Source organism: Calliphora vicina, chromosome 3, assembly GCF_958450345.1.
Source record: "Calliphora vicina chromosome 3, idCalVici1.1, whole genome shotgun sequence".
In the NCBI taxonomy this organism is placed as follows: Eukaryota; Metazoa; Arthropoda; class Insecta; order Diptera; family Calliphoridae; genus Calliphora; species Calliphora vicina.
In genome coordinates, this window is record NC_088782.1 from 76,963,260 (window position 1) to 77,035,348 (window position 72,089).

Sequence of the window (72,089 nt, forward strand, 5' to 3'; positions counted from 1 at the left end):
CAACTTTATAGACTTAAAATCGACTTTAAGGCTTTCGTAGTTAGCCTGTTTGTTTTTTTTATTTCTAAAATTAGAATTTTTCTGCTGAAAATAGATTAAAAGTAAAAACCGAAGAATTATTTTCGGTTTCGGTTTTAGGCCTTGAAAAACCGCGGTTTCGGTTTCTATTAAAACCGAACACAAAACTCTGTATTTTCAATAGAAAATGTTGTGAATAACAGTTCTTTCAATAAAAAATTCAAATAAAAATTCTATGTATAACAATATTTTCTATATAAAATATTGTGCAGAACAGTATTTTTATACCCTTCACCTTCTTAAGAAGGGTATACAGTGGTGGCCACCAATTTAAGACAAATAGTTGAATTTTTTTCATCAACTGAATTTTAAGTGCGATAGAGCCAAAATAAAAGGACCTCTAAGGGTATGAAATTTATTATTAATGTTTCTAGTTTCTGAAAAATGTTTGGAAAAATCGGTAAAACATATATGGACAAATATATGTGGAAATACGCTGTTAATAACATGATATGACCGAAACTAATGGAACTAAAAATACGAAATTTGGTCCGAATATTTTATAATAATAAAATTATAATGATATAAATGTGAGAAAATATGTTTATTTAAAAAAAATTTTTGGTCAAGTTGTAGAAAAATTGTATGTGTTCATGGTGAATATGTATGAATTGACACAGTTGAATAAAACACACTTGTGTGTTAAAACAGTCCTCATGCATACATATTTGTGGAAGTATTTGAAAAAATAATTGACAATTACATGGAATTTTTGTCTTAAATTCCTGGCCACCACTGTATATGTATAAGTTTGTCATTCCGTTTGTAATTTCCACAATATAATTTTCCGACTCTATAAAGTATATATGTATATTCTGGATCCTTATAGATAGCGGAGGCGACTAAGCCATGTCCGTCTGTCTGTTGAAATCAATTTTCTGAAGACCCCAGATATCTCCGGGATCCAAATCTTCAATAATTCTGTCAGTCATGCTTTCGAGAAGTTTCCTATTTAAAATCAGCAAAATCGGTCCACAAATGGCTGAGATATGAGGAAAAAACCAGGACAACCTCGATTTTGACCTATGTCTGGATTAATAAGTCGTTAATATAGACAATATGGAAATCTAAGGATAGATATTTCAAAGACCTTTGCAACGACATATATAAGACCATAATAAGTTGGACCTACAATGGGTCAGAATCGGAAAAAATATTTTTTAACCCGAACTTTGTTTTTTTTTGTTTCACCAAAAAAAAATTTAAAAAACAAAAAATTTTTTTTCAAAAATGAAAAATAAATTTTAAATAACAATTCAAAAAATTTTTTTTTCCAAAAAATTAAAACAGCAACTTTGGGGAAAAAAATAAATTATGTTTACCTAAAAATTTTAAAAAATTGTATTTTGAAGTATAATTTGTTATACACAGATTCGGCACAGTTGAATATAGCCCTCTTACTTCTTTATATTAAATTTTGTGTATAACAAATCTGAGTGTGAAAAAAATACGATTTGAATATTATTTTTATACCGAGCAAAAATGTCTTGATAAATATAGTATTTAAAAATCTGATAATGAAACGTTTTTATCGATAATTTTGTATTGTTACCCTGTGTAATAGATATCATAGAACAAAAGTATTTTTTGGAACACTGATTTTTAGAAACATCTTCTATACGCCGTTATTTGCGTCCATACTTCAATTGATGAATTTGTATTAGCTACATACATTTAAAAGAGTATGTTTAGAAAAAAAAATAACATCAAGGGTCGATACGATTGATATTAATAAGCACACAAAGTTCAAATTTCTCAGAAAAGTGGTTAAAATTACCAAGTTTTTTTATAACTATTGAATATAATTAACTAATATAAACTAGATACATTTGTTTATAAAAATACAGTTTACATTTATCCGATGTTCCAATGTCCATTTAACATACATATATACAGTAATATAAATTGTAAAGTTAAGTTCTTATTAGAAAATTGATAGTCAAGTTTATTTATTCAACTGACCCACAGTGGTTAAGAAACTTTTTATTTTGGAAAAAATTCCGTAGCCCGTGAACGATTGGAGATATCTTAATGTTAGAGCTGAGATGTTTTTTAGTTGATTTGTATTTACATTAATTCTGAGGTCTAGTAAGCGGCCACCATGTGGCTTACCTAGAGACTACAACGTTTTTACCAAAATTTCAGTTCGAATGTCAATGAATTTTACATTTATATAGCACTTATCAAAAAAAAATATCTTTATATATGAGCGTTATCTCTTTTAGTTCAAGAGATATTTATTAATTAAAACACGTTTTTAAAAATGTTCGTCTTTTTTTTGTTTTATTGGTGTGTTGGACCTACCTGGGGTCGGAAATTTTTATTTAAGTATTTGTTGTATTTTTGATAAAATTTAAAATAAAATATTCCCGAGTTTCATTAAATTGTCTGTTGCCTACAAAAAGTTACACGCATCCAAATTCGGAACACCTGGAACATATATTTTTTTTTGTCATTTCCCCAAAAAGGACTTCATATTATTTATCTTATATCTTGTTTATGAAACAATATTTTACGCAAATGCAAGGAAACTAAAAATTGGCTAATTTAAGGGAAAAAGCTCACCTCAGAAGAAGAAAAATTTCAGATTTACCAAAAATTTCTTAAAACGTAAAGCCCAGATTATAATTGAAATATTATTTTGGAAGGCCTTATATATTATTAAAATTCACCAGAAGCCGTAAGTAATGGCAGAGAAAAAACTAAAATTTTACTATATTTAGCCCGTTTTAGGAATTTAAATGTTTAAGTGCAGACAATGCATCAATCCATTAATTAAAATACCGTTTGATCGATATAAGTTCAAAATTTTATTACGATATTTAATCCGTTTCCATTGCCTGCACTTAAGTTCCTAAAAATGTGAAAATATGTTCCAAACATTTAGTTTTTTCATAAAAGAGGATGAATTGCAAAACCATTTATGTTTGGCTTTTTAAAAAAGTTTGTTAGACCTTATTTTATAATGCATGAAATTTTTAAGAAGGAGAAGTAAAGTCTTTCAATATCCTCTTCAGAGAGAAGACTGGGCTGAATGAGTATCGAATATTTTATAATATGTAAATAGGTCTTTTAGAACGCCTACAAAGTGAAGCCCTAGCCATTTTTCCTGCAGGACAACTTTCGAAATAGGTGAAAAATTATGGGATTTTCAAAACTTACGCTGGACAACATAGATATACCGTTATTTCGAAAATGGAGGAGGTTGCACAACATATATTTGTGCTTTTTTAAAAATATTCACCCACGTCAAATTTCATCCCGATAGGACCAGCCGTTTAGAAATTCCAATGTCCCACAGTAATTTTTCAATCTATCATAAATTTGAAACAGCATCTCTATACAATTTATTTAAAAGAATGTTTAAAGAAATAAAAAATACCATTTTCTACCCAATTTTCCTATCTACAATCGATTTCCTGCTCACTTAGAATTAATTTAACTTTCATTTAAGTTGGGATCATCCACAACTTTTATTTTGGAACCACAGTAACCTTCAGTGATTCGAATTAACAAGAGTTCCAATAATATTTGTCAGGATGTGAATTAAGAAAAACATACAGATTGCTAAATCATTAAATAAGACAACGCTTGTACTGTTTAATTTGGAAAATGTTTTATTTTATTTTTTTCATATTTTATGGTTTTATTATTTTTTAATAATGTATATTTTTTATTTATTAATATGTGTTATAAATACTTAAATATTTTGGCAAATACTATTTACAAAACAATATTTATTTTTTAATAATTTAACTTAAAGTTAAATTCATTTATTTCTTTATTTTACAAAATGTATTTTATAGTTTTTTTGTTTTTTAGTTTTGTTATTTATACCATGATACAATAATACACAAGGTAGAATCATTAGGGAGAATTATCAATATTTACCCCTATAACGTCAAACTATGGATTCAACACATCAACTCTTTTAATTTTTTTTAACACGTTTATTTTTAAATACATATGTAAATATAATTTTTCATCTACAATTTTAATATCAAATGTTTCAAAATAATTTTGTTTAACAAAACTAGACATTTCATTTTGAGTTTTTCATATTTTCTTTTGTTTGACGTTACATGAACTGTTGTATAATTGGGAATGTATTTTCTACTGAGTCTACCTTATATTGTTGTGCCATGATTTATACTAAATTTAATAGTTAAATAAAAGAAAATTAAGGAAATAAAATAAAAAAACAAGGAATAAACAATAACAACTTTTATTTTTTTCTTTCTCTTAAAATTATACGGAATTATAGTCTGGTAAATTACATGAATATAAATTGTTTAGCTAAATTAATTTACAATAATATATATGTATGTATATTCATGTCTGTTTGTCAGTCAGTCTGTCGGTTTGTTTGTGTACGTATGTAAATATTTTGTACATAAATAAATACATATGCACAGGGTGGCGCAAAATGAGCTATATGCTTTGAATTCTTTATAACTTTTTTAATTAGTTTTTCTTTGTTTTCTTTAGAGCATTTTGTGAAGAAGACGTGGCAAATTAATAATGAATAACTAGTTTTTATTACACCCGAAATTGCCAAAAGTTATGGAATATATGTTAAAAAGAAGCAGCAAATGGCCATCACTTACAGGATATCATTTTTCAAAGCTAATCGGAAAATATACTGTATTTAAAAAAAAATTTAATAATAATAATCACATAAATAAAAAAGTTGTAAACCATTTTAACCATATGGCTCATTCTGCGCCACCCTGTATATAGTACGGACGTACATCCTGTAGGTTTTGGAATAAAATAAAATACTTACAGTTTGGTACAAAAATGTGGATTTTCGGAGAATGTTTTTGAAAAACAAAACTATATTTAGTGTATATCAAATTTACGAAACTCGTTCCCTTGGATAAAGGGGATATTTAGATATAGTTAAATATTGTTACGAAATTGTACTTGATTACAAATAGTACATATGTATAACGATTTTAACGGATGGTTTAAAGTTGCATAATGTTTAACATATCTATAGGTATTATTAACATTCCTGCGAAACATATAACAAAAGCTTTTTTGTTTAACATTGTTTGTAAGTATGGCAACACTGAATGATTAATGGTTAACATCGTAAGCTCTAGAATTCGAATATTCTAGTTTGAAGATTATTGTAGAAACAGAGCTTTCTAGATGGTAATGCAGGGTATATAAATTGATCGTGATAACACGAAACGAGTGAGTCTAATTTGAAGCATCGTTAAGTAAAGTCATCAACTGCATTACCAGTGTATACATGTACATTATAAAGTGTTTGTATTTCTGCGAATTTATAAACGTGTATGTATAAAAAAACTGAGTGACTATTTAAACTGTTGTTGTATAAATTTAAATAAATAAATAAACAGTTGTTACAAATTTTAAACTACTACACGACTTTTATTTGCAATCAAAAATATCCGGTTTTTAAAAGGTAAAAACGTAACAATATGGTTTTTATTATCTATAGTAACTGTATAGTAACTTTGATATCAAATATCAAAACTGTCGAATGCAGAAATGATCTTCGTGGGTCAGATGTACATCGACATTACTATAAAGATCCAGAATATACATTTATAATTTATAGGGTCGCAAAGGAATATTGAAGAAAAAAGGGCGTAAAAAATTGAGAATTTGGTAAATAAATCAGAAAGGGAATTCTAATGTATAGAACAGAATAGCAAGAACTCCGATTAATGAACCGACAATTGAAAACAATCAAAAAATTTAAAATCCAACATGGATGTACGAGTACATTTACATAAATATTTATGTCCCTCATATGTGTGTGTATTAGTATATATACATTATTAATTAATTAATTTTAATAAAAACTTAACTGAATTTTATATAAAAATAATTTATATAAATAATTTTACTAATTTTGTTTAAATAAATTTCTTATATGCAAATTTCCATTCCATAGAAAAATGTGTGTTTTTCTTTTGCACTTTACTGTATAATTTACATATATCTAATCTTATCAAGACGAAAATAAATATAAATTTTGAGCAAGATGTTGGAGTTGGTTATTTTTGTTTCATTTTTTTTTTTTTTTGTTTAAGATGAGTTAAAGATTTTTGTGCGATAAATTGATTTGTAGTATTCTTATGAATTGGACGATTTTTGCAATTTTGACTAGGTTTAGGACGTTAATTTTTTTTGTTTTCATCTCCTTAAAATATTTTGAATATTTAGTTTTTGCTTTTACAAACTGAAGGAAACAAATAATTGCTCTAATGGGGTTTGAAGGAATCAATAAGTCACACTTCACTTTGCATACAATGCACACTGGAATCCTGGGATAATTCATCCATAGAAGATTCTGCAACAAAAATAGAAAAATAGAAAAAGGAAAAAATTCTATATTATATTAATATCACAAAAACAATTGGGGGATTCAAACGGTCGGCTATTAATATATTATGATAGTTTGAACAAATTGTTGTTGTGCTTCAAACAAAAAAGTCTAATTTTATGACAATGCAATAAACACAAAAAATTTAGAACTTTTTTGTTTGTGGGCACACAACAATTTGTTTAAACGGTTTGAATGCCGATAATATATTCTTTTAATCAATAAATATTTGTAAATCTTATGGCTCACAATATTTGTAATCGGTTGAAACTTAGAAATTGAAAACTTACCATGTGGCGGATATAGTCCCGTTTTATTGCCGTTCATTTGCATGGGATTTTGAGCGTTATTCTGAAATGAATACGTCAGCTGCAGGTTAATATGGCGGGCAAAAGAGTTTCCTTCAGGTTCTCGCACTAAAATCAAAAATATGTTGGAGAAAATATTTCTATAAGTATCACTATTTATTTATTTATTTATTTTTATTTCTAATTCAAATGCACTACATACATATGTATGTATATGTATTTAAATACTGAATTAACACATACAACTAACTAAGTATTTACACAGTAAACATGCAAAAGTGAAATATGTATGGGAAAAGTGTTGAGTGTGATAGAAGATATGGTTACAGGGAAGAATGCACTACATGTCAAAGTTCGTGTCACAGTGAGGCAACTGCAATGACAACTACTCTACATCTACAACTACCACTACCACAACACTACTTACTTTTATTCTTACCAGCATGTATATGTTTTTTCTGACGTGCTCGCGAATTTTGAAACCAGACTTGCGTCACACGTTTACTCAGACCGGTAACGGAGGCAATCCGCTCCAAATCCTGACCGTCCGGATTGCTGTCAATTTGAAAGTTGGCTTGTAACACTTGCAACTGTTCCTCTGTGAATGTGGTACGGACACGTTTCGTCTTGCTCTTGTGATAACCATCACCATCACAGCCATCTATTAATAAACAATACGCAAAAATTTATTTTTTTTAAATCTAATTTTTTTAACAAAAAGAATTGTAATTATTAAATTTTAGTTCAATTAAACAAAAAAATAAGATGTTTTTCATTGACATTGCTATCTCCATCCATTCTATATATTTATTATATGCAGCATACATTGCTAAAGTGAAAATTGTAATCAGTAGGGGCGGATTTATATGAAAATGCATGTTTTTACTCGAAGGTCCAAATTCAAGAATAATTATCATTTTCGGTCCCTGGTTTTAAGTTAACCTGTTTTACTCAACATAGAAGGATCTTTCAGTATATTTATTTATAGATATAGCAGTACATGCTACTTTTTTTATTTCATTACTTTTTTCAATATAATCGATCAATTTAAATTTTCAAATCTTATCAAATATTAATACAATTTTTTTGAAAATGTACTAAATAATTTATTACTTTCTATGAACGCATTCGCCCATATTCTGTTAGGCGTCGTCAACATCGTCGTAAATTTTGAGTCAACATCACTTTAACACAACGTCAATGCTAATTTTGTATTCCCTAACAGTGTTATGACGACGTTGCCTGTTTATCGATACATACAACACACATATCTAATAACTGAGTCAGTCAGCTGATTCATTTTGTTTACTTTTTTTGAGTAAAATTATTTGTGAACAAATAAAAATATTGTTATAAATAATTAAAATAAAATGATTTTCATTCCAATTCGGATTCCAGAGACCAAGAAACTAATAGTGGAAAGAAAATTTATTCCGTTCGATAGGAATTTCACTTTTTTTTTTGTCGTGGACGAACTTTTTTAAGGGGTTTTGAGAATTGGTTTTTGATGGATCTGTTGTTGATAGTGTTGATATTATTATTGTTGTTATAGCAACAGTGTTTGCTGAGTTGAAAGCCCTTGGCCGAGTGAACTCGGTTCATTCCGGTGTGTAGAACCGGCTGTCGTGGTAATATTGATGTTATTATTTTCAGCAATTGGAGCAGATTTGCCACGGCTGTCTCCAAGGGGATCATGTATATTTAGCGCATTCGCAACACTTACCCACTGTTCCTTAAAATTTTTAGGAAAAGTGCCCCTGCGAAATCCTTTGGCCAGCTTTTCAAATTGGTTGGGGTTAAAAATTTTAATTTTGTCCACGTTTAATTAATTTCTTTCCTTTTTTACTTCTACTTTTACTATTTTTTAAAATTTAAAAAAAAAATTCTAAAATTTTTTTTTTACAAAAAATTTAAAAAACAACTTGGAAAAAAAAAGTAAATTTTGTTTACCTAAAAATATTTGAAATTTATATTTTGAATAATTTGATGAAGGGTATATAAGATTCGGCACAGCCGAATATAGCTCTCTTACTTCCTTTTTGTATGTAAAATTGTACTGAATTTATTATACCTGGTTATAATACTACTTGCATTATTATTAGAATCCAGACAAAGTGCTACGATATTTGCAAACACTGAACAATTGTAATGTTTTACTCTTATAAGTACAATGTACTTAGTTCATAATAAGTTTCAAATATAAATACATACATATATACGTATGAATGCACTCGGATGTGTTTAAGTGTCCGGCGAGGTAAAAATGTTGTAAAGAGGCCTATCTAATGGCCTTATTTAGAACATCTTCTATTAAAGGCCTGTAAGGCGACCTGTAGCGCAATGACTCATATAATAGGAACTACATAGGAACTTCTATTAAAAAGCCTTTGAAAATGGACTTTAAAGAATCACCTGTGTAGTTTTATGTATAAAAAACTAATTTATATATTTTTAATTTATTCAATCAATCAACTAGGAACAAATTTGATAATAATAATTGAAATCTATTTATTTATCAACAAAATGTGAGTTAAATATATGATATTTACTGCATACCTTAATGGTGCTTAAGAAGGATGTAGCGGTAATGCACTACACTCTGCTTTGTGTCTGCAAAATTTACTTTTCAATGTATTCTTCTATTGAACTCAAGCCAGATTAAAAAAAACTACTGCAAGCGAAAATTGTATAAAAGACAAAATTTTGTAGAAGATTTTGTGCCTTTTCCTGGTTTTATGTAAGAGAGTAAAATAAATTGTATTATAGAGAGACAACATATAGAAATAATTGTGAAATCCAATCATGTTTGAATTTTAAATAAAGGTTTGACACCCCTTATTTTGCAATTTTGAATTTGTATGAAATTTTTTAGATGGAGAAGCAAAGTCCATCTGGAATGACGTCTGCGGGAAGGCAGAGTGGAATGAATATCGCATCTTTTAGAATGTGTAAATATGTCCTTTAGAAGGCCTTCAAAGTGACGCCCTAGTAGTTTTTCCCACTGGGTAGAGAATTATATTTAGTGTACATTCTAGTCATCTGTACTTAATGTCAAGATATAACAGTCGATAAATATGTCATGGAGTACAAATTGAATATCAAATCAAGACCTAAACAGTCTTATTTATATGCATATTTGGATTTTTTTTACAGTTAAAGGAAAACACTTAAATTTTTTTTTGATTTTTTCATAATTTCTCAGGAAAAAAGTAGCGAATCACTTCCGCAGTAAGAGCAAGTGCATATTTTTCTGTTGATAGGAATTCATTTTTAGCAACTACCAAGCTAACTAACATAGATAGTTTACTATTTGTTCACTTAATTTAATTTTCTCAGTGTACTCGTACTAGTGCTTGTACAACTTGTTCTTTTATCTCATGAATTCATTTGCTATGTAGAATTGTTACACCGACACAATGAGTAAATTTAATATTTTCTGTTCTAGAGTTGTTGCGGTTTACTCGGTTTATATAAGTGAAGCAAGCACGTTTGTTGTCAACTTGTTGGTTAAATGGCTGGCTGGTAGTGACTGACTGACAGGAAAACTTTAGATGGACGGACGGACGGTCGGACGGATGAATGGATGGCAAACTAACTGAATGAGTGACTGACTATGTAGATGGCTGGTTGGTTGGTTGGTTGGTTGAATGGATGGCGTCAACATTTTATTGTTCTTGTCGTTATTATTGCTCTTGTTGTTCTTATTGCTGCTGCTGTTGTTATTTTTTACATTCATTTGACTTTGTTTGGCTTCGCTTTAGTTATGAATGACATGGTTTTTGTCAGATTCCGACATTTATGTATTTGAACGTGGCTAAAATAAGTTAGAATGAAATCTTGGCCAAAATAAGCGCATGTCATTCACACATAATTCGTCATTCGATAAGGTAAGCCTATAGCTACCGTAAGTATTGAATAGGCTAACATTTATATGAGTAGAACGAACAAAATAATATTAACAACAACAGCAGCAGTACCGACTTAAAACCAGAAAACACCAATATAAGGCACCGAGAGGCATATTTTAAACGAAATTTAACTTACCATCACTTGATGTAGTGCCACCTTCTACTGTTTCCAAATAGTGGGCTTTACACAGCACTCGATCTTCCATGAGTGCAAACTGTTCGCCTGTCGATAGTTGTCTGCCACATTGATCGCACGCAAAGCAGGCTAAATGAAACACTAAATCGCGGGCTCGCCGCACCCAATCGGAAGCTGAAATACCACGACAGCATTTTGAACATTTTGCTCCAAAGCTTCTGCAAAACAAGAAATAAATCAAATCGATTATTAATTAAATAAAAAAAGCATATTCTTTAAAATTTTACATTTAAATATATGACCAGTTGCTTAAAGATCTAATTTTAAATGTATGACTTGATTTTATGCAGCCAACGGCACTTGTCAAACACCGGAAGTGTAATTTATCATTTGCTCCTATATATCAGCCAGCTTTTCTTTGTTACTTTATCGGTCTTTCAAGTGTTAAAATACGTGTGACAAATATCAAAGTTTTTCAAATGAGTTGCAGTTTCGAGTGTGTTTGTGTCTGTACTGTTTTAAGAGTTTTAAAACTCTTTAAAGAAAAGTTTATAATTTAAACTTAAAATTCTTAAGTTGAAAAGTAAATATTTTTACAGCATCTCCTCCAAACATTTGCTTGTGTATCTTTGTTATTTTATAATTTATGTTCTTTTCATAAATGTTCAGAATGAACTGAAACTTTATTGCTGTTGTCGAATGTCTGCTGTAAACCTCTCCGTTTGTCTTCATTGGAAACACTACATCGTGTTAATGTTTACCTTTGGTTTTATGTCATTATTGTACACGTATGTATGTACGTACTACTTACGTTCGCCTGTAACGTCCAACGGTGTGATTGTTAGTCGTCTAGTTCTTTGTCTGTTTGTTTGTCCGCTGAATGGTTGATAAAGTAAATACATTGGGGACATGATGCATACATCCGATGTTGACAAGTCATGCCTGGATTCAATTGAAAACAACGAATCAATGAAAAGTCATCTTTTAAGATCAAAACTAAATGACAACTAACAAAAAACAACAAAAGCACCAGCATAGTAATAACTTGCAGTTTAATACCCAACCAGATCAATTTCACTACATTTTCAATAATATTTATTATTATTCTTTATTTCTTGTCATGTCAGGTTGTTTATTTTCAATATTTCTCAAAAGTTTTCTCTTTTTCCCTTGTGTACGAGTTCATAAATGTTGTGTCAATTGAATTGAATTGAGTATTAGATTTTTGTATCGAATGGTTTATGTTTGCTTTACGGATTATAAAACCAAGTGTTTGGAACATAATAAATAAATGTTTTAAATACTTATGTATATAGAGAAAATACATAAATAGAATAAAGTTTATTTTATTTTTATTATAAAATATTGTCGTTACAATTACACACACACAAAACAGAATGGTACGAGGAGCATCCATCCCATTTGTAATTGTAAAAATTTTTCGTTTTTTTCCCAAGTGTGGGAAAATGATTCTACAGACACCTGAATACACATGCTGGTTAATGTTTTGGTGTTGTAGTAACTCAATTACTTTTTATTTATTTTAATTATAAGAAAAAATATTACTAAACTTTGTCTTTTTTTATAGTACCCTTCTACAGTGCGTATCAATTAAATGAGGAATAGACTAATCTCCAGAAGCAGGGCAACTGAGAAACATGCTCCATTCTCTTGATAAATCTGAGGACCAAATAAATGTAACACGTGTGTAATATTTTTGGATTTTTTTTTCAAAGGAATGTATTCTTAGGAAATATAACAATCAAATAGTATTTTAGAGATGCTGGACTGTTGCTAATTGAAAGAATTCTTGGAATGATTGTTTGATTGTAGGAAAGAAATTCCATCGAGTTTTTTATACAGACGTGGTGGGCTGTTACCTTTTGGAAATGTTCTTGTGAAAAGAATGATGATTTTTATTCAGCATATTGAGTTTACAAAGGGTTTTTATTCCGGACAGGTGGTGAATTTAGGAGTGGTTGGGGCAGTGTGTCCTATAGTTTTATTCAATCATAAGTTGGGGGAATCATATTGGAAGATCATAATATAATAATGTGTATGTATTTCAGGCCAATTTATTCTGTAGTTTATAAAAAACAGGAAATAAATTTCTTTAACTTAAATCACATGAATTTATCATAAAAATTAGATTGTATAAACAAAAGACAATTTCGGAGAATAGACGGTATTAAGATAATGAAAGCTGTTTTCTTATTTTCCGCCAATTTTTGAGAAACTGGTAACCCCAATTTTTATAGACAAGGTTCGTTAACATGAAAATAATTAAATTTGAATACACTGAGGTTAAAAAAAGTACCATTTAAACATTATTTTGATACCAAACAAATTTTTAAATTTGCATCCCTCAATAAAATGCTATTATTCGCATTATGTACCACATTTAATCATTTGGTGTCAAGCTATTGTTGCTGTAGAGTTCGTTATAAATATTTTCTGATTTTTACACAAAAGTGCGAAAGTGCATATTTGTAATGTTTTACAAGCAAACAAACAAACGTTTTTTCGAAACATTAGTAACAAAATGACATCCTATTTACAAGTAAACTTTAACTCCCAAAAATTTTAAATTTAAACAATATTTTAAGCAAAATTTCCATACAAAAGTAGTTTAAATTTAAAAATTGCTTATGAATAAGAAGGCCTTAAATATTTAAATATTGCATTTCTAAGAAGTTTTACTTCAGGAAAAGGGATTAGGAATTTGTTGACAGTTTAATTTGGGAAGACATCAAAGGAAATTTAACTACTCACTTGCTGTAATCAGCCTTACAATAAACTTGTCGCTCTCGTATAAAACATGACTGCTGACGATCCAGGGGACACATACACATGCAACACCGAAGACAGTTGGCATGCCACGAACAGCCACCAACCTCTAGATAGAATCTATCTGAGATTGGCTCCCCACACGCTGCGCAGGAACGCAGCTCAGTCTGTAAAGAGAAATAGGTAAACAAAAATTATAAAAAATTTTATAAAAAAAAAAGAATCGAAAAGAAATAAAAAGCTTTGACGATACACTTGCACACACAAACACAAACTAAAAATGTATCTACATACATGAGAGTGTAGTGGCATGAAGATACAAAGGAAATCTACATATGTATTAATTTTTTAACTACATATTTATTATTTGTATCAAATATTTCGTAATTTTTCCTTTTGTCTTAAAGAAACAAACAAAACAAAACTAAAATATTAAAATATTTCTTTTTCTTTTATTCAGCTGTAAATTTTACATAAATTAAGTAAATTTTTGGTTGAAAAATAAAGTTTATCATAAATCACTCTTGAAATATTTTAATTTATCAAAGAAGGCATTTAAATAAAGCGATTTGAATAAAATAGAGTTTTTAATAAATAAATAAATTTTTAAATTCACATTTTACCTCAAAACTATAAATCTCTTTTGTTTTTTATTTTCGAATTGGAAATTTTAGTCGGTCCGGCTTCTGTTTGATATTGGCCAAATTTATTTATTTATTTTTTTTTATTTTTTGATATTTTTTAATTATAATTTTTCAAACTTTATTTTTGTTTTGAAAAGTTATAAAAAAAATATATAAAATTAAATGACAATAGCACAAGATCAAAAGAAGTTTCGAAATATTTGAGAAATGTATTGAAATGCAAAAACCGATTATTGCTCAGAGCTAATGAAATGGATGTAGGAGAAAATTTAAATAAAAGTTTGAGTTTTTTTTATTATTATTTGTTAATTTCAATAGAATATATTCTGAACTATTGCTGTACAATGAAATGGACTAAGTTTGAAATTCAATTTAAGCTTAACTTAATTGGTTTAAATTTACATAATTTATGTGGAATTTCTGTTACAAATTAATGGACAAATTGATTTTTAACTACTTTTTCACGAACTTAGTGAGTATGAGAATTAATTCTGAATACGTTTCAGTTTAAGCAATTTAAGACAACTGAAAAAGTGACAATTTGGAAAATGTCAATGGCAGTCATATTGTTAAAATCTGAACATAATTGTCCATAAAATGTATTAGTTAGTGTTAGATAAGTATATGAACCTATGGACAAAAATTTTACAGAATACCTTAAACTGTTGTTTTGTTAAGCCTAAATTGTGATGTACTACAATATGAATTTTACAAGTAAATTTTTTGATTATAACTAAGATTTATTATTGAGAGCGATATTTTTTAAAAATTTCCCAAAATACATTATTACACAGCCTTTATCAAAAAGCGGGATAGAAATTTATGGCGGCATCAACATTTAATGGCGATAACTTTTTGATTATAAGTAAAAGATATTTATTTTAAGTTTTTAAACAAAAAAATAAATAGGAGTAATTTGGTTACTTTGTGAGGTTAGGTGCATTTTATTTCACAATTCCACAGATCAATATAAAATCACTTAAACATATGAAATTTATTTAAATATTCCTTCTTCAAATTCACTTAATTTAAATAAACAAATTAAAAAATGAATAAATGCACAAATTTCGTTCATGATTCAGAAATATATTTACCAAACGGTACATCCTTAATGTAATCTGTATGATTGTTGTGTGTATGAATGAGGGAATTATAAATTTTAATAATTTTATTTTATTCATGAGTGGGTTTAAATGAATCCCAGGTATTTAGCAACATATTTATGACATTATTATAATTTTGTGTGGTTAATTTGATCATTTTATTTAATCCGATGAGCCATTTTTTATTTGACTTGAAAAAAAAACAACATTCAACCGTAACACTTTATTTATCATATCAAAATGTGCATAAAAAATAATTTGAAATTGTACAGAATTCACTTATAAATTCTCACATAAGGAGTGCTCACTAGACTTGTACTTTATAGTTCACAGTTCAAATATGAACTGGGTAGCTCAACTTCCACTAGGTCGCTCCAAATTCAAAAAGAGCAGAATTTGAAGTGACCTGTGTGAACTACCACTTCCTGCAATTGATGTTTGGCTCGCACTGGTTTAAAAATTTAAAAAAAATTATCTAATTTTACCCGGAAGTGACCTATGTGAACCTCGAAGTGACCTATGTGAACTACCACTTCATGCAATTGATGTTTGGTCTGAGGGATTAATGAAATCATTCGATTTCAAATTTGGAATGTACGCTGTTAATTGGCTCGCACTGGTTTAAACATTTAAAAAAAAATATCTAATTTTACCCCCATCTGCATAAACAGTTTATAAATTTATCAAAGGTTTATAAAACCAATTATGTATAAACTGTTTGTGCATATGTGGTTTAAAATATAAAATATGTAACTCGAATTAAATTTAATAGTTACATTCGTTTATATCAGAAGAATATTTAGTTTATTATTCAGTTAAAAATGTATGTTTATACAAACTTTTCGGTAATTTTAGTGCGTATTTTAGTTTAAAAATTGAGCTAAGTGAGCGAAATGATTTGAACTAGTTCTATTAACTAAAGAAAGCGAAACGTGCAGGTGTTTACGTTTCAGTTTATAACTTTGTTTACACACAAGTGAAATTGGTACCGTTTCATCTTTTACATTTGTTGCTACTGTCAGAAACGTCGTGTTTAATATTGATAAGAAATAAGAAAAGTATTTTGAAAATTTTAAATGAATATTAATGCTGCCCGTTTACGAATATTACTAGACATGATAAAGGATCTAGAAAGCATCTGTAAAAATACTTGGTGGCATTGAAAGTATATTTTAAGATTTGTGATATTTTTTTTTTACAAAAATCCATAGATTTCTTTGATCGTGTAATGCAAATTCCAGAAGTTTTCAAGAGACCTATAGAGAAGATTTGTAGATTTTAAAAGTGGTATTATATTTTTTAATTGCTCCGTCATCCGTCCAACTAAATAGCATTCGGAATTCTAAAAAAAACTTCTGAAAAGCACTTAAGTGTCAGCTCTTATTCCGAAGTAGTTTGGAAAAATTTTTAAAACTTCAATTACAAATTGACTCAAGGTGCAACAAAATCTTTAAAATGAGTAATTCTGATTTTTATTTAAAAAACACTACAAAATTTTAGAGATTTATGAATAATTAACTTGAACATAGCTGTTGTCTCGGTAGGACGATTATGGCGACCTACAATGGGCAAAGAGTGTGGAACGTTGTCTGAACAGAACATCAATTTGTTTCATTTGCAAGTGCTGTTGCACGCTATCCGTCCCATGGACGGAAGCCCCTATTGGAAGACCCTTTATATTTTAAGATAAATATCGAACTGTTATTTTAAAATCAATATTGTCGCAGGACAAATATAATAGAAATTAACAAAATTATAGAAAAAAATGTATGTACATATGTATGTATATCTACATAAGTACATATGTATTTATATAATACAAATATATGTAAATAATTGTTTTTTTTCGGTTTTATTTGTTTTATTTTAATTCTTTACAATATTCTATTGGTTATAAATTAAATACGAATGTGCAACAATGCTGGACGCAATATTTCATTTGGCGGTAAAGATTCTGAATTTAAATATAGAAAAAATCGTCATTCTAATGACCATAATCTATAAACAAATATGTACAATGAATAAATAAATGTAAAAATTAATTTGTTTACACAAATTAGAAACATGTATTTCTCTTCAGTGGGCAATCATATGGGTCTTGCCATTAAATAATAAGAAATTGAAGTTGTATTGGCAACTGTCAAATAATCAACCAATAAAAAATGTGTTTAATAATAAAGTGAAATGTTAAAATTTTAGCACCCATTAGAACTAAAATAAATAGTTTTGTATATTTATCACAAGTTTCGCGTTTTAAATGCTGGTAATGGAGACCTCTATGTAGTTTTACAATTAACTCTGTATAATTTGTTGCATTTAAATTTTATTTAATTAAAATTTAAAATTATTTAGCAATTTTCTATGAATAAAACACAAAAATAGCAACATTTATATCGTTATAAAATCAAGAAATAAAATATGAAGCCTCTAATAGTATATTTTACGCTTCCAGCGTTATAAACTTTGAATTTTTTTACAGATATTTTTAAAATGAATGTAAGATACAAAATTATAGAGTTTGCTGCTATTGGCATTCTCACGGTATTTACGTGAGTGTATAAATAGTAGTTGTCATACCAATATGATGATCATAAAGTTTTATATTTAAAATATCTTTATTATTATTTTTTTTATAAAGATTTGAAATTGTGATAGAGATTTTTTTGTACCTTTTGTAACACTTCATGACAAATCATAAAAAAAAACTTAAACTTTTACAATTCATTTCTCTTGCTACCTCATGTCCCTCAGAAGCATACATATCTATCTATCCATATATATGTAGTATATTTTTGACAGTTGTCGCGTCAATGTTTTTTGTTATTTATTGTTGTTTCTTGTTTTTATGTGAAGATTTTTATTTGTACTACAAGTTGTGGCCCAGTCATTATTGATGGGATCTCTCAATTTGCACAAACAGTCAAAGATTATAAACAAAACACTGCCTCAACTTGTAGTCTTATAAAAATCATCGATCCATCGATCAATTGATCTTGTGTGTAACCAAAGATGACAGTCAGACACCATCCATGAATAATAAAAGATGATGTCGTTTTTTATTTTCTTAATTTTTTATTTTTTTGTTCTTTCACGGTGAATTTGTACATTTTTTAGAACTTTATTTCATTGTCTACCAAAACAGTCTCCGGCGTCCTATACAAATACAGTGGCTTTGAATAAAAATCTATAAAGAAGATAAATACAGTAGCCATAAACAAAAAAACATACAGTCATTGTCGTTTATATGTATGTACAGATTTATAATGTCACAAATTCATGGCTTTAGCTACGAATTGATTTAGTTTTAGGGGCCGTATATGTGGTGTTTACACAAAATTCTTTGTTCTGAATTTTATATTTCTGATACTTAAAATTGAACTTACTTAATAGTGAGGGTGTCAAATATTATTTGGCTTAACAATTCTAGGAAAATTCTGTTAATTGATTCAACATCTTGCAATTATACTGATTCTAAAGTATCTTAGGAATAACATATATGTATGTATCTGTGGGATACCAATGGTATTTTATTGTAGTGTTTTTTGTTTGTTTTTATTTTTTTTAATTGAGACATGTTGTGCCTGTAAATTTATATTTATTGTTCAGAACTTCAATAATATTTATTGTTGCAATAACGTCTATTAAACAAAGAATTCCTAAAACTATTAAATTGTTGCGCAAGGTGCAAAATTGAATTTATGGCCATTGGCAACATGTTTCTACCACTAACACAACATTCATGTATCTTCATTTAATCAAAATAATACAATATAATTTTTACTATTTTTTTTGTTAATTTAAATTTAATACTAAAATGCCATATTGTTTTATAATGAAATTTATTAGACTTGTAAAAATGTACATATTTGAAAAGTTAACACATCTTTTGCAACGACACAAAACTTAGCCCTGAGAATACAATTGAAACCCACTAATATCACTTCAAATGACTTTCTTATAGAACCTAATGATAGAGTACTAAACTCAAGTATCAAGTAAATGATTTAAAAGAATTAAATTTTCATTTTAAATACATATTAGTTTAATAAACAATTGTTTGCTGTAACTACTTTTATATGTATGTAAATAACTCAAATTTAAACTAATAAATGTTCTATTTACTTGGTGACAACTTTAATAAATACTTATCAAAGTGGCAAATACCGTCGGCTTTTAAAATCTAAAATATTTTTACAAATAAAAAAACCAATCAGCATTAAATAAGTGGCAATAACAACTAAATAAACAATTAAAAATAAATAATATTATGCAAATACAGTCGGCAAAAGATTAAAAAGATTTTCAAACAAAACAAAAGGAAGAAATTACCATTTTTTTGTGTTGTTATTTTCAAATTTACAAAAAACAAAATGTGACTTTAAGTGGCAAAAAAATGAAAAATTGCCGACTAATTAAATAGCATTTGTTTGTCTTAAATAAAATACTAAATACAACTTAACTTTAAGAACCTAAACAAAAAAAAATATTTAAAAAAAATAAAACAGCCATTAATACAAATGAAAAACACGAAACAACTGTTTCAATAAGAATGTGATCTCTTATTAAATATGATAAAGGTAAAAAAATAAAATGTGAAAAACAAAAAAATTATTTCAAAATAAAATCCCAACAGAATTGTGAAGCTGACAACAAATTTATTGAAATGAAACTACAATAATATTCATTTAACTATCACTGCAGCCATGATTTAAAATGAAGTTATAAATTACTTTAGTTAAATATTTTGCTAAAAATAAAACCAAATAATATTTGTCAATATGCAAAATATTACTTGCTACTTTAAATACATTTACGATCAAAACTACTCGTGTGTTCATATCTGCGTATAATATGTAAATATTCATAATATTATGTATCTATATATAGATTATGTTAATTAATAAATATATGTAGGTTTAAATTAAACGGCTTGTGAAAGTTAACATTGTTTTTATATACAGAGTTTTTGTGTTTCCTGTGAGAGGATATATGTTGAAAGTTCCAAAGTTTTTAAATCGTTTGTTGTCCAAAAATCCTATATTCACCAAATACTTTAGATTTACCTCTATGTTTCGAAAACAAAACTTTAGAGCGGATAAAGAATTCATGTATATAGAAATCATATGAAAAGTGGACACAATTGCTTACCTCCTGATATATACCTAATTTATTTGTCTACATTTTCTCTTTCCAAACAAAAAGGTCTAAATCGTAGGGTATTAATTCGAGTAATGATCGTTCGATTAATCGAATAATTTCTTACAAAAAATTACCATTTTCGAATAATGAATGATTCGAACAATTTTATGTAGAATAATCGAATAAAAGGAATAAATGTTCATATATATTTAAATTTATTAAATTGCTTAAAATTCTTCATAATTCCAAATTTAAATAAGTAATAATGACTCACAAAAATTGTATTGTTTCTGAAATTCCTCAAATAACAAAAGACAAAGGGACTTTCGATCATTGTAGATGAGTGTTCCGATAGCTCCTTCTATAAATATATTAATATTACTGCAAGAAGTTATTCTTTCTTCTAAAAACAAGACTTTCAAAATGTTTAATTTAGTTAGGACTTCAACAATTGAAAATAAAAACATGATTTTAGAATTGATTTTGAAGCAAAAATATTAGCAGAATCGCAATTAATAATCAAAATATTAACTTAGATTAAAGTGGCGTTGAAAGTGATGGCGAATGTGATTTTGAAACGGTCGTCGAAAGTGATATTGAGGATGACATTTATAATGATTACATTGAAATAGAAGAAGTTCGTGATCTTAAAATATATGTATGTATATAAGTGATATTATTAACCGCGTACGTAAGTGTTGCAAAATATTTAATAAATCTAATGATAAACACAAAATATTGCAAACTTACATTTTGTTGTAAGAAAAACATGGAGTTCGTCTTATATATGATTTTAAACATCGTTGGATACCTTTGTCTAACATGGTAGAGTAACTTCGGGTAATGTGGACTACCGTTTTGTTTTTTCTAAATTTTGGCCACAATATATATGGATATTAAAAGAGTTGTGAAGCAATAAATTAGCTAATGTATTCTCTAATGGTTTTTGCAGTTGAATATTTTTTCCGTTAAAGGATAAAAAATTTATGTGAAAATATTGTAAGGAACCCAAAAATCAGCATTAAAAAAATTGGAGGGTAATATGGACCACTATATGAGGCTAATGTGAACTAGTATTTAATACATAAAATTCATGAACCAGCTAATCATGAATGATTAAAAAATTTAATTTCAATATATTTTTATTAATACAAACTAAAAAGTCGCGTTCGTGGCTTAGATAGATTGCTTACAAAGTACATAGTTATTGTCGGGTAATATGGACCAGTAGTACATAATCAAGTAATTTAAGTGGTCCACATTACACGAACTTGGGTTACAGTGGTAAAAAGTTATTTTTACCTAATAATCTAAATGTGCTTAAATTCTTACCAAATATATGCAAAACTACGTTTCCACTTTAACTATATAAAACAACCAAACATTAAATTCTACCAAGTAACTGTACCAAATTTTGTTTCTTACTTGAGCCGAAAAAAATGTTGAGCTGTCGCATTAATTTCAATACAAGAATAAAAAGTCAACATATCAATAACTCATGAAAGCAAATGTGTAATTGTTGTTTCAAACAAATTGTAAAATGTACGACAAATCAGTTTTATCATACCTTCAATAGTTTCTGAAAAAAGACACTGGTCCACATTAGACGCATAGTCCACAATACCCGAAGTTACTCTAATAAACGTTTTGCGTATTTATAAAAGCGACAATCATGCACAGTCTGACTTCAAATTAGCCACGTTCGGGTTGAGGGTATAAAACAATTTGTTATAAATAATTTAGAAAAAGTGAAAAATTAATTAATTTACTAAAGAATTAGTTAGTCAATTTAAAACCCGAATTAATGAACGAGATAAAAAAGCTCTTAATACGTTTATATTGTACTTGAATTCAATATCATGTCCAACTAGCTCAAATTTTTTAAAGCATAGCTCCAAAACGGAAACTACGGTCTTTGCTAGTCAATTGTTTTGTAGATTGTTTGGGAGGAAATCTGATCAGAATATTTCTGAAGAAAATTTAATGGTGGACTTTGTTATCGAATGTTTTTTAACATTATCAATACTTGAATTGTTAACTTTAACGTTTTTTACTTGTTTAAAAAATATTTAAATTATTCGAATAATTCGATTAATATTAAACATGTGATAGAATTATTCTAACAATATAAAATCTCTTATTCGAATTATTCGTTTTAGTCTATCAAGAGAAATATTAGAATAATTTGAATATCTTAGAAGAAGGTATATACAATCCTAGTATATAGGATTCGGCTAGGATGTGTATTGCACTCTGACTTGCTTCTAATTGATTTTGTCCTAATATTTAGCTATATAATTTATTGTTATAGAATTATTAAAGAGTCGTTTACATGTAAGTAGTAAATAAATTAGCAATAATTAAGCTACAACGTACTTACTATATCAGTTTACTAAGTATGAATAAATAACATACATATGTGTGTAATATATGGACATATTTACATTTACATTACACTATGTCGACTAATATATACATACATACTGTAGCTATGTACTAAATATGTATGTAATACAAATTATTTGTTTGTTATCATGTTGCAAGTATATTTGTTTGTTTGTTTGTGTGATTACGAATAGGAATAACAAACACAAATGCTACAACAACAAATGACTTTTCAATTAGAATTTACACAAATAAGAATGTTTGTATGTTTGTTCGAATGTGAATGCTTCATTTACACATTTTTTTATTGTATCTACCTTTAATTTGTACAAAGAAACAAACTGCATACATACATATGTACTTACAACAACTACAAATACCTAATGTGTATTTATTTCGAACGTTCTATGGGTTCGAGTGCCATATTCTTTTATTCATACGATGATGATCATAAAACATTGAAAATGTTTACGGTGTTATGAACAGCATGTGAAAAATGTCAAAATTATTTATGACATTAAACAAACACACGTACATAAGTTTATATCTATGGATACTTATTTCAACTCGTCCTTGTATATGTATATAATTGTTTTTATATTCCTAGTTTAGTATCTACAAATATGTACCACAAAAACCACTACCAGTGTCACTATCACAAAATTATTAATAAAAATAAAAAAAAATAAAACTGAATACAAAGAAATGAAAAATACCCCTAAATATGCAATTCGTAATACTGGTACATAAATACAAATTATTTGAAATGGGTACCTTTTTTTCTAAAAACCAACATCAACTGCAATGCACACACTCTCCCAGAAACACACACTCACACACACCTCTAGAGAGTACAAATGTAGATACATTTAACTATTCGTACAAGTATGTAACTCCTATTGTAGTCGGTGTAAAATATTTAGCTAAAAGGGGCCATAAAAAGGGAACGTGATATACTACTACAAACATTCATAGATGAACACGACAACTAAAATTATCAGCTACACAACTTACGTATGTATGTACGTATCAGCGATGGCAAACAAAAATTCTAATTATACCAATGCAACTAAAAAACGTAAACTTTTTTTTGCTGTAAATTGTACAAATCAATATATCGATGATAGTTTTTACCAAAATTTTCAGAATAGTGCTTATTTGTTTTTAGAGAACTGCTATAAAGTATATGTATAGACAATAACTGGAAGGAAGTCTCGAGTTGAAAACCTAACTGTCAAGCTGTCGAAAAAAAAACCTAACTCTATGAATATATTTGAGAAACAATCATATAAGTATTATGTTATTTGGTCAATTCACAAAGTCTCATATCATGTCATATTGTCATAATGTCCTAATATTTCACAATGGTTTAAAAATGTTGTTATTGCCTTTCAAGCTAAAAATGTCCTAAAATAATACTAATCTGTATGCAAAGTTTATTGTGTTATCGTAACCAACCAGCAGAGACCTTAATAGTGTAGATGAGGCTATGCACCGCTTTTTTGGATACGCTCTCTTTTAAAAACCACAAAAGATATTATTAAATTGTTTCTTATTTTAAATACTCATATATGAGAAGCCGCAGAACCAAAGGTACCTTTTCGCATTTTTTGACAAATTGTTTTTTTTTGCTATTTTTGGGTTGAAATCTTCTAGAAACAATCAAGTTAGCAATATTCCGATATAAAAGAGGTTTTATATCAAACATATGTTAAATGCATCTATTGATAAGTAAGAAACTTGTTATCATTTCCAGGTTCATGCAATTTTTTAAGGAGGCGAAATAAATAAAACACAATTTCCCAAAAATTTGAAATGAACAAATTGAAATGTTCTGCGGCTCCTCATATCGACGGCGTTTATCCAAAATGGTTTATCTGCAAAAACCCTGATTGTTCAGGAGAAACAAAAAACTGTTTAATTCCCTAACTAGTGAGTATTTAACAAATCGATCTTCTACCTAAAATACAAATTATAAAATAAAACCCGTTATTCGCATTTTTACGGTAGATAAACCATTTTGACTTAGAAAATTTTCGTTTGAAAACAATTTTAAGTTTAAATGCTGTCGTCTTTCACTTTTAAATAATTTTGGGATTAAGTAAAATAGAATAGCACATATTTCTACCATCTTCTTCATTTTTCTTTAAAATCTCTATTTAAATTTAATAAACGCGATAAGATTTTTAGCACAACCGATTTGTATTTAAAATATTCACAAATTAAATTTGAGGACAAAAATGTTGCCATATGTATATATTTACTTACTATAGGCCGACTATGTTAACTTATAATATTTTTGGCTAAAGTAATAAACTCCCATCCCAATTATCGAACTTCCCAATAAACTGTGTTAATATAGAAACATTTTGAAAACATATTTCAAATCAGCGTATTAATATTCATTAGAAAAGTTCAATTGATTTAAAAATAATTACGTTCTAACAATTTTTAATATACGAAATCTCTCAAATACATTGTAGATTAACCATTTTGCCTTCAAAAAAAAGTGTGTATGTAGATAAACCAAACAAAAAATGTGAATAAGTCGCAAAAAAATGAACATTTTGATCAGAAATTCATACCATAGGAATAGTTTGGCATCAAGAACTCATTTTTACAAAATCTGCAGATAAACCATTTTGGATAAACGCGGTCGATATGTAGGCTTGCTTGCCTATATGGTTTTATTAGACTTTTTTTTAATCATTTCTACAGTGACCAAAAACGGCGATGCCTTTATACTTTAATTAATTAAACTAAAAAAAGTAATTCATTTTAATTTCATATAACCACACAAAAATAATATATATTTAAGAGATCAAAAGGAATTTAAATGATTTAATCAAAAAACTTTACGTATTTGCTGATCGGGACGATGAGTTGGTTTCGGCCCTCATAGAACAATACCGGGTGAAACCACCCCACCAGACATTTGCTTAATGAGTCCCAGGAGGAGTTCTGTCCATTAATACATTTCTTTTACACTCCCAGTTAATTTATCAAAACAATGTTTGACCAACACCAACCGATATATTTTTTTAATCAAAAAAATTTAAATTCAAATTTTACCAAAATATTTTCGAGGATTTAGAAAAACACTTAAAATCACGTCCGTCTTTGATTGATCAGTTCAAAATTTGGAATCTGATTTGAAACGTATAATGTTGTCATTGTATTGCCATGTCAGATTTATCCAGTTTAACTATTCAAATAAATCATTTAAATCGGCTATGATATTTTATAGAACTTATCAATTTTTTTACCATTATACTATGTATTTAAGTTTGAATTGTCTAAAATAATGTAGAACTGAAACAACTTTGATCTCCCTGTCACAAATATCCTCGTACATAGTATTTAACAACATATGTACATGATGTCTGACTTTTATAAACACGTAAAAACTGACTGTGGATGTATGGTCAGAATACATCATGTAAATAAACGACTAACGTATGAAGATATGGACAATATGGAAGCCGTCAAAAACTTGATCGCATGTGTGTTTGTTTGTGTGTGTGTATGTCAAATTTGAAAATGCCATACACACATGCATGCACTGTATTTAAGTACATGGAATTGTGGCAAATATTATTCAAACTTTTGTCCGTTAAACAAACAGACATACATACATTCATTCACACACATACATACATATGGGCAATTCCACGAGAATGACAACCACGACTGAAAAAACTAAAATCCTTAAAACTTTTTTTCAAGACGATCTAAATAGGAGAAAACACTAAAATTGTACTATGTGAAGGTATTTAGAGCTTACTACAATATTTAAAGGGCAAAATTAATATTTTAAACTGACTATATTTAAGTTTGAATTTTTTTTTATTTAATTGGTATGTTTTAGACTAAAATTGCGGCGAAAACGCATGTAGTATTTTGCTATTAACAAAAGGCTTATTGAAACCGAATATATGTATATTTTCTATTTATTTTTTTAGTTTTTGTATACATGTATTTAGTACATCTGTTATGTACGGTATGTCACGTACGATATAAATATAAATTTTATTTATTATAAAATCATCCATAGATTGGTTTTATTTAAATATTGACGGATATTTGGTTTAGTTTCAGAAATTAAAAGAAAGCATAACTCCTGTATCTGTTTCGAAAGAACTAATTGAGGAGCCGCAGAGCAAAAGGTACTTTTTCGCATCTTATCAAAGATTGGTTTTTTCGTATTTTTATAATATTTGAGTTGAAATCTTCTAGAAACAATTAAGTCAGCTAAATGTTTTTAATTCTTTTACTAAGTAAATGGGTTCTAAAAAAACTTGGGCTTAACAAAATATAGAACACTAGTATAAAACGAAAAAAAAATTAATTAATTTCAATGTGTAATTTGTTTATATATTAGATCAGGATTAAAAACATTCATTTAAAATATTATCGTTAAAAAAAACTCATAAAAAACATACTTTTTAATTTTGTTTTTAACAAAACGTACTTTTTTTCTTAATTTTTTAAGAAAAGGTTCTTTTTCCGATATTAAAATGGTTTTATATCAAACATCCTTAACATTTAATGTGGTGACTTATGGCAGTTAAATGCATCTATTGATAAGTAAGAAACTTGTTACCATTTCCAGGTTCATGCAGTTTTTTAAGGGGGTGAAATAAATAACACTCATTTTCCCAAAAATTTTAAATGTGCGAAAAAGTACCTTTTGTTCTGCGGCTCCTCAATTATTTTTTTTAAGGTATAGTACCCTCTGAATGGAACATAAAGACCAAATTATTTTTCAGATACTCTTATATTTGAAAAATCTATTCCACTCTATAGGCGTACAAATGTCACGTACGATGACATGGAATTGCCCATATGCATGTGCAACCTCATAGATGTGTGTGTTTGAGTTGTCATTCCGTTGAGTGTCGTTTAGTTGTAAGTTAACCACATTTTTGGTCTAACTAAATGTCTATACGCATTTAGGCTTAGAATACATGAAATTGTTTTTGTAAAAAAAAGACATAATAAAATGTTTAAATTGAATATAACATATTAAATTCATAGAGTCAGCCTTGACACCCTCATTCGTTCAATTTTTTTTTTTTTTTGAATTTTCCAACCTTTTGTTGTTTTTGTTTTCGTTATCCTCCCATTTTGTACTCCATACATAAATGTAAACATACATATATATGTATACATAGTCGTACTCTATATGTGTGTTGGTATTTTTTTTAACGTGTTTGAGTTATAGGAAGGAATTTTATGTACATATTTGACGGTTACGAGATTGCGCGCTGTCACTTTCATTCGAATTTTTCTCCATTTTTTCAATGTCTACGTACATAAATGGTTCTAAATGTTTGTATGCATTGAAAAAAGGGTAATTTTTGTCTGTACGATGGCTTTTACTGTAAGATTTGTAGAGAAAATAAGACCGTTTGTTATATTTCATATATTTGGTGCCTTTAAAAATACGTGACATGTACGTAGTTAGACTTTAAATAGACACAATTTAAATTGTTATTTACTTGTAATCGTAGTCATAAGTGTCACATATTGGTAAAGAAAATCAAGGTTGAACTTTAAACAGTTAAAATTAAAATAGAAAGAGTTGGGTGGTTATCGAAGTAATCTAATGAAGGTAATTACATGCGTTGGACACTTTAAAGAAGAACCTGCAGTATTTTCCAAAACCAATTTTTTAAGCTATTCAATGTGATTTATGTTCCAAATATCGTTTGATAAAGATTTTCATATGTAAATTATGTAACTACAAAAATTATAATCTCCCACCAAAAACTTCCATTACAAAGTAATGTGTTAAAATGTTTATATCATGAATTTTTCATTACACATAGGGAGTTCAATAAAGTCCCAATAATCATTTTTACTGGAATTCAAGTTGAAAGCAAGTGCAACTAAAGCCTAGAATTATAGTCAAGTAATTGAATTACAGTTGTATTACAATTTATTTCAATAGCATTCTCCAGTAAAAAGGAAACATAAATTCAAGCCATATGTTTTTTGTTTAAAAATATTTAATTTTTCAAATATTTTTTAAGTTTAAAACATAATTACTAGGTGGCGGATTTATATGCAAATGCATGTTTTTTCTCGAACGTCCAAATACAATGTTGACTAATAATTATAATTTATCCGAATCACACATTTTGTAGTAAAATGGCATCGATTTGTTAGGGCATATTTTTGCATATTTTGTTATATTTAACTTCAAAATGCATATTTATATGCATATTATCCAAATTTATAATATTTTTTGTCGTCAATGGGAAACATTTTTTGTTGAATGTTTCCCATTAAATGTTATCGACGTTATCATCTTTCAACATATAGAAACTGACATTAAGTCTTCTTCATTTCTCCATCAACAATTGAAAATTATTATTTCAAAACATTTTGCGTCAAAAAAGTTTAGAGTTTTTTATGTATCAAAATTTCATTAAATATATCGAATACATTCATATTTGTTTTCATTTCAATTTCGATTTATAAATGATTTCGTTATCGAAAAATTTTGTAACTTCAGATACACAGTTACCGGTCCTGACAGTCAATTCCCAGCATTTCTAGAAGACTGTCCTGATTTTAGATATCATTTAGGATGACAACTAGTTACATAACAAGCAACATAATTAGAGACAAATGCACTACACAATTAACGTTTAAAGTGACTACACTATAGATTACTTAGATACATTTAAGTTACAATTGTCTTTAAAGTAACCATTTGACTTCTCTATGCATTACAAATAGCAAATGCGTGTCAAATGGAGTCATGGAGCATACATACATTTACTCAGTACTTGCTTATCTGCTGGGTTATTAGGAGACGATTTTAAAAGGCAAGTCGCAAGATAGATGTTCTAAAGATTATGGCTTTAAACAAGTATTCATACCAAGATCTTATAATCAATATATCCATCGTTTTTTTCAGAAGAACAATTATAATTTTAAAACTTTAATTATTTAATTTCTGGTATAATTTAAAAAGTCCTAACAGCTGGGAACACTGTTGTGTATTTTTAGGACATTGCGCAATCCATAATTAATTTATGTTTCTGTTTTTTGTTTGGTTTTCTTTTACCCATAATTTAGGTGCATATTTTCCAATAATAAATGCATGAAAATCCGCCCCCTAATAATTGCATTTGCATTCAAGTCAAAATCCAACAAAACATTCAAGTGCTTGAATTCTTGGGACTTTGTTGCTTACTGGGGTATTACATTGATTTCACTACCCTATGGGGTAGGGAACTAATACAAAACATGGGGGGAATCTGACTTTTTATGTTATGTTATATTTATATATGGTGATAGTCTATGAATGGGTAAATTGATACCTGTTCTGTTTTGGACATTTATCCAACAAGAGAAGTGTTGGAAAGTCCAGGAAAGAGAAGTGATGTGTGCTCTTTTCACATGTAACGTGACTAATGCGTACTACTATATCAGCTAATAATTAAGACATTATTAGACTAGTTCTGAGTAATGCAGACGCTATTTAGCTGTCAGTGAAAGTAAGTTATTCAGTATTTGCAAGTCATTACCAAGTTTTATCTGGAATATTTTAGTTAAACGCATTGCCAAGGTTTAAATAAAGATTTTAGCGCCAAGACTTGATCACAATGAGTGGTGGTTTAATATTTAATATTTCTGGAAATTCCTCAAAGTTTAACGAAAAGTCTTTTATTTCGTTTACACTTGCAAATGATTGTAGTTTCATTTTTATTTTGAGTAGTTTTTTTTGTTGTTTCTATTTTATGTTTTGGTATAAAAATATCTGTCCGCATTCATACCCATAGTAATTTTATTTAATTTTTTTTTTATTTAAATAGTAAATTGTATATTTTATTATGGGTAGTAATTTTTTCACTGTCGTTTATCAGATTCTGTGTGCTTGAGTGTGTGAATGTATCTGATAAATGTGTAAATATTCTTAAAATGTATGTATTTCGTTGGATTTTTGCTGGTTTTGGTTTTTTCGCTCTATAGTTTATTGTTTTTGGTATTAAACAACATAAACAGAAGGTAAGATTGTACATTTTATTGACCACATAAGCCGTTCGTGTTGACAACATTTTATTGTTGTATCTGTAGTTGGGTTGATGATGATGATGATAATATTTTCTTCTCTTACTTATTTGTTGGTGTTTTTATACGAGCGGGATTACAAGTAACATTGAGATGCTGATGGCTAAAAAGTTTATAGCTTTGATTTTTAGAAGTAAAATTTATACATTTTAAAGTTGTTGATAAACAGGGTTTTGTTAAGATTCCTATATTATTATTTTTTTTTCATCGTTTTTGTATAAAATCTTACGTTTTATGACTTTCTTCACTCGGACAAACTAACTGAAATACTCAAACGCGTAAACGATTTGAATTGAAAAGAAACAAAAATTTACATATTTTGGTTGTTGACTTCGGAGGCTACAACATCTGAAATTCACATACATACATATGTATGTATGTCTTTGATGTGATGTGTGTTTTATTTTTTCTTATTTTCTTCTTTACATTTCAGTTAACTGTTGTTCTAAATAATTTCCCACAAAGATTAAAATCGAAAACTACTTAAAATAAGAAAATAAAATTCAACCATTCAAATCATAGATACTGAAACGGGCATCTAGTGTCGTTATGTTGGTGTTTTATTCTAATTTATTTTAGTTTCAAAGGTGCGTTTCAAAAACAAACAAAACAAACTAATGTATGCATAAAACAGGTGGCAACACCTAATTTACAATTTAGAGAAAATGTTACAATATTAAATTTCAAAGTGGCGCATACACTTGAAATCAATCCAAAACAACTTCAGCAGCAACAAAACAAAAGAAACAACACACTGCAGCAGGCAGCAGTCAGCTTTGTTGCATGTGCATACTACTACTACATCTCTATAACTTGAAACGATTTTCATAGTGTCTACTACTAGCTGCCTTAAATATTCATACTTACTACATACATACATTATGTATGTATGTTTGTAGTAGATTTTATATTTATAATAAATTTTTTATTTCTTTCTGATTTATACTTGCAAGATCGTTGATACAGGCGCCCTCAAACCAGTCTTTTCCAACAAAAATTGGAAAAGGAGAAGAAAAAAAAGATTTCAAAAAATAAAAAAAATACACAGTCAATATTTTACTACTGTTTATATTTGGTTTGGCTATGAATTTAATACACATTTGAACTGTTTTTTTTTCTTGTTCTTTTTTTGTTGTTGGTATTTTCGATCGATCGTTTGGATCTTTTAAACGATCTCTGGTTTACCAAACTAGTTTTAATCTTTTGTTTTTGGTCAATATTATAAAATTTATAAATAATCTTAAGTTGACATTAATTTTTCTACAGCAGTTGTGCATTTGAATAACACACAATATTTGCCGCCAATAAAACAACAACAACTACAGCAATATCAGCATCATCAATATCAATATCAACAACAACAACAATAACGACAAATAAACAAAATAGATAGATAGATAGATATAAAAAAATAATACTTAAACTCTCTATATTTTGTTTATGGTTTATTTTAAACAAATAAAATTTTTATTTAAACATTGTATATTTAGTCAACAATTTATGCAAAAATATTGTAGTTTTATTTAACTTTTATATTTTTTATTTATGTATAATAAAATATAAAATATTACAAAAATACAGATGTGTTTTAAATAATAATCGTCCTCATTTAAAATCAGTCCGGTTCAAGTCTGGTCACTTTAATACCTTCAATATGCTGTCGACCCATCTGGTTGAGTTCAAAAGTATTAAACAAATATTTGAACATGATTAAACACTACTAATTTGCTCTCAAACTGTTTTATTCTCTTTTCAAACTTTTACGTTTTCTTGATAAATATAATAAATATTAATATACTACTATGATCTCATGGTGGCCGAAATTCGACCACTTTTAAAACTCTTTTTGCCATTTTTATGGAAAGAATTTTTAAACAATTTTTTATATTGTGCATATCTAGAGAAAGAAACCTTTTAAATCATATATTTTTCATCAATGTTGGTTGACAATAACATACTTAAATTGCACACAAAAAAATATGTGTGGCCTATTTATATATAAGATTTCCAGCATGAACGTTCATGCTAAAAGGCATTACACCAAATTAACAGTGGAATTAGGAGTACAGTAAGTCATTACGTTGATATCACTGAAATAACTAGTTGCAACTCATTGACTGTAAGGACTTACAGACGGCATTATCAGTAATAAAGGACTGTCTGGTTAGCTTCTACGGTACGGAACCAGAACGAATCGGGTTTAACTTTAAGACGACGGAAACTTTGGCAAAAACAGAACTACACAATGCTACAATAAAAAATGCTGGGATTCTAATATAGCAATTCTGTTGTATTGGAGTCCATAAAGTTCGGAAATACTTGCAAATATATTGAATTGACGATATTCTTAAAGTCATATGTATGCTGGTTTGAAATTTATTTCAAATTGTTTCTTTTATTTAAAAGATAAATGTTTATAAAAATCGGTTGAAAATTGGCTGAATTAGGTTTGATTAACTTTTTAAGAAACATTATTTTTTGGGGAGCATGGTTTACAAATCTTTTTCTCTTTCAAACGAAAACTATTTTCAAATGAAAATATTTATGATGTTTTAAAGTTGTAACTTTAAGAATACCGTTATTTCTCTAAAACAAAGTGATCGAGCAAAACTAAAAATGTTTCCGTACTCTATGGACTCCAACAAAACATAATTGTTACATTAGAAGCCCTGCATATTTTTCATTCACATTTGTATCTCACTGTTATTCGTATGTGTAATGTATCAATAAACTGTTATACATATATCAGCTTATAAAATATACATTATTAGACAACTGCTGAGTAATGCCGACGGTCATTGAAATGTATGTTAATCAGTAATTGGAAATGTAGTTTTAGTTATACGTACACAGAGAAAACAGAATCGTGATAGCAACCGAATTTGTTGCCAATCGAATCATTCCGTTGCACACATAGAATTTTTCGGTTTTATCAACAGAAAGTCGGTTGATAAAGAAGAATTTCGGTTGAAGCAACCACATTTTTGTTACCCTTTCCAAAATTTTGCAACCACAAGTATAAAATTCGGTCACTAAGGTAGAATCATTCGAGTAGGTAATTAAAATAGGGAGTGGTCGTATAAGACTAGTTTATAACCCATAGGTAATTTTCGGGTTAACATACCATTTTGAACCGATTGCTCTTCTCTTAATTAAGATTAGTCTTAACCTTTATTATCCATAAATAAATCAGTGTTAAAGAAAAACTTTTTTGGCAAAAATTGGAATATCACTTGATTACACGTAATTAAATATACATTTGTGTTTAATGACAAGTGTTTTGCGGGAATTTCTTCATAATTATTCTTCTAAAAGTTACAATTTTCTGATTCGTTTTGATAGACAAATTTGTTGCTAATTGAATCATTCTATTATACCATAGATTTTTCCGGTTCTAGCAACAGCTAATCAGTTGGTTTATACTTATTAAAACTACGCCTGTGGCAATACCGATAAAATGCCACTATTAAATTAGAAACCCTTATAAAGGCTGGACCTACATTGTACAACCAAATATAGTTATTTTATACTTCTTTTAAAACCTTGGTACAATTATAAGTGAATTTATTCGAAAAATTTGTCTGGTTTTTGGTTTAATTTAGTGTTAAAAAACTCCCGGGAATTCTCGGCAATGAAATGATTTTTTAATTTTCTCCCGGGAAAGAAAAAAGTCCGGGAAATTAGGAACCCTACATTAAACGAATAAGAAAAACATAAGAACTCTGAAAGTTTTTTGTTTTTGGTCCTTCTGGTTTTTAATTCACAAGAAGATTAGCATTATCCTTATTGGGCATCTGAATAACTTGAAATAATGGTTAATTGTCTTAAAACGATACTCAAATAATACAAAATAAAATGGAATAGATCATAAAATAGAGTTTAATTACAAAATATCGCTTTCATATTTTAAACTCAAATAAAACATTTAATGATTTAATAGTTATAAAATGTTTTAAAGCTGATTTTACGAGCAAGTCTTTTTAAAATTATCCACTGTGCACTAGTCGGGGATACATAACAATATTGCATTAATAACACAAAATGCATCAAGACTTTTTCTATTCACTCTTGTCAATAACACTATGCAACAAATGGAGACTTTTGGAAAAACACAAGATCATGACAGTATAGGTTCGACTCTACTACCAAAGGGTAGTACAACCCTATACTCAGTTTGCCCATTTTGGTGACCGATTTTTTTTTATGGGCCCCCAAAGTTTCTGAAAATCAGTGGGGCCTCTAAAAAAGGTGTCATCAGGTTTTGGTTAACAGCTAATTCAGACTTTGTGCTACGGCTTAACTTTATATGGCAATAATATAGCTAAGAGTCCGCCAAATAAATTTTGTTAAAATTTGTTTCCAAAAAATAGCTTTTTCGTGCACTTTTGTTGAAAAAATATAGGAAGAAAATTTTTTTTTTTTACTTTTTTTAGAATAACTTCCAGGGACTCCTAATTTTTCAATAACAATATCTCGCAAAGTTGTAGCTACGGTAAATTTGAATAACTCTTGTGAACATATCAATGCATTCTGAATGTGTCTAGTCACTCTACATAGCACATAAAGATCACTTTGTACCTTAACAATTTTCGTTTTTCCTATTTTTTGACGCTAAAACAAAGATTTTTTTGTAAAAATAGTATTATCAAGTCCACACTTCTATGTTGTGCTGTATTATTTACTTGGCTGAGGTGTTCGGAATGGGGATCAGTGGGTGGACCTTCAATGTCACACATTTATAAAAAAATTACCAAAAAGTCATTTATGATCCGAATGAGCTGCAATTTCAAATATAGATAGACCTTGAGAAGGTCTACAAAAAATATGATTTTATCTGTAGTTATCTCTTTTAGTTCAAGAGATATTTGGGTTTAATATTTTTTTAAATTTTGCCCGATCTTTTTTTCGTATTTTAAATTTGATGGGCCTACGAAAGGTCGAAATTTGTTTTTTTATATATGACGTATATTTGCGATAAAATTCTAAAGAAAATAAAACAAATCTGATAACAATTATTTCGTCCCTATAAAAAGTTACACGCATCCAAAGTTGAAGCATCTTTTTATATATTTCAACTTTGTATGCGTGTGTTTTTTAAGTTTTTTCCCAAAAAAGTCCCCATATTTTTTCTTTTATAAAAAACTAATTTTCTTCGGGACTATATAAATTTTTTTATGATCTGGAAAGAGAACTTAATGCAAAAACATATAAGGTAAAATTTGACTAACTTAAGCGGACATTGTACCCCCCAGCCCTATCCAAACTTGGGCAATTTTGAAAAAAAAAATTAGGTTTGAGTAAAAAATTCTAAAAACGCAAAACACCGACCCTCAAAAGCTCATCACATTTGTATAGCCCCATATGTTGTTTATATACATACAGAACGTTTTTACTATCATGCTGTAAATAACGTCAAAGTGGGCTATTTTCTAAAAAAAACTTCGTTTTTGGAACAAATTTTCGCCGTTTCAGGAATTTCGGTGTTTAAAAACAAAGAATGGCAACATTAGTGATGCCATTGACTTACGAATATTTAGGTCTATATTACTTCCAAATTTTATTGTGATGTCTGTAACTGTTCAAATTTTACATTAATTCAAAGTTTTTATTTTTCTTGATGGAAAATCACCATTTTAAAATATTATTAGTTTTTAAGGTAAATGACGTCACAAAATTATTCATTTCACTAAAATGTCAATCTTTAAGTCATAAGGTTTCCACCGATATCAAAAACTTATATAAAAAGCTTATATTTACACTTCAGAAGTTCCACAAACCTTGCCCACTTTCAAAAATTTTAAAGTTTTTTCATATCTTGCATCAAGCCGGTCTTGCATGATCAAGATTGGATAAAGTTATGCGCCCGGATCATACCGATAATGATTTGCCCATTCTTCGTTATTCCAGCACAATAGAGAAGTATACACTCGAACATACATTTTTAACAAAAAATTATTGTTTTAGAGTCAAAAATTAGTAAAAAACTACAAATTTTAAGCTACAAAGTGATTTTTGACAGCTATTTAGAATACCTAGGTATGTTCGGATTGCATTGATATGTTCACGAGAGTTATTCAAATTTACCGTAGCTACAACTTTGCGGGATATTGTTATTGAAAAATTAGGAGTCCCTGGAAGTTATTCTAAAAAAAGTAAAAAAAAAAAATTTTCTTCCTATATTTTTTCAACAAAAGTGCACGAAAAAGCTATTTTTTGGAAACAAATTTTAACAAAATTTATTTGGCGGACTCTTAGCTATATTATTGCCATATAAAGTTAAGCCGTAGCACAAAGTCTGAATTAGCTGTTAACCAAAACCTGATGACACCTTTTTTAGAGGCCCCACTGATTTTCAGAAACTTTGGGGGCCCATAAAAAAAAATCGGTCACCAAAATGGGCAAACTGAGTATAGGGTTTTACTACCCTTTGGTAGTAGAGTCGAATCTATACTGTCATGATCGTGTGTTTTTTTCACTGTTGCACTGTGTAATTTATGACTGGCAATAAAGTTTGATACAAAATCACTGTTTTGTTTGTGTCTTTTGAATTTGGTTTTTATCACATCAAAATAATAATTATTTTAAATTAAATACTTAAACTAAAAAACGAATATTTCATATTTCATTTCAAAGTAATTTGTTGGGTCTTTGATTTCTTTTGTTTCATATGAATTTCAAGACATTTTTTCTACTCCTCAACAATAAAATTTTGTGTCATCGTGCTCGTTTGTTATTTATTTTCATGTTTATCTATTGAAATCTGTTCTTTTATTATTATTGTCATTTATTTATTTATTTTTTTTATTTAATCGGTTAATAAATCATTATGAAATTTATGTATGTAAAATATTTGACTCTTTGTCGTTTTACCGAAACTGTTTGGTTTTATTGAATTTTTTTATTAGAATTATTGGGAGGTTTTTTTTACTGCGGTCTTAGCCGTGTTGTTATTTTGGCTATTGTTGTTGTTATACCAAGACAATATTTTGAGTGCCGTTTGTTAAATAACTCCAGTCTGTCGGTAGTTAATTGTATGTCACTTTTATTTTATGATTACATTACCCGTGAACGAATGGTGTTCTTGAAGTTTTTGACTAAGTTTATAACAAATCGAATGCAGTTTATATTGGGATATTGTTTTTAATTTATGTAAATGTATGTATGCGAAAGCATATTCTCTTCGGTATATGTCGAATAATGGGTTCTCCTAGGAAATGGGTTTCTTCTAGAGGTGCGTCATATATCAGCTTCTCTTCGTAAAGATTCCCTGCATAACGTTCATCGCCCGCCGCATGGAGTTTTTCTTCTAGGAATATATTTTACATAATTTACTTTTTCAGAAAAAACTCCTTGCTCCCAACCAAATGCCTGTAAGTTCGACATGCTCATAAAATAAAACATTTGCTCCCGACCATTGGTCGTCTATTTAGCGAAGATCATTATTTTGCGATATCGCTGTACGGAATTACGACTGGTGATAAATCCCGTGACGAGCCGAATCCAACTATATAGAAAATATTTACAAAAGGAAGCCAATATTCGACACAGACAGCTTTCAAGTAATGCAGACCGTATGCAGTAGTCATTAAAAATTATATGTTATTCAGCCATTGCAAGTCATAACGAGTATTGGTTCGGGTACTTTCCTAAGATATGAAAATGTCATACAGTTTCTTTCGAGCAGTTAATTCAGGTATGATAGATAACATTATATAAATGTCTACAAATATTGGTAGCTTACTACTAACATTGAAAAAGTTAATTAAAATTGATAAAAGAAAATTTTATTCTCCACATTGATGTGATGTTAAATGTCAAATGCCACTGGTCTCTAAGATTGTGTCAAATCCATGCGTTCGTATACCTCAATTTATCGTTATTGGCAATCTGACATTTATTAACGGACAGGGCATGTATTTCTTTATATAAAGCACTTGTAGAAAACCATCAAATGATGTGCACAGATCGCAGACTCATCTCAAGTTTGAGTATGTATTCCAAAAGGATGAATACATGCAAAGATCACATTTCAGCATGCAACATTAACAACAATAATCGACTCACAAACTGTGTGAGTGACAGAAACACAGTCAAATGGGCAGATGGACGAATGGACACTCAACGCTCAACATCGTATGACTGTGCCGGAGTTGGTGTGGTGTGTTGCTGTCAGGACGAACAGCAATCGTTACAAAACTGTCAAACACGATAAATTCATATATAAAGTGTAAAATATTTTTATGATTTCTGGGAAGTTTTTGTGTATTTGTTTTAATATCCTTTTCCTAATACATATTGCGACAAAAACCAAAAGCTGCACTACAATTTTTATGTGTTGCTGTGATGTTGCTACGAGTACGTCGACTATTTTATTTATTTTATTCACAATCATAATATTTGCATTTGTATTTTTGCATTTCCATGTTATTTGTGCAAAAGTTTTCTCGTAAAATAAAACTCATTGTTGGTGTTGTTGTTTTTATTCCATGATAATGATGTTCTTATTAATATTTTTCTCTGCCATGGATGTTTTTTTATTTGGCTGCCTGAGACTTTGTCAGTCAGAGTCATACAGTTGGTTAATTCTGCTCTTAGCCAGCCATTCATGGAGTTTAAGTTTTGTGTGCATTTCACTGCAGTTAAATACCTCATACACACACACATACAAACATTCACACAGAACGCAGTTAACCACAACTTTAAAAATTAATATTGCAAATAAATTTTGTGAAAACATGTTGCATGAATTGACATTAAGTGTTAATGAAGTTTTTTTTTTATAAATTTTTCCTTAACATTTCGTTTACATCAAGTTTCTTATTCTTCGACTCTTTTGCGCTCCCCTCCCCATATCCCTCTTCCAGCCGTTTTAGTTTAACTGCGTTAATAGGGCTCTGAATGCTGTTCTTGCCTGTTTTTTTTTTAATATTTTTTTATTTTTATTAAACAATATACATATTTATGTAGTTTTGTATTTTTGTTTACATACAACTACAATAACTTGGTTGGTTGGATGGCTGATTGTACAGTGAAATTCAGGCAAAATTAACAATGTTGTTTGCAACAACAGAATATCGGTTGATAGAAATAACTTGAGCAATAGAATTTAAAACTAATTCAAAAAGTCCAAAACAACAATTAGTAACTGTTGTAAAAAGGAACCTGATGAAAAATGTCTGTCGTCCTGGGTCGTTCTAACCTTGTTTGACTGTCTATTTATTAATGCATATATGTGTGCTTATTTTTTTGATTATATTTTAGATAAAAATCATTTTGTAAATAATAAATTCAAAACTTGTTAAATTTAACATTTATATATTGCATGCCAGTACATAGTTATTTACACACATAGATACTCGTATATACCCTGCAGTTAGAGATGCCAAACGAGGAATCCCGTTAGGACCTAAATCCCGTTAGGACCTATAGTTTTCCCAAGAAACCATAGGTCTAAAATCAAATCCTTGCGCATTTCGACTTTTATCCCATAAAAAAACTATTAAAAAATATATATAAATATATAAAAATATATGTTTGGCCAAAATGTAAAATTTTGACCTCCTCTAACTCAGAGAGTTCTGGACCGATCATGTCCAGATCTTGTTGTTGTGTCTGAATTACTATCCAATAGGTCTAACCTTGGTGTAAATTTCATCCCGATCGGAAGACATCGATTTTAAAAGTTGGTTCACTTGAAGTGAAATCCCCCATATATATACTGAAATATCATTGGATAAAAGTCGAAATGTGCAAGATAGGATTTCATTTTAGACATGGTTTCTTGAGGAATCTTTCTTAGAATTTTCCGTAGATTGCGTTTCTGCTATACGATTTTTTTACTTTTTTATCGTCCATACAATCCCGAAATCCCCCGGGTCGGGATTTCGGGATTCTTTACCAAATCTCGAACCCCGGGATTTTTAAAAATCAGTCCCGATTAGCATCTCTACCTGCAGTTCATTGAACAAGTCTGCTTAATAATAAGGGCGAACAGAAAGATCAGTTGCATTAGAAATGTTTGTTAGAAAAAGAAAACTGTGATCGATCTTTCAAATTATTTATTATTATATATTTAATAGTGTAGTTATTATCACTTAATTTCTGTTGACTGAGATAATAATTTTGCACGGTTTCATACCACAGCATAACACGAAATAATTGTAAACGTTTCTAGGCAAACAGTGATCAATAGTGCTCTCACTTGATCAACACTTTTTGTATGAAATCAACTAACAACATCAATATCAATATAACTACTGTAAAAATTGCAACGTATTTCGATTACACTTTCATCTCGAAAAGCACATTTGAGACAATTTTTGTGATAATGTAGTGACTACCTTTATATTTACATATTAACAAAAAAATATTATTTTGAGTTAATGCTAAAGTTGAAATAGAAATGCATCGTATATTTTCATAAAAAATGTATTAATGTGATTTGAGCCTTTATTAATATTAAAAATAATCAAATTGTTTTATTTAAATAAATAAAATTTGTTTTACTTTATGACTTTAATTCGAAATGTGACTATTTTTATAATGAAATTGTTCACATTTTTTCAGAAAAATGATATTAACTCAATAATTGCAAACATTTAAAAGAAAAACAATGTAAATATATTTTTAAATCGAATTTGCTTACTATGATGTATTCGGATATTCGAAAATTCACATAAAATGTAACCACAAACAGTTTTTGTCGTCTGCTGAAAATTTAAAAAAATTGAGTTAACACCCACTTGTTGATCAAGTGCGATATGTATTTTCTTATTCTAAGTGACACAACTCAAAATTTTAATTTTTCAGAAATCGAAAATAAATATATACCAATTGAAACATAATGAAAGACATCTTTTTAGCCACAGTTAACAACAGCAGAATACACTGATATCTTTTGTATAGATAAAGAAGTGTATTCTGCATAGTTTAAGCCAATGATGTTCATTTCATTGTGCTTTCGCGCTGAGTAACAACACACCAGTGTTGCCACCAAGGAATTTATAAACTACACTTGGTCGGCTCCTAAATTACACATCTACAGAAAAATTACACATGTATTTTTTTATTTTTATTTAAACATAAAAAACAATAAAAAATAAAATAAATTATACATTTCTATATGAGTGTTTAGATAAATAATTCATATTTATAAACAAAAACAAATAAATAAAAATAGTAAACATAAATTCATGTAATTTAAACTATAAATTTGAGATCAAAATTTCCATTTTTTTTTGCACATTTCCTGACTAGGTTCATAGTTTTCATTACCATTTCTCCGAATTCCTTCATTTGTAAAAAAAATTGATGCTAAAGTTTCAGAAGACATCTTATTTCTCAAATCTGTTTTGCAATTTTTTAAATTACTGAATATCCTTTCGGCAGAAGCATTTGAGAATGGTAAAATTAAAATAAAATTAATGACTTTTTGTAAATTCGGAAACAAACTATCTCCCAAGGAATTTTTTAATTTAAAAACTTTAAGCCAGTACGCTTCTGGTTCTAAACTTCCATTAAGTTCAAATTTGACGATGTCTAATAGAGCATTCTGTCGCCACTCATTGTCGAGTTGTTGCAAATCTATATCGAATAACGGAAATCTTTTTGTAAATAGGGTTAGCGATTTTGGTTCAAAATTTTGAGCATTTTTGGGATTTACAATATCTACAATAGAGTAAATTGGATCACTAAAGTCAAATCTTGACTTTATTTGATGAATTGCCTCTATGTAAAACTCCCTACAATTTTGAAGAATTATTGTTTTTTCTGAAGCAGAAATTTGAGATAATGATTCATATGCAGCAACTCCAATATAAATATCATTTAAACTTGAAAATAGGTTTTCATCTGATTCATTGATTTGCCATATACATTTTGACTTCAAAACGTCCATCTTTATATAATTTGAATAATATGTTTGCAATATATTTATAACTTCGTTCTTCATTTTGTATAAAATTGGTTTTTCTGATTGAAAAAGGACATTAAATGAAACTAAAATACCTAAAGCATATGACAAAAATTCAAAATAAATTTTAGTTTTTGGGTCGTCTAATGAATGAAGCATAGTTTCGGTTACTTTTGATGGATCTTCAAAAACTTCGAGTCTTAAGAAACTTCTTAAAGGCTCAAACTGTTCCAAAACTCGTTTAACACAACAATGTATTGAAAGCCACCTGGTAATTGCAGGTGATAATATTTTATGTACTCCAGTTTGGAAGTACTCTTGAAACTCTTCTAGTTTTTTTTGCCGAATATAACTTCTATTAAAATATGAACCCAAGTTGCGCAGCAAATCTTCCAAATATGTTGGTAGTTTTAGGCAGGCCTTCGAAGCTACTAAGTGGATTAAATGGCAAGAGCATTTTATTACTGCTATATCCGGCTTCTCATTTTTTAAAAATTTGGCCACAGAATTGTACTGACCAAACATAACATTGGGTGTATCGGAAGCAAATCCTACTAAATTTTGAAATGGAATACCTTTTTCAGTTATTGTACTCTTTAGAAGATTAAAAATATCTTTTGCGGTGGAGGATTCACATTCCTTAAAATCAAAAAAGGAATATTGAATACTGGATGTATCATCATTATAAAAAATTACAGTAAAGGCAATTTGTTTTGTTGTGCTTATATCAGTTGTTTCATCTATTATAATTGAAAAAACTTTATTTTTTAATTTCGTATACAGCTCTTGAGAAAAATCCGGGCCTAAAACATTTTTCATTAAGGCCGTTGCTTTTGTTCTATGGAGGCTAACTTGTTTTAATATATCGGAGTCTTGAAAAGATGATTTTAGTATTGGAACAAGGTCATCTACCAACCTAAATGCCAAATTGTTTGTGGCTAATAAGCCAACTATTTTTAATTCTGCTCTTTTAACGGCTTCTTTGTTTGAATTTGAGCTATTTAAAGCAATGGTAATATTTGGAGTTGATTTAATGGCACATTAATCTTTTGTTACACAGCTTACAAAATGCTGCGTCATTTTCACCATCTTTTATCCTTACCAGCCAGCCTTTAAATTCGGTTTTATGTAGCCAATCAGATTGAAATCTAAAGCTATTTCTTCCCGTCATTCCTAAAATAAATTATTATTTAATTTGATATAAAAAACACCATAATTTTTACATACTTCAAACAAGAAATCATTAGAAATCAGTTTGAGCAAAAATTTTTATATACAGGCTAAATTTTGCGACGCAATGTGCTTTACTATTTTCTACAAATTGTTTGTAGATCACATTTTTTGTTGATAAACAAGCACCGACTTCTTATTCTAACAAGTGCGCAAAATATTGCACATGTTAGAAAAGGACTGATATAAATATGTATGCCCTTTTGGTATAAGTGCTGTAAAGTGAAAATAAATTACCTGCATATGCGTGTATCGTTTTTTTATATAAATAATCACAAATTTATTATTCTAACAAGTGTGCAAAATATTGTATATGTAAGAAAAGGTCAGATATGTGTGTACACACTTTTCGTGTAAGTGTTGTAAAGTGAAAAAAATTACAAACAAAACCAGTGTTTAAAAGGAAATATTTAAGTCTCCAAAAATAAGTTGCAATGAAATTACACATAAATTACACATGAAACTAATTACACATGAGCTACACATGCAAACAAAAATTACACACAATATGTGTAATTACACATGAAGTGGCAACACTGCAACACACATATTCTTATTCTCTTTAAAAGAGCGTAACAAATGTCTCATTTTTCCAGAAATTCATTAAGCATTGTTGTTGGTTGGTTTTTGGACGAAGCAAAGCAAACACACGCGTTTCAATTACAATTGAACACAAAACAACAAAGTCAGAAATAAATAAAAAATTTTAGAGAATTTCGGCCGTATAATGTGTATTCTTTTATTTCCTTAAAATTTAAATTACATTCATTTAATAAATCGGTTATATCTGACAAAAATTCTAAATTTAAACATTCTTTATTTTGTTCTTATTTTAAGTGTTTGACATTATGTTTGCTGGGTAGCTCTCTCACCAATACATCTTCATTTTTATTTTTGAACATCACTGGTTTAAGCGTAAAATTCATTTTTCGGGTTTATATAACCCGACAAATTAATTTTGAGTTGTGTCTCTTTTGAACTGGGTGTGCCATGTAACATTTACATTACGTAGAGAATCATGCCCGCCTATTCATATAAACAACCAAGCGATAATTCAACAATCGTAAGTTAAATACCTCGGTATACATCTCGATCGTCGCCTTACATGCAAAAGTCATATAGATGCAAAGTTGACTCAAATTAAATTGAAATTAATTCAAATTAATTGGCTCATTGCCAGAAACTCTACGCTTAGTTTAGATTGTGAGCTTCATCTATTTCATAACTTGATCATAAATCCGATATGGTGTTGTGGCATGCAGCTATGGGGCACGTTCTCAGCTTCAAATTTAGAAAAAAATCCATATACGCGAAAACAAGTTTTTAAGAATGATCACAGTTGCTCCCTGGTATATCAAAAACGTGAATATCACGAAAAATGTAGAAAATTAATTTAAAAAAAAACTTGAAAATCACCCTAACCCAATGGCCAGCAAAATATTGGATAGCAGTGGCCACACTCGATTAAGAAGGAGGGAGACATAAGACCTAATACAAAGACTAGAAGGAAGACTGTCAATTTAATCAAAGCAACAATGGATAAAACATTTTTTTTCGTTCGGCACTGGTCGTGCAAGTCCGCAAGTCTACACCGAGTATATGATTATAAACAGTTTTCTTTTGATATGAAACTTATTTGTATTGAATCTTATTTGAATACCAATATTTTTGTGGGCCTTATATGGGAGCTATGACTGAATATTTGTGTTGAACTTTATACGGATACCAATATATTTCAGAGATTTTTGCTTATATGGGAGCTATGGAACATTGTGAACCTAAAGTACTAAATTTGGTTGCACGAGTTCAGCTTAACTTAACTTATTTGAGCTGCATTTGGTTTGTAATTAAGATATTTATTAGAGCTTAACTATTTTCAAATAGGGCAGTTGTATGGGGACTACGAGAAATAATGGACTTATTTATACCAAATTCAATAAGCTGAATCCTTGGGGCAATATAAAATTTTTTCGAATTATATTTAAAATTTCTACCTGTATTTTGTTTACAAGTAGAGCAGATTGGTATACTTTAAGGTGGGTGTTAGGCAATATTTTTGCACTATGGTATAATGAAAAACAAAAAACTAAACGGACCTCAATTTTTGCGGTGGGTTCAAATCGGATTATTAGATTAATCTGTATTATTTTATTCTCTTAAATAACTTTACATTTTTTAAATTTGTTTTATCACATTTTAACATTCATTTATTTCAAATATTGTATCTTAAATTTGTATGTAATTTAAAACAAAACAAATCGCCCAAAAATCCAACTGAAGCATCGTCAATAATCATGACAACAATATAGATGGGTTTTCAATGAACCCTCTTATCCTTTTGTGGTGAAATGCAATATTATTGATTGTTACATGAGTTTAGAGGACTTGAGGCATTTGAAGTTTTGAAATGTTTGAGACAGTGTGTGTGTGTGTGTGTGTATAAGTATGAGATGTCAAATTTTCGTTACGGATTGTTAAGCACGAGTTGAGTGTGAGTTTAAGGTAGCAATAATGAAATTTGTTTGCGCCCAACCTATTTGTACCTCTATTGTGATTACAAAGAAACAACAACAACAAGAAATACATGAAAATAAATAAAGTCAGGGATTTATTGTCAAACGGAAGAAGGGAAGTATTTGAAATATTTCAATAGTGCTGCAGCGGAACACATTCACACACATACATACTCAATGCGCACCCATATTAATGCTGAAATTGATTTGTGGTAATGAAACATATTTTTGGTGTCGCAATTTTGTACACGGTGTGAATTTTAACATTATTATGCATTATTTGGGAAGTAGCATCACTCCACCAGGGCTTGACACCAACAAGGACGAACAAAAACAAAAAAAACACAAAGAGAAACAGAAAATTTAATTTCAACTATAAAATACTTATTCGCATTGTATGACACAAACACACACAACACTTTTAAGTATCCTTAAAATGCTGTTGCAACAAACATTTGACACATTGTCTTTAAAGTCTGGAAGTATTATTGATGGTAACTGACTTCTTGGTGGCGGCTGTTGGCTGCTGGCGGGCTGTTGCTTAAGGGTAACTAGTGGTGGTGGTAGGCATGATGCTGTCTTGGCTCATTTGTTTTCTATCTATAAGTCCTTAGAGGCTATTTTGCGGATTTTCGATGCTTGAGCAAACAATGGCCACTTGTAATCTTTTGTTTTTTTTTATACATTTTTGAAATTTCTATACATTTTTAAAAATTGTTACAATGTGGATGGAGTGTGAAAAAAGATACAAATGCGAATAGAAAATATTTTAAAGCAGCTACAGCAACCAGAATTTATTGCAATTTCATTTTCATTTAATAGAAATTCTTCAGTTTCTTAATTCGAGGCAAAAACAATACAAATGTTATGTTCGTCTTTTTGTAAATTCACAATTACCTGCTAAAAATCATGCTGACTTTTGAACAATTTCGATTTTTATACTTGTATCTACTACATGCATACTTATACATTTATGGATAGTATTCCCTAGGAAGTTCTCATCTGGCTGATAGATTTGTTGTTGTAAATATTTATTTATTTATTTGCTGAGCACACAAATAAACAAACGAATTGTGGCTAAATTACCAGGCGCATGCGTAACTGACCATAAAGGCAACTAAAGGTGTGATTTTTAACAGCCTCTAATTCCTCAACAACTTGAAAATCTCTTGGTCATCCCGATGTTTGTGTTCGAGCATCAGTTAGTTGTCACAAATCAAGATGTTGTTTACTTTCTTCTTTTTTTTTTGTGTGTATCTTCTTGCCACATTTAATATTTTTGTTTATATCCATTGTTTTATTTTTCTCTCAAAATCAAAGAATGACAGAGGCAATAAACAAGAAAAGAAGACAAAGAAGATTAGAAATCAAAGATTATGGTCTACCGGAGGCTTGTAAGTCAATTACGAAATCCTCTTGTTGTCCTTTGTTCTTAAAATCGGTTTATTAATAATAAATTGGTATGGGCCTGATATTTAATCATAGAACAATAAGAAATATTTGTTAAACTGGACATCTGTAAAGAATGTACGTGATACCAATTCAAATCTCTTTTTGAGTGAAAAAAGATGTTTTTTTTTTTTGTAATAATTTTCCATATGGACATTTATTTGGCACGCGCATTTTTTAAGATGTTTGTTGGCAAAGACAATTGAAACCCCCCGCTAAGATGCGACTACGAAACACTTTTGGAACTGGAGAATTCTATAAGTATGTACTTAAGAATTTAGTGTAAAATTTAAGTTTCAGCTGTGCAATTGATTTGGAAAAGGTGTTTAATATTTAATTTCTTTGCAATACTATTTAGACACTAGTAGAATGAAATGAATTGTCTAAGACGCTACAACCTCCATCAGTATTCTTTGGGGGCTTTGGTGTTATTTGTAAAGATAATTTACTCAACTATCATTATAGATAATTATATGTAATTCGGTACTTTTTAATTTTGGAAATTTTGGCGTTCTTCGTGGCTTTTCAACTCACATTAACTGGACTTTTTAACTGGTACAATTTAAAGGTTTTATTGACTCTACTAAATGAAATATTGCAAAGTGTTTAAAGAGACGAATCAAAATATTCAACAATTTTCAAAATAATATAACAGTTAATTTACAATGGCGACTTTTAATATTAAAAATGACGCCATTATTTAATCCTCCCAGTCCCAAAAGATACAAAAATCTAACCAAATAAAATAATTTTTTTTTTTAAAAAAAATATTTATAAATTAATATTTTCATAACGATAAGGCGTAACTCAAGCAGTATTTAACCTTAACAAAAAAAAACATAATTATAAAACATTTAAAAAAAGCATTAATTTTGTAATTTATTTTATATTTATACACACAAAATATTTAAATACTTTGTTTGGAATAAAGAGAGTATGTCAGTATAAAACTACCAGATTTTTCATTTTGTTTTGTTAGTGTTTTTTTATATAAATAAAAATACCTATTTTAATAAAAAGTGAGTTCATAAATTATTAAAGTTTTTTCATCGTTTTAGATGTTGTTTTGTTTAAACAGAAAAATAACTCATGAATATTCAATAGAATATTTATGCATATTAATTTCATATAATACATATTATGTATACATATATATGTATAAAGAATTAGTATATGTACTATATGAATATACGTATATGCTCGTCTATTATGTATATTTTACAGATGTGTTTCTTTAATTTTTATATATATCTTGTGGTTTTGTTGGTATTTTGTATTTAATTTTATAATATTTGTTTGAATTTTATCAATTCAGTTTTTTCTATATTTTTCTTTTCAAAATTTAAGTTTCGTTTTTCTCTAATCTTGGAAAGCTTGAGTATTGAATTTTGAAGACCAGTTATTACATGTATGTAAATATGTCGCAGCAGATGTGCTACTTCAGTTTTTATAATGAAGACAGTACTTTTCACTGATGTCTAGTTACTTGACTGCATCCTATTTGTATAGTTTTGGTAAACTTGACACTTATGTATCCCGCTAATCTAGCGTATAGTCAATTTTAGGGTTGTCATTCGAATAAAATTTATTCGAATAATAGTGGAAAAAACATATTTTCTATTCGAATGATTAATATTTTTCAATTTAGAATAAAATCTTATTCGATCAATAATTGTCGATTAATCAAATATTCGAATAAAGTTATTTTCAAAAAAAACTAGTTTATATAAAGAAACATTTGGACAAAACTATCCCAATGAAACAAGCCCCAAAATAATTTTATTCCAAGTTATATTTACATTGAAAATTTTATTTGAAACGACTTTCTACATTCATTTTCCAAACGACATTAACACACCAATACCAATACCTAACTTAAAAACGAAATCCTTGAGACTACTACAGATCTATGTATGATTAAAGTATTTGTTAGACTTAGAATGATTTTCTTATTAATAATAAATAGACGACGGATTTTCGTGCACTTATTATTGGAAAATATGCGCCTAAAATATGAATCGAAAATTCCAAATATGATCTTACGTTTTTGTGCAGAAACATAAAATAATTAACTATGGATAGTTCAATGTCCTCTAAATTATACTAATATTTAAAGAGTTAAATTTGTAAAATTATCATCTGAGAAAACGATGGATATATAAATTCAAATATCTTCAGATTAATAGTGGTTTAACGCCGCAATCTTTAGATTCTTCACCATACGACTTGCAACACAATAGTTTTTGAAATGATAATTTTCAATTGTTGATAGAAAAATGGATGACCAGTTTCTCGATGTTGAAAGAACTTAGTCGGCAATATTTCTATTTCTACAAAACACTTTTTGTGGAGGCAATATATGTTTATTAAAAATTTGGATAATATGCATATAAATATGCATTTTAAATTAAAGTATAACAAAATATGCATTATCCATAAAATATGCAGAAATATGACCTAACAAATCTATGCAATTTTACATAAAAATTTGTGATTCAGATAGATAATTAGTCTACATGATATTTCGAGATTTTCATATAAATCTGCACCTACTAATAAAAAATATGGATACAAGTTTTATTATATTTTAGTCAAATTTAAAAATACTCTGGAATCTAAAGTTTTTCAATCCACAATTATTTCATAAAATATTTTAAAATGCTCTAATTTATTATTATTTTATACCTGTTTGTAATCTATGCAGTGTCAATTGTCTTCCCTCTAGACACGCACCAGTAACATAGTAGCGAATTAAGTAACCAGTGCTGGCCTTAAATTTTATGTAAAATCATTAGTTCCGAGACCGTTACCAGAACTGCTGGGAAATGTTACCACATGTATGTCTACCATGTATTTATGTATATGTAAAAATGTTTAGACTATAAATGTAACTTCTTTAACCAAATTTGGAAATTATTAGTATCAACAACACTTTAAACTGATTATCAACGCTAATGAATTTCAAGCTAAAGCAAATCCCCTAAATAAAACATTTAAGCTGTATAAATGGCTTTTTATAAATGGAAACGTGACCAAAAGAAATCACCAACAACAACAAAAAAATATTTAAAAATGCGTAAAATATTTTAAGTGTGGGTGGTATTTATCACAAATACCTATTTCTGTTTCAATCTGTTAGATCGTGTACGATGAGATATGGATTATCTGTGAGATAACAACAATACGAAACAATACACATCAGAATGAAAACAAAAAAAGAACATCACTGATTCAAATCGAAGCTAAACATGGGCCGTGATTTAACAAAAAAATTAAAAGAAAAAAAAAACTTAAAATAAGGGCTTAAACTGAATACATATAAAGAATGTGTTGAAGGAAATTAACAACAAATTGAAGCATTTAAAAGTTATCAAAAATACTCAGCGGGATGGCGGAATATTTGATCGCAAAATAACTGAACATTATCATTGCACAAAAAATCGATTAAACACACGATACCTAAATGATACAAGATACACATTGAAGTGAAATTAAACGAAACGAAATTATAAGATGATGAGAGAAAATTTTTGTTATAAAAAAAAATGAATTTCTTTATTGTAAAACAGACAGGAATTCAATCATTGTAAGACATGAAAATGTATGTAAAAAATTGTTGTAAATCAAACAAATTTATAACTTTGCATGTATCACAATGAGTACACATAAAATCACACTTGGAAATTAATTCATTGTTTATTTAAATCTCAATGAAATTAAGACTTTATTTACTGGAATTTAGCCAAAGTTGAAAACAGATACATATCGCTCTTTTGCGACAAGATTAGGATTTTTTAATCTTTCATATAGTTTTATCTTATTCGATTTTTTCGTAGTGAGAGAGATAATTCTTATGAATTTAAGCATATTTTATTGTTTTATTAATTTTAGTTTCAAATCACTTGGAAAACATAATTTTATATTTATATACATATCAGGTTTTATTTGATTTTTTGAATTAAGCAAATTTATATGAAAGTTGTTTAACTCATAATGAAATCACTTTAAACATTTAAAATCATTCTACTCGAGACTGTGTTTTTTAGTTATGATCCTCTTTCGAATTTGAGAGATATAGACGACTAAGTCAAAATATTTGTATATTATGTATATATCTATGGGTTTGGCCGATATTCTGTAATGAAACAATTTATTTGTACATTCTGGGAAGAATTATAATTGCAAAACCTGGTCATTCGATGCATTGCATTTGAACAGAATCCATATTTAGTTAGTTAGTTAGTTTTATTAGAAAGTATATGCTAAGAATTTGACGAATTTATACTTTCGTAGTTCTGGTACTGGTAAATAATGTTGTGAATGAATTACACATACAATGTAGAGTTACGTACAATTTGTTTACGATGCAGGGTGTAATAAAAAACATCATCTTATTTTTTTGTACATTTTTTTGCTGCATCACTTCATCCAAAGCGTATGGAATTGAATTTACACGAATCAGTAAATAATCGACAACATGAAGATGTTTTTGTTTTGTTAGTACATTTATTTTTTGTTTTTTTTTTTGATTTGGTTTTTTCATCGATGATGATTTTTAAAATCACATCAATATCAGTGTGTATGCACATCGTCAAAACTTAACAGATTTGTTGGATAATAAAGTATCCTTCCCCACACCGACCGACCGATCAAACCAGTCGACAGACCAACGATTCATCCATCTATCCGATCATCCGACGACCAACAAACAAACTTCATAATAAACTGTATTTTTATGTGTGGGATCAATGCGCTGTTGTATGCCAATCTCCAGCTGAGATTTTCAAAGCTTTGATCTGCAAGACCCGCCTGTCAATAAGATTTTTGTTTCTTTCTTTAGCATTTATTTTATTTATTCTTTTTGTTTTTCTTGGTTTTGTTTTGAATAAAACTCTCATCGCTTATTTCAGTTGAAGTATTAAGTGTTATTTTTTCTTCATATTTTTAAGATTGATGCAAATGCATCCACGAACAACAGGGAAAAATTTAAAGAATTTTACTTGTAATATGACTGATACAAACATACCTACTTCATTTTGTATTCGATTCAAATATGAGTAATAGATCTAGAGATTATTTTATAAAATAATTTCTTAATAAGTGATATTAAATTGCATTACTTAGAAGAACTCTAATAATGACTTATTTATTAACTGATATATTAGTAATCATTCGTACTCCCAAATAATTGCAATTTGTCATACAAACAATAAATATAATATTTTGAGCCTAAGGAGAGGAAACAGTATCAGTTGATACCGTGCACTTCACAATATAATTTTCAAAGAACCGTCACATGATATTCGAGCTTTATTTGATCAAAATCGGTAATAAATGGATAATTTTAAATACAACAATTGCTGGGAGTTTTACTAAATAAACCCAATATAAATAAAAAAAATTTCGAATAACGAACATTCATAGAGTTTTACTAGTGATTTCAAAAGAAGAATTATCACTAAGTAAAAATATTCAAATCCCATGACTGGTATGAACTTTATATTAGAAGCTTAATGGATCTAATAAGTACCTGGCAAAAATATTACTAAACTTGGAATTTTATGAACTAAGCAACTATTTCAATAAAGTTTATGCTGATCAAAATTAAGAAAATCTAGCCCAAATTGGTAGGAAAAACGTCAACGCTGATCCATTTACACATTGGTGTCTAGTAGAGTCAGAGTGGCTATAAGGCTCTGAACAGTTTTATCTTGAAATTGGACGAAGACATTAAAACTATCTGAGATTAAAATTAATGTGCTCCCGAAGAGTATTGAAATGTTAAAGGACTGTTGGCAAAATTTCATGTTGAAAAACAAATGCATTTTGAAATTCGATTTGGGATTCTTCACTTAAAATGGAATACCTACATAAATAAAACTAATGCCATTTTCTTTTTTGATCCCCATTTTAAAAATGTTTAGAATACACAGCAATAGCTATTGTTCCATCGATTTTTCGATACTAGCTCAAATTTCAGAAAAAGTAAAAAAAAAATTACTTTTATTTTTAAGGTTTTTATAGTACATATGTAATAATTTATTAAATAAAAGTAAATTTTTTACGTTAAAAGGTTATTCGGAAATACAAAATTAGTATTTTAGTAAAATTGTTTTATGCTAAATTTCCTAATTTTTAATTTGATAAATTTTTCTAAAATTTGGGTGCCTTGGAAATGATTTGTTGATATGTCGTAGTGGAATTCTTTTCCTCATTCCAAAAGCTATAGAAAAATCGATGGCACAATATCGAAAAATGTATGTATGTATTTGAATTTAAGTTACATTTTCGATCAAATTGTGTAATTTGAGAATGTTTTTCTAGAAAGAAATAGTTCTCGAAAATATCTTAAAAACTTATTTGCAGATGTTCAATATAGGTACAAGTTCTTTTCGAAAAAGAAGTCAACATTTTTTTCCAGAAAAGAAAATATGTATGTATAGGAACCCCGTTGGACAGTTAATTACTCATGTTTGCCAAAGCTTTGTTATTGGTACAGTAAAGTTGTAATAAAAAAAATTATAATAAAAATGTGATAAGTTACGATGTGTTAGAATTTGTAAGAGACTTCCATAAGGATAAATAAACAGCTGATTCATACACTTAACGTTTCTATTCATGTCGATGTTTTGCCGTCGCAGTTACAATAAAGCTTAAAGCCGACTTAAACTCTGTTTTTTTTTCAATACCGCCGGTAAAAAAGCAAAATAATATTAAAACAAGTTAATGACATACCTTCATTTTAAGTGCCTCCACAATTTTGGCGGTTTTTAATCCAATTGTTAAATATAAAATTCCAATTATTTCTGTTTGCTACGTGTTTCCAACAATGAATGATGGAAACACTATAACTTTTCCGACACTTGATAAGAATTTAACTATGCTAAATATTTGCATATATTCCTCCTTTTGTTTTGTTTATTCTTATTTTTATTAAAATTTATTTTTGTTTAATTTTCTTAACTTGTATAGGTATTAATATGTGAATGATAGTATTATTATTTACTTTTTTTTCAATACATATTCACTCTTAATATTTTGTACTTTATTTATATTATGTACATCTATCTGTATGTAATTACTTATGTATTTCACTTTTTTCTTTAAAAATTACACTATTTTTTTAAATTTATTTTCCGTTAACACGTTTGTTTTTATTTAATTTTTCTTAAATATTTTCACACATACATGTATGTGTGTATGGTTGATTAATAATATTGGTAATTGTGCGAATAGTAATAGAACACGGCTACAATTACGTCGATATATTCCAATTTGAAACAGCTTAAATAAATTGAAAAGAAAAAACACGTGAAGCCGAAGAACTGAATTAGTGCCACACGCCACACAAATCCACCAACGTACAGAACGTCGTTACAACGCAAGACCACTCGTTGAACTAACCAAATGGCTGATGGAGAACACAAAAAGCAGTCAGCCGTCATTCATTCAGTCAGTCAGTCATACCATCCCACACACACAAAGCCAGCATTCAATTTGACTCAGTCAACAACAAAAAAACAATAAACACTCAAACGCATGCAAACGACTACAACAACAACAGCAATGGTGCTAAAGATGAAGGCATACAAACACTAATACAATGTCCGTGTGTGTGTGTGTATCTGTGTGAAAGTTTTGAGTGTGGCTGACCAACAACCAACCAACCAACAAGCCAGCCAACCAACAACCGTACAATCAACGATCACAAACTTGACAACACACACAGATACATTGTACATCAATGACACCCATCTCCACTCAAAACATCCACTCCATACTCGCACATACTTTGCTCTTTTGCTCTCAATTCAGAACAATTAAAACAAAGATACTCGGACCCAAAACAAACAAACAAGATTTCAAAATACGAAAAACATAAACAAAAACAAAGGACACAAACACACCACCCAAACACATAACAAAATTCCATCCATCCATCCATTTTTCATTCATCCACCACCAAAGAGAAAAATAAGGGAACTCTACAAACACACACATCTACTTAACTCAATGAATTCATGTGTATCTTTGAGATACGACTAAATTTGTACGCTCTTAAGGGTAGTTTTGATTGGTTCTAATGCAAGAGTTTAAGCTGTGGCACCGCCCTTCTGTTCAACAGTCATTGTATCAGCATGTTTTTATCTCTTCCTGAGTGGGATTAAACAATTGTTTTCCACCAAAGTACCCTTCTGAGTAGAACGCCAATTTCACTCGGTTTGTGATCTATTGATTACGCAGTCGCGTGTCATAGGTGAGTAAAAACTGAAATACTCGTTAAGAAAATCTCATATTGGCGAAAAACAAGTCAAAGAACATGGAGTCTCTTAATCGCACAAAATTATCTTGATCGGAGTCCAAAACACTTGTAGCTGTTTATTTTTATAGCCACCATCGAAAGAGATGAAGGTATATTGATTTTATCATTCCGTTTGTAACACATCAAAATATTTCTGAGTCCTCATAAGATTCTAAGATGATCTTAGAATCTTTCTGTCTGTTGCAAACACGATAGGGCCCAAACGAAAGGCGATATATAATTTCACTTAGCCCCCATACAAATGTCCCCGATGAATACTGTTTGAGCAGTCATAAATATGTTGATTATGTTCAAACTTAATACAATTTTGCACAAATTAGTTCTAAGTACTCTGAAATACACAACATTTATCGCTAGTCCCCATACAAGGTCCAACTCAGAAAATTACTTTAACATTCATAATTGTCTTATAATAACACTGTACTCGTTGAAAAAACTGTCAAGCGGGGCACTCGGCGGATTAACCTAATTCGGGTACGCTGAATACAGATTCGAATTTCGAAATTTTTGTTTTTTAAAACTTCATGAAAAATTGGGAAATGTAGCTATGCTGTATAGAAAACAAAGTTCCATACAAAACAAGCCCTAAATGATTAAAATCTGTCACAACTTTTGATTTTATTCGCTGTAATTAGCTACATCTTGGAGTGTTCTCCGATGTTTAATACTTCAATAGTCGGCAATGCAGTGCACAAAATTCTATTACAAAACGGCAAGATTCTATAAATTTTCAGTTTGTTGTTGATTTTGAATTCATAAATTTGAATAGTAGAAAATAAAAGATATATGTACATACAAATTATATATCAACGTGTAAGAAATTCTGTCTTCTTTTCAAAAAGATATACAATTTTTAAGAATTAAAAAATTTATAGAAGACTTTTTACAAAAATAGGGGATATTTGTTTTTTATTTTGTGTATAAAATGAAAAGTGTCAAATTCGTGCACAGTGTAATTAATATCGCGATGAAATATATATCTTTCTATCAACTTTTATGAGGATCGGTTCATAGGGTAACATAGAGACGAGACGTAATTGTCAAAAACCTCATGTATTTTTGTTGTTGTATCAGACATATGATTTGTTGTATTTTTGTTTGACAAGACGGAGTATCACGTCTCTATATCAGAAAAACATTTTATTGTCAATAAATAATTTATATGTTATGACATGAACATAAATTTGGATATAAGTCATTTAAATTTTTAAGAAATTAAGCAGTGTGTTAAATTCTGTACAGTTCAGAAAACAATTGATGCAAGTCCCCATAAAAAGCCAAAACTGCATATTGATGTTGGGTATAAAAGATTCGGCACAGCCGAATATAACACTCTTACTTGTTTTAATTCATTCACTACCAACCACCACAAAAATGTCTTACCGTGACCAGGACTTTTAACGACTTCATTCTTAAAGTATTGAGTTAAAGAAAAACAGAACTAAAATTATTATATTATATGCTCTAAAAGGTAAAGCAGTGATACTTATGGTTTTTCCCAATCACTTCGTTTTAGTGAAATTGCATTATTTTTAAAGATACAAAATCAAAACATGCTCATTAGGAACTAACTTTAAATTTGTTTCTTTTGTTTGAAAGATATGGGCCCATAATCATAGTCAAAAATAAAGTACATTTTAAGAGAATTAAACTCGACTTTACTTAAGAGTGGACTTTAGGTCTATCATAGACAAGTTAAAGTATACTTCTGACGCTGAAGTCAACTCTAAATATAAAACTAGCTGAAGTTGTTTTTAACTCGTTTAACAACAGCATCAGCTGATCTTCCCCGAGTAAAAAAGTTCGTCACAAAGTAAAAAATGTTTAAGTTACAAGATATTGGTAGAGATTTTGCAATTATTGAACAGTTATCAAAAAAATTAGTACCAAAATATCGTAATTATGATATTAATCTTATCTTTTCCATTTTTTTCCACAACAAACTACTTTCTTTCTTTAGATATCCCGGTTGCTTTTATTGTTTACGTTTTTTGTTTTTTTTTTTAATTTTGTATGTCAGCTGTTCAGCGTTGCCACTAGTCTGTTTTTTGTTGTATATTGTATGAAAACATTTTCTACATTTGCGGTGGCACCCAGTTAAAGTCGGTTCAATTTAAAACATACTTTAATTTTGACTATGGTTTCAAATTAATAAAAAGCAGGTTTTTATTTTAAAGTTGTTTTTAAAAAGAACCGACTTTAGTGTTTGACTATGATTATGGGATATGATTTTTACCTTTTAAACAGATAAATATTGGTAAAAATGGCTGAGTTACGGTAGTTTAAGCTCATAAACTTATAAAAAAATCAAACAACACGCAAGCATTTGTACACAAATCCCGGATAGTCGAACATGTTATCAGAATTTACATTGTCTAGTGTGTAAAAATACATTGCAAAACTTCGACAATCCGGACACATATAGTTTTTGGCTCGGTCGGCTTATCGAGTATTCCGGACTATAGTAGTAAAAATTCTTGAAATAATCTGTAAAGCGTTTTCTCTAATTCATGATTTTCTGTTTTTTTTTCATAACTTTTCGATTTCTTAAAAGAAAGTTTTATATTATGAAAATGGAAATAAACTGTTTTATCTTTTCCTTATTTTTATTCAGTGATATTCTTTAAATTATTACAAATAAATTATAATAATATATACAGTGATGTAAAAAATAATAAGGACACTAATGTACCATAACAATATGTGATGATAAATTAAGTAAAATGAGATACAAAAACAAATTCTATTGCGATTTTATTAAATTGTTGTTTTTATTTTATTTATTTAAATAAATTATCCTTAAAATACAGATTCACCCTGTGAAAAAATAATGACACTTCATGTTATCTTCAAAATAGTAATAAAAAAAATTGAATTCATAATAGATTTGCACTAATTTCAGTTTTAATATGGTGCTATAGTTGCTAATATTTTGTTGATGCGCCATTGTTGCTTAAAACTGCTTGGCATCATCTGGGCATAGAATCGACAAGTTTTTGACAGACTGATACCGGTATATCATTCCACGCAGCCTGAATTAATTCCCAGAGCTCATCGCAATTTATAGGACACTTTCCTCTGATTGATGTTTTGACAGTAGTTCACAAATTCTCAATCGGATTTAGATCTGGAGACTGTGCAGGGCATTCTAATAGATTGATTTTGTTTTTCTCAAACCACTTCTTAGTACACTTTGCGTTGTGTTTGGGGTCATTATCCTGTTGGAATACCCATCGAAGTGGCGAAGTAGCATACAATTCTGGAGGATTTCGACATAATCAGTTGCTTTCATAATGCCCTGTGTATACGATATAGTGGATCAACACCATAGTAGAAAAATAATCCCCAAACAACGATATTTCCACCACCGTGCTTGATTCAATGAATCAACACTAAGGAGTAAAAAGGAAAAACATAAAAACATACATAGCTGAATTGTCAACCAAAGGTTGACTACAGCAACATACACACTAATAAATAATAAATTTGTAATAATAAGAATACACATACAGTGCCGGACTTAAATAATCACACAGCATACAGATTTATCTTTAATCTTCCATATTTTTTAAACGAAGGCCACAACTTTCGTACGGGTTTCAAAAAAATATTTATTTACGTATAACTTATTGAAATATATGGAAAAACTAAACATAAGTTGGCACATTTCAGAAAAAAATTTAACTAATGTTTCGAAGTTAGATTTTAAGGGGACAAAAATATTCACACAGTTTCTAATTTAATAGAATTATAATTTATATAGATAAATTGGCCGAACGTGTAGGAAAGCACCATATTATTAGTAAGACTCAACTTAAAGAAGTCCTGTTACAAGAATGGCAAAATATTGGAGCTGACGTCACCAACAATTGGTCGATTTAATGCCAAGACGATTAAAAGAAGTCATTAAAAAGATAGGCTACTCCACAAAATATTAAACGATTAAAAAAAACTATTTTCCTATTAAAAATTAGAAACTGTTTATAGATTTTTTGGTAATTATTCGAACTTTTTATATATATAATTTGAATTGTTAACCAAAGGTTGACTACAGCAACACTAATAAAATGATAAATTTGTAATAATAAGAATACACATACATATATAATAAAAATATTTTAAATTTCGTCTAATTTACAAATAATATAAATATGAATTAGGCTTCCCATATTCTAATTCCTAATAATAGTAAGTTAAATAGATGATATTTACAAATAGACCTTGACAATGAAGATTGTTGATGACGCCCTTGACAGGGTAGAAAATGCATTCCAATTTACCAATTGTCTAAAATTTTAGTATTCAGTGATATTCTTTGAATTATTACAAATAAATTGTAATAAAAATGAACTTAAGCCTAATTAAAAATTTACTTTCAAATTAGAAACTGTGTGAATATTTTTGTCCCCTTAAAATCGAACTTCGAAACATTAGTTAAATTTTTTTCTGAAATGTGCCAACTTATGTTTAGTTTTTCCATATATTTCAATAAGTTATACGTAAATAAATATTTTTTTGAAACCCGTACGAAAGTTGTGGCCTTCGTTTAAAAAATATGTAAGATTAAAGATAAATCTGTATGCTGTGTGAATATTTAAATCCGGCACTGTATGTATATAATAAAAAATATTTGAAATTTCGTCTAATTTACAAATAATATGTAAATAATAAAAAATAATATTTTATACAAACGGCCTATACAGTATCGGCCATAACTAAAGCACCCCCTCAGTGAATTTTCTTCATATTATATTTTCTTTTATAAAAACAAAGTTTTAAATTTCGATTATGTATTATTTTCATTTGTTAATATGTTTATTATTGATAAACAAATACTTTTAAAGTTAATCTTTCCATAAGTGGTAACATAAAATCAAAAAATATTTTAAGGTAGAAAATTAAACGGAGAAAACTAAAGCACCCCTTGATGGATAAAATATGGCACTAATTTTAATTACTATTTTGTTGCAAATCCTTTGCATTGGATGACACAAGCACATCACTTAGGCATAGAAAATATTAAGTTTTTTATCTTGTCTTGCAATATTCCTTCCCAGGCTATTTTAACGGCTTGGAATAAATCGTGAAAATTTCCGATCCTTATCTCGGCAATTTTCACGTTTTATTTTCATATTAACAATATCCCTCAAGTTCTCAATAGGATTGATATTGGGAGATTGAGGAGTCCAATGAATAACTTGAATTTTATTGCTCTGTAGCCAAGTCTTACAAATTTTGGAGGTGTGCTTAGGATCTTTATCCTGTTGGAAGCTCCCTTTAAGTGGCATCTCTTCACTGGCATAAGGCAACATTACATCTTTCATTATATCACGGTACATGAAATGATCCATAATCCCATTAATTTTATGAATTGGGCCAATTCCTTGACCAGAAAAGACACCCCAGACCATTACATTGCCTCCTCCATGTTTAGTTGTTCCTTTGCAATACTTAGGATTCAGTCTTTCTCCTTTTGGTCTGCGTACACGCCTTATTCCATCGGAACTTTTTAAGTTGTATTTGGATTAATCAGTGAACAGTACTGTTTTCCATTTTTGGACACTCTAGTCGATGTGCGCTTTGGCAAACTCCAGTTTAGCTTTCTTGTTCTTAGCTGATATAATGGGTTTTTTTGCTGGTCGTCAACTGAATAATCCGACTTCTACTGCTCTTCAACGGATTGTTCTTTCGCTAACACATAATCTTAAACTTGTTCATACTTGATTAGATTATGCTATAGGATATTTTTGAATTGCTCTTTTGATCAAGGAATCATAATATCGTGTTTTGTTTCTCGGACGTCCTCCAGAATGCACCGTTGATATGCGACCAGTCTGCAAAAACTTTGAAATGAGCCTGAAAAAAACTGATCTGTTAATTATTTACTTTTCATGTTTACTCAATTCATGTCGTGATAAACCCGTCTTCCAGTCTTCAATAACTTTAATTTTAAATTCACTGGAGTACTTTTTCCATGCCATTGTTTTTATTACAATAAACTGTATAAAACTTAAATTATACACACTACGCCTTCCTTTATTTTTATCTTCTGGAATTTTTAAATCCATTCGTTGTCAGTCCCGTCAATTCACAATGCAAATATACAGTAGCGTAGTCAAATTTTTAAACATCTTATAAGGGAGTGCTTTTGTTTTGTCCGTTGCGTTTTGTGTTTTTATATGATTTATCATTTTAAATTAATTCTTCATAAAATTATCTCTTACTAAATGAATGTTATATGAACATTAACAATATAAGTTAATAAAATATATACAAATCAGAATTCAAAAAAGTATTTTTTATCAAAAAAATTATGTTTTGAAAAAATCTATAGAGGGGGTGCTTTAGTTATGGCCAATACTGTATAACCTTACTGTGTTTGGGCCTTCCAAAACTTAAATAAATAAATAAAAAATAATATTCTAATTCCTAATAATAGTAAGTTAAATAGATGAAATTTACAATAAGACCTGATAATCAAGATTATCGATGACGACCTTGGCAGGGTAGAAAATGCATTCCAATTTACCAATTGTCCAAAATTTTAGTATTCAGTGATATTCTTTGAATTATTACAAATAAATTATAACAAAATGAACTTAAGTCTAATTAAAAATTTACTTTCAAATTGTATGTTATATTTTTAAAATTATAATATTTCTTTGTTTGCGTTCCGATTTAAAATATGTATACTCCCTACTCCAGTTTTTTGATAACAGCGGGTTCAAATATTCCAGATTTTCTCCATTTTTCTTTTATTGGACTAACAATGTACACATCAATTAAAAATCATGACATTTTTCGCTGTTACTTTTTTCTTTTTAAGTTATCTAAAAAATGTTTAAGAATATGTATACTTTTTGAAAGGCTTACTTTACATCCAATATTTTAAATGAAAAAAATTTGAAAATTTTTGATACCATGGTTTTGGGACCAGGTTCATCCAAAAAAAAAGGGTTTTTATATAAAATTATCGACTTCACTAGAAGTGACGGATACTTTTAAGACTATATTAAGAAAAGAAAAACACCCTTTGGATGCCATTTAAATATTCTTCCAATTGCATCTCTAAGACGAGGAGGATGAAACTATTGCGCTTATCTTACAGCTGGCATTAAGTCGGGATATCTACATAACGTTAAGAAAGGCGCTGTCATAAAAAGGAGTGGACGTTTTACAGTGATATGATACATTAAATGATATAAATAAGACCAATCCTATTAAAATATTGTTACGTTTTAAGCTTTTCAAAACGTTTGGTTTATTTCCTTTAAATAAACCGGATACTTTTGATTGCAAATAAAAGCCGTTTAGTAGTTTGAAAATTGTAATAACTCGTTATTTATTTAAAATGTACAACAGAATTAAATAGTCACTCAATGTTTTTTATACACGTTTATAAATTCGCAGAAATACAGGCACACTTTATAATGTACACGAATTCACTTGAAAAAACGGCACTCAGTTGATGTTTATTCGAAAAGCGTCTCTGATAAACTCACTAACTACTGCAACCTCTGCCACTATTTATAACATTGTCATTTGCTCTCTAGATTGCTCTTTAACTGTCTAGAGCTTTCTAATACATACGCCATCTGTGGTGTACTTTCTACAATGCTCTTTAACTATATTCGAATTCGAATATACGGTCGCAGCAAACAGCGTTGCCAACTTTCGATCAATGGTCAACTGAAAGCTTTTATTCAATGTTAATAATGCCCACAGATGTGTTACAGTTTGCTATTACAGCACTGCTATTTAAAAGTAGCATTATGCTACTTTCGACTCCAGGATGAAAAGCTTGAGTATATAAAGGAATCCAAAACAAGAACACAAGATTTGATAAATTGTATTATAGTGGAAATTAAAAACTTGGAACCGATAACAAAAACAAAATTATTCCTTCAATTTAAAACTAACGATGATTGATGGGAAAGTTAGCAATGCTATTAGAGGAACATCATCTACTTGGTACTGCTACATATGTGGTGACATTTTTCGAATATTTAAAAGGAGAGGACAATTAATGAGGAAACGCATGCCGGAAAATGCAAACAAAACTGCAAGTAACGATAAAGAGCTGTTGGAATTGAGAGTCAGTGAGAAAACTAAAATTCAAGAAGAATTCAAAAAGCGGATGGGATTAAATATTGATGAATCACTCGCAGGATTTGGAAGCACAAACGATGGAAATACCGCTGGACGATTTTTCAAACATATTGAAACTACCTCAGAAATAACCGGAATTAATATGGAACTGCAAAAGGTCAATATTATTCTAATTCTAAATAGTAAGCATAAAGTAAACACAACAAAATTTGGAGAGTATTCTACATAAATTTCTAAATTACTTTTGAAATTATGTCCGTGGGAAGAAATGACACCTACAGTTCAATGGTAATAATGTCATAGAAATATTATCATTGAACACAATATTTTGTCTTTAGAAGAGCTTACAGAAGAACCCCTAGAAGCATATTTTATCTCCTGATCCTGTATCTACTATAAGGAAATGTTGGATTTGCTACAGAACATTAGCATTTGAAAATATTCATGAATTTAAAGACTAACTTTATATTTTTGATATGGTTTTTTGTAGTGAAAAGGTTGTTTGTAGTGCTCGATCATGAAATGGAAGTATCGATATGTAAGTATTTTGAAATCGGAACACAAACGAAGAAATAGGATAGTTTTTAAAATTGAACATACCCGAGGTGTCCTATTTTGGGGAACCCTAGCTGCGACTCTGGTGGGCCCACTCAACAACACTTCCTCTTTGCGCATGTCAAATCAAACTAACCGTTAAAAGTTATAGATTTATTTCCATCTTTTTTTCTATACCACTGTGCGACCGTAAAGATACGATTTTCCTAAAATCTCTTCTCTTTGAAAGGTAAAAACTATATTTTTTAAATAAAAGAAACATTTTTATAATCAATTTTTAAAATCAAATAATAAATTTAAGAATATCGTTATTTCAGTTCATTTGCTAATAAAAAAAGGACTGAACGAAGTGAAAAATATAAGTATTTCCGAACTCTATGGACTCCAATAAAACAGAATTGATATATGAGAACCCCTGCATAATTTTGGTGTTGCAATTGGTTGTGAACAATTATATGCGTCCATATTAGAATAAAACAGATTCGTTGTGATTTGTTGTCAATCTAATGATTGGATTATATACATAGATTTTTTCGATACTAGCAACAGAAAATCAATTACCACATTGCTAAGTGGATTATATAAGGTGAATGCATCTCATAATTGATTTTTCCAAATGATTAATATTAACCATAAAACAAGTTATATCGCAAAATTAAGATGTCAAGCAAAAATTATTTGCAGAAATTATAGTTATTATGTCAACAGAAGAAGTATTCGAAAATGGCGACAGAACACACTACTTTCGACTTTAAAGATTTGGGGAGTTAAAATTATACTATATTCAAGGGCGTATTTTTAATATTTATAATTATTTTTTTTAGGATAGTTATACCTTGTTGGAAAGAGTATCTTGTCCAGATTCTATCTTTGTAATGAGTTTTGTATATATTGTTAGCAAATTTGAAATTTATTAATTAAAAATATGCCTATAAACAAATGGCATGCGAAAATGTTGAGCAACTCAGAAATTTAAAAAAAAATTATCAACTTTTTTTGATTTTAGTTGCTTTTCATTGCTTATCTTATAAAAATGTATATCTATATATAAAGTAAATTTAGTTTTTAACCGGATGAAAATTGTAAAAGTTATTCAACTTTTCATTAACAACTTTTATAGTATTTTGTCCCTCAGCGCATATGAATAAAAACAAAAAACTAAGTATAAAAAAAAAGAAATTTGTACAATTTTTAATTTACAAAGTAAATTTTTTTCAATTTTTTTTGAAAAATGTTAACAACTTTTGCAAATATAAACCAATTTTAACAAGTAATATCTCATTATTATCTTTAAAAAAAGTGTGCAAAAATTTGTTTTCATCAGTCTAAAAATATGTGAGTTTAGAGGTACTCTAGTACTATTACTTTTATACAAAAACTCAAAAAAATCAAAAATGTATTTTTAACCGTTCAAAAATGTATTTTTAACCGATCATAATTTTTTTTAATAATTAGATTTTTATGATTAAAAATACATATTAAAGCTTATAGACATACCTATTTAACAAACAAAAATCCTCATCCATTCAAAAGTTACAGAATTTTGATCCGAAAATTAACGAAATTTTCCACTGTGCATTGCCAAATTGTTACCCTAATTGACATTTTTCTGCCTCAAATGAAACATTTAGTTATTTAAAATAAATTATTTGATGAGTTACTGGCAGTCATTACTAATTTTGTTTATGAACAGTGAATGTTGTTGGTAATATTTTAATTCATCTCGGGGAATTTATGGGGATAACATATTTAAAGCAACGTAGTTTATAATGACATTATCTATATCAGTATTTAGAAGCAATTTCCTAATTGTCGGATTTTATTTGCGGGTCTATTTCAGTAATTGATGTCCTCTAATCTACAATGCTACCACTCAAGTCTTATTTGTAAAAATATGAATGATTGGACACAAAATAAAGAACTTAAAATTTAAAATATTTGAAATCAAAATTGTTAATTTAGGATAAATCCCAAAGTTGAGATTCCCAACCGGATAACAGTTTTAAGAACTATAATGTATTTTAAAGCATCCATATTGCTCATTTACCACAGTGGGGAATAAATCTGTAAAAAGTGGAAATAAATCTGTAACCTCTAAACGAATAGCCCGATTTTAATAGAATAGAGGAGGTGTTAATAGTTAAGTTTTGAATTTGGGCTTATAACACCAAGGGGGGCCGAGCCACAATGCACCTCGGGTATATCAAAAATAAAAAATTATGCCAAATTTTTGTTTGCAATCACACATGCAGTGAGCTGCAGGTGGCGGCATGTGAGATTGTATTAATGGAAAAGTGTGAATTGATTGAGAACTGTTACTTGATGTATAAACGCTAGGTAAAAGCTAGTTTTTCACTTTTGAAATATCAAAATTAACATTAGTTCTAAACGAAAATAAAAAACCAAAAACGCAGAATATTTGTCGGTTTCGGTTTTAAGTCATGATAAACCGCGGTTACGGTTTCGTTTAAAACCAAACACTATATAATTATAATTCATACAATATTGCCAATTTGACAAATGACTGAATTCATTTAAAGGGCTGACAATGTCTACTCCTAGTTGACACAGTGGCCAAGAAGCACGCGACCAAGCAGCTTACTCACGCTCTAAACTCGTTATACACGTACACAAGATATTGACTGCAGATGTATTCTTTTTTTTTCTTTCAATTCGTTTACTTCTTCTTCTTCATCTTCTTCTTTTGCACTTGTATAAGTAGTTTGTTGTTATACTACGCTATACATTGTACATTTTTGTACTTGATAGTAACGCCCCTTTTGAGCGCCATATCATAATCAGACAACACCCCACTCATACTTACTGAGAAAATATGTACGTGAATACTTAATATTACCCACCCAGCAGTTCTAGTAGACTGTCCCGAACTAGCGATTTTACCTACCATTTAGGGTGACAACTAGTTACATAACTAGCTACGTGACTAGTTATTTTTACACATGCATGTCCTAAGCAGGGGTCAATTTACCCTATTGGATTACAATGAGACTGTCCGATAGCTGATACAAAGTAGTCGAAGCATTGGATTCACATACTGGAGTCAGTTGCCTTACTAGCTACCTAACTGGTTACTTGATCAGATACATAACTAGTTATTTTAACATGTACTGGTGCTAATTTACCCCAAATAGTCAGTTAAAAACACATCTCATGGACAGTCCAAACAAACCTTCCTCCTACAACTGTAAGTTACTTAAGTGACAATTGTCTTCACGCTAGATTACATGGGATGTATGAAGTAACCAATTGACATTTCTCTGCACTACAAATAGCAAATACATACGTGTCAAATGACCCAAAATATATAAATTGGAGTCAGTCAAGTGATCAGACGTTTGTTACAATTACCTTCTATAAAGGGATACATTGACTACTTGCTTAACTGCTGGGTACACAGATCCATTCGTATGACTGTATTTATGTACATATACTTGTAGAATTCGTATTTTTTGTCTTACTCCCATTCAGTATCCATTAGATGTATTTATTTTACTTTGTAGTTACAGTTACTAAAGGTGAATGGGGGTTTTATATAAATTGTTGTTGTGTTTTTTTTTTTGTTTGTTTTGTTGCTGTAGTTGAGTTGTCTTTTGTCTCTCTTGCACTTGTGAGCATTCTGTCTTTAGTCAAGTACGAGTATCTTATCAGTTTGTTTGTCCATCTGCAATAAGTGATTATGAAACATTAAAGCTCTCTGAAGTGTGTGATGCTGTGCTAAATATTTAAATACCTTTCAAAGTTACAAAAAAGGATGAATAAAAATATGGCTTTAGCTTTTCAGTAAAGCAGCCAGTAAATTGCTTTCAGGCGCTATTAAAGGATTAAAACACAAATTATGGATCAATGTTTGAATAAGATGCCTTTGAGAGCTTTGTCTACTTTTAACAGGAATTGAAAGGAAAATGCACTAACAACACCTTTGTTGTGCACATTTAAATTGTAAGACTGAATGAATGACTACGAAAATGTATGCATGTGTTATATTGTATGTACCTATTTAAGGGAATTTTTTGTTTGATTTTGAACAGTATTCGAGATTAATGTTTTACTTAGCTCGGGTTTTGAAAACACGATTCATGTCTATATTCCCGGGAAAACAAGGCGTCTTAATAATACAGCAATTCAATAGATATCGAAATTTGCTCCAGGAATTATCTGTGTAAGAATACAATCCTCTCTTGAAAGTTTGAAAAATTCATTAAAATATAATAATAGTTAATAACAATATAGCGCACGGAAAGTAGTGGTATTTATTGCTGCAGTTGTGACACTTGATATAGTCTCCTGATATGCACAGCAGGGAGCACTTGCAATTGAAAGGTATTCGGTTTGTTTACTCATTTTTATAAGATAATTGAACGGTTATTTCGAATTAATATGATATTGATATTAATTTTGTTATTTTTGATAATGAACAAATGTACTTTATTCACTGTTTTTCACAGATATTTCGTTATAGTATAGGGTGATCGGCCCGGCTTTTAATAACCGGTTTTTTTGGTTAAATCGGTTTCTGTTTTTTTTTTGAAATGCTCACATTTCGAATATCGAAGAAACCGGATTTTTCTCGTCAAATAGTTTTTTCTAAAAGTGTGTTTTTATGAGTTTTAGTTAGGGTTTTTATCCCGGGAATTCCCGGGAATTTTGCCAACTTTCCACTACCTGATTCCCGGGATTTTTAGTCGGGATTCCCGGGAATTAAAAAACTGACGAAACTACAAAGAAAACAAGTTAGAACTGTATTTTTTTTTAGAAAAAAGTGAAAAGTTTTTTTGTACAGTTTTTCGTTTATATCTCGACAATAATAGACCGCTTATTATTATTATTTATTTGGAGTTTTTCGAATGAACATTTAAAAAAGCATATGTTTTGTGTTATTTTACTTATTTTCTTTGCAAAACTTGCAAATTGTGTTAATTTTCAACTTTTTCGTTTGCTTACATTTGCAACAATATGTTTTAAACATATTTTTTATGTTGATATTTTTTACTGAACAAAAAATGTCCAGTAAAAAATATCATGTTCTCTATCTACGAACTGTCAATTTTAACACTCTCTTGCTCTCTCGTTAAATTTTTTTAAAAGTAAACGAACAGAATCCCGTAACTTCCAGTGATAATTTGTACAAATTATTACAAATTATCAAGTACACGAACACAACTAATGACAGCTTTATAATGAATGTGTTTTACGGATTAAGATTTTAGTGAATTAAGCTCAAATTGAATTAATTAATACGAAGCTCTATATATAATGATTGTAACACTAAGTTTTTATATGAAATATTGCTAGAATATTCATAGTTTACAGTATTATTATATATTTCGGGAATATCCGGGTACCCGGGAATGTACAGAAAAAATTTACCGATTCCCGGGAATCAAAGAAGGTAGGGAAATTAAAAACCCTAGTTTTAGTGTATTATACTTCAACTATTTTAGAAGTCTTTTTATATTTAGACAAATGTTCAATGTCTAGCTTCAGGATGCACTAAGTAAGGTGAAATCAACAACACAGCTGATTTTTATTTATATACTAGTTGACCCGCCCGGCTTTGCACGGTTGCATTTACTAATGTTAGTTCTTCTAGTTTCTGCAACCCACTGTTCTTATTTATTTGCAAATAAAATATCTAAATTTGTACTGCATACTTTAGGGAGCTTTTTTATTACAATTGACTGGCCTCAAAAAAAAAATTTTCCGAGTTTTACCCTGAAAATTTCGAATCGAATAAAAAAAAAATCAGCCAAATCGCTTCAGCCGTTCTCACGTGATGACATTACATACATGGACCATTTCATTTTTATATATACATATATATGTATTTTGAAAGTGCTTGAGTTTTGTCAAACTGAATTTATTTTGAAAAATTAATAAATTTTATTTTCAAAGAAAAAAATTTTTAAATCAAAAAACATGAATGAAATTGTAAATAAAAAGATTTCATATAATGAAATTTGGATAAAGCAATGTTGTCTTTTTCAAATATAATTTAAATTTAGCGGCCGTTTTTTAGTTACTATGCAAAACTAACAAAAGCTTTGTGTTTACATTGGTAACGGTTTTGTCAAAGATTATTTACATTGTGTGTTGACATAAAAAATAATAAATTTAAAAATTCTAACAAAAATTAAAATCTCTTTAATTCTGAAAAGCAACATTTTGAAGCAAAATTTAGCTAAAATCAACGTTAATAAAAATAATAAATAAAAGATACAAAATAATCAGGTGAGTATCAATAAAATTGAACTAAAAAATTGAAATAAACATCCCATTAAAAAAAGCTAAAAGATGCCATAATAAAATTTGTTTATTTTTTATTTGACAAATTCAATTTTGACAAAACCTATGCTCTTGTCAGTAAGAAATAATGTGTTTGTTGTCGAAACGCTCTCACCTTACTTATTACATTATGGTCTAGCTTTATAGAATCGATCGATATACTCCAGTTTAAATACTTAACTGTCTGTTATTCCTAAGAGATTATTTTAACTTTCATAAGGTTTTCAAATTAACTGATCTTACCGATCTTCGGGTCAAATTTGACCAAAAATATCAGACGCTTATTTTATAAAACATTAAATTTTAATTTCAAAATGGGTCAAATTTGAATTTGGAGAATACCTTATGAAGGATAAGAAAAACATATCTTTGGTATTTACCAGCAGAATCTGGTCGTGTGATTTATGTATATATGAAAGTTTACTATGTTGAATTTTGTGAGTATACCAACATTTTTAAGCGATTTATGCATTAAAGTGATTTTCGGAAGTGGGTCTATATGGGAGCTATGACTAATTATGGACCGATCGTAACAAAATTTGGTGGCATGAATTTTGTATATACAAAACTTATTTGGAGCGCAATTTGTGGATTAAATTAAACATTTATGACCGATAAAGTCCAATTTTGGGAGGACATTTGTATGGGGGCTAGGTGAAATAATGGACCGATTTCAGCCAGTTTAAACAGGCTTGGTCATTGGGCCGAAAAAATAATATGTACCAAATTTGATCGAAATATCTTCAAAATTGCGACCAT

At 29.0% G+C, this 72,089-nt stretch overlaps 1 protein-coding gene across 2 annotated transcripts; it reads right to left on the reverse strand.

Annotated features, from left to right (window-relative positions):
* Positions 1 to 6,092: 6,092 nt before the first annotated feature.
* On the reverse strand, positions 6,093 to 54,939 carry Awh (Arrowhead). 2 transcript variants are annotated; one of them, XM_065504644.1, is made up of 6 exons: positions 54,776 to 54,939; positions 13,567 to 13,748; positions 10,795 to 11,012; positions 7,190 to 7,411; positions 6,733 to 6,858; positions 6,093 to 6,409 (listed from the first exon to the last, which is right to left on the reverse strand). In XM_065504644.1, the coding sequence occupies exons 1-6, from the start codon at positions 54,779 to 54,781 to the stop codon at positions 6,348 to 6,350; spliced, it is 816 nt and encodes a 271-aa protein (XP_065360716.1). In that variant the 5' UTR covers positions 54,782 to 54,939; the 3' UTR covers positions 6,093 to 6,347. The 2 variants fall into 2 exon arrangements, with proteins under 2 accessions (XP_065360716.1, XP_065360715.1); XM_065504643.1 differs by having other exon boundaries at positions 7,178 to 7,411.
* Between the last annotated feature and the right edge of the window lie 17,150 nt (positions 54,940 to 72,089).

Excerpts from the sequence above, each read along its gene's own strand:
- Awh (XM_065504643.1), bottom strand. Across the intron at positions 6,859-7,177 it reads ACATGCTGGTAAGAATAAAA|TGCGAGAACCTGAAGGAAAC; the intron begins GTAAGTAGTGTT and ends TTTTGATTTTAG. Across the intron at positions 6,410-6,732 it reads GGGACTATATCCGCCACATG|AATCTTCTATGGATGAATTA; the intron begins GTAAGTTTTCAA and ends TTTTTGTTGCAG.